The 60758-nt window shown below is 35.6% G+C and overlaps 1 long non-coding RNA gene and 1 pseudogene across 2 annotated transcripts; one reads left to right on the plus strand and one right to left on the minus strand.

Moving 5' to 3' along the window:
* Positions 1-18359: 18359 nt before the first annotated feature.
* Positions 18360-25319, minus strand: LOC140526871 (EH domain-containing protein 1 pseudogene; annotated as a pseudogene).
* A 488-nt stretch (positions 25320-25807) lies between these two features.
* LOC140526872 (uncharacterized) lies at positions 25808-53370 on the plus strand. Of its 2 annotated transcripts, XR_011974570.1 has the most exons (4): positions 25808-26174; positions 26879-26979; positions 51509-51605; positions 53177-53370. It is a non-coding gene; the product is annotated as an uncharacterized lncRNA (long non-coding RNA). The 2 variants fall into 2 exon arrangements; XR_011974569.1 differs by lacking the exon at positions 26879-26979.
* Positions 53371-60758: the final 7388 nt, after the last annotated feature.

Consider the following 60758-nt stretch of genomic DNA (forward strand, 5'->3'; position numbering starts at 1 on the left):
TACTAAAGTTCACTTGTGCCTACCATGCAACCTTTCAGTGCTTGATAAATCACCAGCAACTTTGATTTTTCAGAGAGTATGGTATACCAATTAATTTGCAATACCTAAAGAAAATTTCAATTAGCAACTGGGTTTTTGTGTCAGGCTGCAAGTTGGAATCCCTGAAATCTCTTATCAACTTCTATCAATTCTTTTCCTCCGTTCAATTCAGGATGTGGCATATGGGCTATTTTCAGAACCTGTCCCAGATGCATGCACTGATGTACTAAATCAATTCAACTTCGTCAGTTTGGAAAATCAGCATTCACTCATTCTAGTTTTTGAAAGGAATTTTAGACTTGTTTCCCTTTTGAGTCATCAAACAACTCATGTTAAAGACCCTGCAATATTCTGAGGCTCAATGCAATTAACATGCTATCATCTGAAAATGAAAATATGTAGAGGACATCATTATCAATAAGGAAATTCATTTATCTCCCACAATGGCAAAAATCATTTTTTCAAGATTGATGCCTTGTTTAAGATCAATTTCACTGAACATTGTTATCTCTGTGGTTGTGTTCATCATGGAATCTTATATAAACCTTGCTATTGGAAAACTTTAGGGCTCCTTTTTGCTCCAGGATCAAGTGTTTTACAAATCAACGCAATACATATAAAAAGGTCTGCCCTATGCCTTCAGGATGAAATACTTCTCCATATCTTAGCATTAAACACCCTCTAAAATTTGGTTTTATGTCATGCCATTTTCTTTCCCACAATCTGCACTCAATCAAATTATATCATTTGGCATTTGTTGTGGGACAGGGCACTACTATAACTGGGGGAGCCTGAGTTAAACTCTCCACTCCCACCCTTATCCCCAGACATACACACACATGCACACACACACACACACACACACACACACACATTCCCACACCATCAGCCTGGGCTATTGTGAGCTTAGATGCTGTAGAGCATACGTGGAGCAATTTGGATTCATTTAAAAGTCATATGGAATGAACTGGGACCCAGATGCATTTCCTTTGGTCCATGAGTAGTTAAAGACGGTTCAAGGAGCATGATAGGGAGTTCCTAAGGCCCCTTTCTCCCTTCCCCACCTACTTTGAACTTCCTTATGACTTTCTTTTCTAAACATCTTATGAATTAAATTTACTTTATACTATACAATACTATACTATACTATACTATACTATACTATACTATACTATACTATACTATAATACTATGTACTTACTATTTTTTTTTCTGAACTCTTAGGCTCCTAAGTGGCTCATTGTGCTGGATGTAGGGATCAATATCAAATCAAATGGCAATTGAGATGGGATCTAGTACAATGTTCTGTCTCTAAAAATAGAGGGTGGGAGCAGTGGTGCCCTAACCCTATTAGATGTAAGGCAGTGGTGTGGGCTGTGACATAGCCAGCAGAAAGCAGCTCAGACAGCATTTGAAGCAGTAGCAGAATAATGGGGAAAACATTAGCACCCTAGTCTTTGGCGAAGGGTTGGCAGCAAAAACATCATCAGTAACAGTGAGACAGTTACTTGGCAATGATACCCAGACTGTGGGCAGCAGCTTGGATGACACCAGAAGTGAGACAGAAGCAAGAGCAGTGGCACTCTGGTCTGAATGCCCGAATTGAGGTTCACCTTTCTGGTGGGAGTCATCAGAAGCAGTCAAGGGCACGTCTCAGTAAACTAGTTCAGATGGTGGCAAGGACAGGCCCATGTTGGTGCTTTATTATTAGTACTATTATTATTATTATTACTACTACTCTTGTGATAGGATCCCTTCAGCTTTGATGTAAATATGAGTGAGTGGGAGTTGTGTTGTGAAGATGATATTTGTCACCCTAAACATCTACTTTATTGTTGTCCAAGGGTCAAGTGGTACACTCTTGTGGGTCAGGATATCATTGGAACTGGCCTGTGTTAAGCCCCACATTATGATACCACCAACCTGAGTTGCTGTGAGCTAACATAATGAAGATTCTGTAAAGATTTGGATGTATTTGAGTAATGCTGCCCCCTGCTGAATTAGCCTTAGAAGCCTTGTTATGCGCCCTTTGGAAGTGAGTATAGAAAGCCAGGTCTAGAATTCTGGTAGAAACTCTAGAGACCCTGAGGAACTTCCTTCAATTTTGCTTTTATATCCTTGTGGGCTACTTTTTATTTGTTTTCCATGTGGGTGCATTTTAACACCTTGTGGACTGCATATACCTGGGGTCCATTAAGCATATTTTAATTGAAGAAATTAAATACCTTAATCTCAGGCTTTTATTTATCTATTGCAGTATATGTGGAATTCTGACCAAGACAAGAATTTTTAAATTTTTCCCTCTGTGATTTCTACACATTATCGTAGCAGCATAGATTTAGGGCCCTAATGACACCTTAGCAGTCTTCCAATGGAACCTCTCATTTTGTGGGAAGGCTCTGAAACCCATCGAGGTTAAGTGACTTGCCCAAAGTAATAGATAGTAAATGAAGAGGTAGGATTTGAACTTTAGCCTTTTGACTCTAAAATGAACACCCTGTCTATTGCACTGTACTATCTCATATAATTCTGAGACAGTCTTTTACATATCCACCTGTTGAAATCCTCTTTCTTCTATGTCTATTTCTCCATGAAGTCTCTTTTGTTGCTCCCAGTTGGAAGTGATTCTTCCATCCTCAAACCTAGAGTGTCATTCTGTTTTACTCCTCCAACATAATCAAAGGTGCAACAGGAGTGGAGAGAGCCCTAGCCTTGAAGCCAGGAAGATCTGGCATCAAATCCAGTCTCAGACACATAAAGACTTTCTACCTCCTACCAACTAGCACAGTACTTTGGATATAGTAGACATAATTACATATGCAATGAACTGAATTGAAATTGAGTGACCTGGACTAAAAATTTAAAATTTTCAAGAATGAATTAATAAGAAAAGAGAGGAAGTCAGGAAGAGAGTGAAAAGGTGATTATAATAATACAATGATGAGAAGTTAAGCAGAAAGAAATGAAAAGGAAGGGACAAAATCAACAAACAATTTGAATGAAAAAATCTATTCAACTTGGTGGTTAACTAGGTGCAAAGCATGAAAGAGATGAAATAAAGATGATTCTAAGACATTGCGCCTTGGTAAGTGGGAGTACAGTGCTTCCATTGAAGGAGATAGGGATTCTGGGAATGTGAGAAATTATGAACTTGAATTTGGTTAAGGTTAGTTTGAGAAAACAAAGAAATATTGAAAAGGAAGTTTCCAGTAGTGGTAATACAACCTAGAACTCTGCTCCTCTGTTTTTGTATTATAGCTAGTGACAACATTGATTTCAATTAGAAGCAGTCACTTCAAAAGTCAATCAGTTTCTTGATCTGAGTCCATTACTTGGGTGAAATAAGTTAATAATTTTATGTATTTAATTACTTTAAAAACTGAATTAAAATCGAAAAGAAAAATATCTGAATGTTGGTGATAATGTTCCAAGTATCTTTTCATTTGAAAAGCAAGAAATAAACATTTTGGTTTTTCCACCATTATAAAAAAATTGCAGTTAATTTTTAAAAAGACAATTATGATATTTAATGTATTTAATGAAAACAACTCTGAAAATCTCTATGTGTAATTAGGACTAAAAAGTCCTCTATTAGTTGAAAAATTAATGCACAAAAGCAAACAAAATGAGATATAAATATGCCTAATAGACATGTATGGCATATACATGGCTGAATTCTTTGTGGGGGTCAGTGTTAAGAAGAGAATAAGTTTGGCTTTGTGTCAGATTTTGATTCTTTCTTCAATATTTTTCTTACCATTTTGGCTTTGGGAACCATCCTTCACACTGGAATTGAAAGTCATAGATTTTGGAAAGAATTTTAAATTTCCCCCAATACTGACATCGATTGAGTCTTCTCTTTTGAGAAATGAGCTGGGAGCTTGGAAGTATAATAACAGCTACAATAAAAATGAATCTCACTCAAAAGCCTATAAGGCATTTGGAGAATTGGCTTTTGTAGTGTTGAAATCCAAACTTATAACATAACATATATGTGTGAACTTATACAGATGTATACATATTTACACATACATTATATATATATGTATATATATATATATATATATGCATGTATTTAGAGAGATTTGTACCCTCTAAATCTGAAAATGTTTCTAATTTGAGATTAACAATTTTGTCTATATATTTTTTATTATCCATTTTGGATTCTGATTAGTTAGGTTTTTCTATTAGAAGGAAAGATTCTCAAAAATCCTTTAACAAAATGAGACCCTTGAGCCAAGATGGCAGAGTAGAAAGATGCATATATGCATAGCTCTGAACCCACAACCCATAGAACATCTACAAAAAAGTAACTCACGGCGAATTCTGCACCCAGAGACCACAGAACATTGGAGCAAGGGAGATTTCTGTTCCAGAGAGATCTGCAAACCTCTCACAAAAGGTCCTTCATGCCGTGGACTGGGCTCCGGGACTGGGAGCTGAGTATAGCCCTGCCACAGCCGTGGCACCGAGAGGAAAAGTTCCGAGCAGGCTTCAGGGATGGGATCTCCAGCAGCCGCGCGGATCCCTCCATTCACAGGTGACAGGGGTCGGTGAGAGGGTCTCTTTGGTGGGTCGAGAGGGGAGTGGGGTGGCCCCATAACTCAGGCCCCCTCGAGAGGCAACAGCGGAGACGGGAGCAGACCCAGGCTCCTCAAGTAGGCAGGAGCCTGGATCCATTGTTGAAGGTCTCTGCATAAACCCCCTGAGGGAACTGAGCCCATGAGGTGGCCCTGCCCTGACCTGAGCACCTGAACTTAATCTCACACTGAATAGCAGCCCTTCCCCACCAAAAGCCCTGAGGCTAGCAAGCAGCATTTGAATCTCAAACCCCAAGCGCTGGCTGGGAGGATCTGGAGGCGAAGTGGTGTGAAGAGAATATTCAGAAGTCAAATCACTGGCTGGGAAAATGCCCAGAAAAGAGAAAAGAAATAAGACGATAGAAGGTTATTTTCTTGGGGAACAGGCATTTCCGCCCTTCCTTTCTGATGAGGAAGAACAATGCTTACCATCAGGCAAAGACACAGAAGTCAAGGCCTCTATATCCCAGCCCACTCAGTGGGCTCAGGCCATAGAAGAGCTCATAGAAAATCAAGTTAGAGAGGTAGAAGAAAAGCTGGGAAGAGAAATGAGAGACATGCAGTCAAAGCATGAGCAGCAGATCAGCTCCCTGCTAAAGGAGACCCAAAAAAATGGTGAAGAAAATAACACCTTGAAAAATAGGCTAACTCAATTGGCAAAAAAGGTTCAAGAAGCCAATGAGGAGAAGAATGCTTTCAAAAGCAGAATTAGCCAAGTGGAAAAGGAGATTCAAAAGCTCATTGAAGAAAATAATTCTTTCAAAATTAGAATGGAACAGATGGAGGCTAATGACTTTATGAGAAACCAAGAAATCACAAAACAAAACCAAAAGAATGAGAAAATGGGAGATAATGTGAAATATCTCATTGGAGAAACAACTGACCTGGAAAATAGATCCAGGAGAGACAATTTAAAAATTATGGGCCTACCTGAAAGCCAGGATCAAAAAAAGAGCCTAGACATCATCTTTCATGAAATTATCAAGGAAAACTGCCCTGAGATTCTAGAACCAGAGAGCAAAATAAGTATTCAAGGAATCCACAGAACACCGCCTGAAAGAGATCCAAAAAGAGAAACTCCTAGGAACATTGTGGCCAAATTCCAGAGTTCCCAGATCAAGGAGAAAATATTGCAAGCAGCTAGAAAGAAACAATTCAAGTATTGTGGAAATACAATCAGGATAACACAAGATCTAGCAGCTTCCACATTAAAGGATGGAAGGGCGTGGAATGGGATATTCCAGAAGTCAAAGGAACTAGGATTAAAACCAAGAATCACCTACCCAGCAAAACTCAGTATAATACTTCAGGGGGAAAATTGGTCTTTCAATGAAATAGAGGACTTTCAAGCATTCTCGATGAAAAGACCAGAGCTGAAAAGAAAATTTGACTTTCAAAGACAAAAATCAAGAGAAGCATGAAAAGATAAACATCAAAGAGAAATCATAAGGGACTTACTAAAGTTGAACTATTTATATCCCTACATGGAAAGACAATATTTGTAACTCTTGAAAATTGTTTTCAGTGTCTGGGTAGTTGGTGGGATTACACTCACACACAATCACACACACACACACACACATAGAGAAAGAGACAGAGAGCACAGGGTGAATAGAATAGGATGAGATCATATATTTAAAAAAATGAAATTAAGCAATGAGAGAGAAACATATTGGGAGAAGAAAGCGAGAAATGGAATGGGGCAAAGTATCTCTCATAAAAGAGGCAAGTAAATGACTTTTCAGTGGAGGGCCAAAGTGAGGAGGTGAGAGAAAAAACATGAAGCTTACTCTCATCACATTCAACTAAAGGAAGGAATAAAATGCACACTCATTTTGGTATGAAAACCTATCTTACAATACAGGATAGTGGGGGAGAAAGGGATAAGCAGGATGGGGGGATAATGGAAGGGAGGGCAGTGGGAGGAAGGAGAACTCTTGGGGAGGGATAGGATCAAAAGCGAGAACGGAATAAATGGGGGGCAGGAGAGGATGGAGGGAAATATAGTTAGTCTTACACAACACGACTATTATGGAAGTCATTTGCAAAACTTCACAGATATGGCCTATGTTGAATTACTTGCCTTCCCACGGGGGATGGGTGGGGAGGGAGGGATGAAGAGAAGTTGGAACTCAACGTTTTAGAAACAACTGTTGAGTATTGTTCTTGCATACAACTAGGAAATAAGAAATACAGGTAATGGGGTATAGAAAGTTATCTTGCCCTACAGAACAAAAGAGAAGATGGGGATAAGGGAAGGGAGGGCTGTTAGAAGGGAGGGAAGATTGGTGATAGGGGTAATTAGAATGTTTGGCGTTTTGGAGTGGGGGGAGGAGAGAAATGGGGAGAAAATTTGGAGCTCAAAATTGTGTGGAAATGAATGTTGAAAACTTAAATAAATAAATTTAAAAAGAAAAAAAGGAAACAGGAAAAAAATCATAAGGAATTCAGTAGGGTTAATCTGTCTACATTCCTATGTGTGAAAATGATATATGTAACTTCCAAAACCTTTCTTCTTATTAGAAGAAAGTACACATAAAAAAGTTAGAAGAAGTATATATATTCAGAGTGCATGAGTGAGTTGAATATGATAGGGTAATTATCCAAAAAATAACAATAAGGCGTAAGAAGGAGTGCACTAGGAGAAGAGGAAAGTAGAATAGGGTATATTATCTGACATAAAAGAGATGTGAAAGAGCTTTTACAATGGAGGGAAAGAAGGGAGAAGTCAGGGTGGTGAGGGAGGGGTGTTAGCATATGAACCATGATCTCATCAGAATTGGCTCAAAAAGGAAATAACATACAAACCCAGTTGGGTATAGAAATCTATCTTACCATCTTACCATACAGGAAGGTGAGGGCTAACAGAAAGGAGAGTAGATTAGGGGAGGTAAAAGTCAGAAAAGAAAACAATTTTGTGAATAGACAGGATGAAGGAGAGGGAAAGAGGGTAAACAAGCAAAAAATAGGATTGAGGAAAATAATCATAACTGTGGAAAAAGTTACAGTAAGACCTCTCATTTCTCAAATATAGAGGGAACTGAATGAAATTTATAGAAATAAGAGCTACTCGTCAATAAATAAATGGTCAAAGGATATGAACAGGCAGTTTTAAATGAAAAAATCAAAACTATCTGTAATTATAATAAAAATGACTATTCCAAATCACTACTGATTAGAGAAATGCAAAATAAAATAACTCTGAGCTATCACCCTATACCTATAAGATTGGTTAATATGACAGAAAAGGAAAATGTTTCAGGGAATGTAGGTAAATTGAGGCATTAATGCTCTATTGGTGAAGTGGTATACTGACTCAACCATTCTGTAGTGTAATTTGTAACTATGCTCCAAGGGCAATAAAATCATACATACCCTTTGACCAAGCAATATTATTTCTAGGTCTGTATGCAAAGGAGATTTTTTTTAAAAAAAGGGAAAGGACCCATATGTACAAAAACATGTATAACAACTTGTGTTAGTGGTGGAAAAGGAACTGGAAACTGGTATGTCCCTCAATTGCTGACTGGCTGAACAAGTTGCATACGATTATAATGGAATTCTATTGTGCTAGAAGAAGTGATGAGCAGGATGTTCTCAAAAACCTGGAAAGGCTATCATGAACTGATACAAAATGAAAAGAGCAAAATCAGGTACTGTATACCGTATATACAGTAACATCAATACTGTTATGTGGTCAACTATAAATGATTTTGTTATTCTCAGCAATACGGTGAAACAAGACAATTCTGAGAGGTTTATGATGAAAAATTCTGTCCATCTCCAGAGAAAGAACTGGTAGAGACTGAATGCAGAACAAAGCACACCTTTTCTTTACTTTATTTTTCTTTTTTTTGTCTGTATTTTCTTTCACAACATGACTAACATGGAAATATGTTTTGCATGACTGCAGTTGTATAATCTATATCAAATTGCTTGCCTACTTATTAAAGGGGGATTTGAAAAGGAAGAAGAGAATATGGAACTCCAAAAAAAATTAGATGAATGTTAAAAACTGTTTTTACATAAAATTGGAGGAACGCAAAATATTAAATAAAAAAATCTAGCCTCAAAGAAGTTATGATCCTAAGCAAGTCACTTTACCGGTTTTCCTCAGTTTCCTCATCTGTAAAATGGAGATAATAGTATATCTTATCTCTCAGGGTTGTTGGGAAGATCAAAGGAGAGAATAATTGTAAAGTGCTTAGCACAATAGATGACACATAATAAACACTATATACATGTTGGCTATTATTATATTCTCCCCTCTCTAAAATTTCTGACTTCTCTGCTGAAGTAGCTCCATATGACCTGTGGGGTCAAATAAATAATTCTCTGTTTGATATTTTAAAGCTTTTTACAACCTGGCTGCAAACTACCATGGTTGTTACATTCCATCATATACTGAACCCTTCAGCTAAGGTGACTTTATTACTATTACTTATGTAGTATTCATTCTGATTTCAACCCTCAGTTTTCACTTTCAGTCTTGGTCCCTTGGGGAAAGTTTCATAGGTTAAAAGTACTTTTTATTTATTCATCTGCCCAAAGATACTATTAAACTGCATTGCAGCAAGCAACATGATGGCCTGCTAACACAGGTTCTTAGATCTGCTTTTCTAAAAGGAAAGCAACTTTTGAGGGCTCAGTAATCTACTTATCACATACACCAACAGAGAAAATACAGAGAAATAAAGACTGACAGACAGGGCTTCTGTCTGATCATAAACAATACATGCATCACAGATCAACAGACAACTGTCTGACCATTACATACATATATACTTACCAGAGAGAGAAGCACCAACATCTGAGTTTTCAAAGCTAGGAGGGTGAGGGGTTGGGGGGGGGGGGGGACTCCTTAATGTCTACACAGAGACTTAACTGGCACATGAAACTTCTTCCAGATTAGTAAGCCCCCAAAGCACAACCTCACCTCAGAGTATATATACAATTTTCGGAGCTAGAGGGCATCATGACCCTCATGATCCAGGGCCTCATTAGAAATTAATAAAAGGTGTGAGCCTTCCTACAAAACAATCCTCTCCTAATCAAACTTTCCTTAATGGACTCCACCTGAGGCCTATTAATGGGCAGGGAAGACCTTTAATTCTCATTGCCTCTGGTTGTTCACATTACACATTGAGCCAAAGACATTTTTTTTTGGAAATGCTGTATAGCATGAACAGTCTTAAGAAAATATCCTTTTCCTCCACTTCACCCAAGCCTAGAATTCACTGTAGTGCAGTGGATAGAGCACTGGGTGAAAAGTGAGGAAGATCTGAGTTCAAATTCTGTCTAGAATTGATTTACTTTGTAACTCTTGACAAGTTAACTAAGCAATCTTAGTTTCCTCACCTGTAAAAATGTTGAGGGGGTCGGGAATGGACTCAGGAGCTTCTAACATTCCTTTTTGTTCCAAATCTATGATTCTATGTACACATAGAGGATATAAGCTGTGAGGAACACATATAGCCAAGGCAACCCACAAGTCTGATGATGTTTCCGTCTCTGGTCTCCTCAGACTTCTCCCCTTGGAACAGCGTCTCTATTGACCTGGTAAGTCTGTTGAGCTCTCTGACCCTTCCCTTTATTTCTCAACTCATCTCTGCAGTTGGAGATCTATGTTCTGTGAAGCACTATATATGCTACTGGGAAAGTTATTCCACTTCAAAGTACCATTGTTGAAGAGGGGGCAGAGGAGAGAAAAATGCCCTCTCTCCCCTACACCACTCTAGAAAAGGCAGAAGAGCAAGGATGAAAGGGAATTTCTTCTAAGAAACTATATTCTTCTTCCACAACTGGCTCTGTTCTCTGATGCTAAAAAAGTATAAAAATTAAAAAAAAATCCTTTTCAGAGCTTGCTAGTGGTTGTGAAAGTCACCAGGAACATGCCTGGTCAGTCATCTATCCAATGACTAGCTGCATGTAATTCCATAAAATTGATTGAGGAGCTTCATACTTTCCCAGGGTTAGCAAGAAATGCAAACTTTTTGTTTATCTTTCCTTTGTATTGTATGCTATTCATACCTACCACCCAATCAAAATCCCGATAGCTCCTGTCTACACTGCAGTGGTGTCAAACTTAAGGCTGCCTATGGCCTCGTAAGACTCCCAAGTGAGACTCAAACTAGATTAAAATGTAACTGGTGAATGTTTAACAAAATGAACAAAAGTGAAATAAAACAAACATGTAAATGTGTGGTTTTCTAAGTGAACAAGCAGCCCATAGGGATCCATTTCTATTTGAGTTGCCAGCACTGGTCTGTAGACCTTCAGTTCTCTTCCCTTTTTTCCTCAATTAGTTCACTGTCTGGTTCACAATTTTCCTTTCCTACCAAACTCCTGCCCTCATACTAGGGAACTTCAATGTACATATTGGCTCTATTCAAACATCCTGCCACTCAGTTCCTCAACTACTCACTTTCCCATGATCTACTCTTCTATTCCACCTCAACCACAACAAAGATGGTTACATTCATGACCTTGCTGTTACCTACAAATGCTCCACCTCCATGTTCAAAAATTCAAAAATCCCCTTATCTGACCATAATCTATTGGCTCTACACATCTCCCTCTGCCCTCTATTACCAAATCCTACTCTTTGTCCATCCCATGAACTCCAATTCCTCAACCCCACAGTTCTTTCCCAGTCCATCTCCTCTATTGTTGCCATTCTCTACTCTTTCCCCCATCTTAACACCTAGGCAAACCTGGTCAATTCTATATTGTACTCTTCTCTGGAATCCCTAGCCCTTATCATAAAGTTTATTACACTCTGCCAAGTCTCCGCTGCTAAATGAAGGCAGAGAAAATTATGAAACCATTCTGGTTGGGTCTACTGAAAATTTGTTTTACAGACAACTGAGCCCTAACTGCTGCTAGATAATTCTATTATGTCTCCCTATCACTCAAGCCTATTGATTTCACATTGCCAACATCTCTTTAATACACCTCTTTTCTCTGATACTGCTGCAACATCATGCTCAGACCACTGCAATAGCTTGTTGGTAGGTCTGCCTTCCTCAAGACCCTCTACATTACAATCTACCTCCATTCAACCACCAAAGTGATTTTTCCAAAGTGAAAATCTCATCATATCATTCCACTATTCAAGAACAGTGGCTTCCTATCACCTTTGAGATCAAATATAAAACCCTCTGTTTGGCATTCAAAGTACTTCATAATATAGCCCCTTCTTATCTTCCCAGTCTCCTTATACCTTAATCCATGTTATGTAATTTTCAATCCAGTGAAATTGAATTCTTTGTTCTTCCACAAGTAAGATACTCCATCTCTTGGCTCCAGGGATTTTCTCTGGCTATTTCCCAGGCATAGAATGTTCTCTTCATCTTCACTTACTGACTTCCCTAGCTTCCTTTAAGTCACAATTAAAATCCTAACTTCTACAGGAAGCTTTTCCCATCTCTCTTATTTGTATTACCATTTCTTTTTTAATTATTTCCTATTTCCTGTATATAGTTTGTTCAAGTTTATTTGCTTATTGCCTGCCACCCCTCCCCCTTATATTATGAGCTTCCTGAGGGGAGAGACTAGAGTTTGCCCCTTTTTCTAACCCTAGACAGTGCCTAGCACTTAGTAAATTATTAAAAGTTTATTAAGTGAAGTTTATTGACCGAATTATTCAGTTTCTGAAAAGACAACATCTTTATACTTTACTGTTTCTGTTAACATCTCTTTATATGTTAGAATTTCATTCAGTGGGTTGGTAGGCATAAATTGATCAATAGTCACTTATTCACCTCCCTACCACAACATACACAAATATACACACATATATGTGTGTGTATGCATACACACACACAGAGCACACACACAACACACACATCTTCACAACTCTCATCTTCATGTTTTTGCACACATTGCCCATATGTCTAGATTGCACTCCCTCTTCACCTCTGTCTCTTAGAATCTCTAGCATTTCCACATCTGGTGTAATGGATCATCTGGATCCTGGAGATTCAAATTAATGATATTTTTACTAAAATGTTTCTAGGTGACTCCCAAGTGAAAACAGCCTAGTAGAGGTTATATGAAGGTTCAGAAGCTTACTGATTGGTTATATGAAGGTTCAGAAGCTTACCCCTTGACCAAAGGTCTCATATCTGGGCTTCAGAGCTATTTCCTGGTTTCTATTTAACAATGTTTTGGCTCATAATGTGGGGACTGGGATGGGGAATGGGAGAGGCAAGGGAAATAATTTACCCTCAGGCATTCTCTTGATAATATCAAGCTTACTTCAAAGTACCACTTTCATTAGTACTATATGAAACCTTTCTTGATCCTTGTCCCCTCTTGTAATCTTACCTACTTTCCAAAGCTAACCCTTGTACAAACACAAATAATCCCATTCCATTCCATCTTCTCTAGGAAACTATCCCCTATATCTCCCCTATTCTTTTTTATTAATTTCCAATCTCTCCCCATCTACTGGAGCCTTTGCTACTGCCTACAAACGCATCTATTTCTTCTGCATACTCAGAAACCCCACACTTTACTTGATCCATCCATTCCTGATAGACATCTGTATATTGCATAGTTGATTATTACTGTGAACTAAGAAATTATGAATATGAGCAATTCAGAGAAACATTAAAAAATTTTATTAAGCAAAACAGAGTAAAATACACAAAATTAGAAGATAAATACAGACAATAATAATGAAAAGATCATCAAAAGGAAGCTAAGTTCCAAATAATTGAGAAAGCAACTAAAATTTTACCTTGAGGAAAAAATAAAGAAATGTTTTTGTCTTCAGAAAGAAGACAGAAGGTTCCTATCACAGAATATTAAATATGGTCAGACATCACTACTGTGTGTATGTGTGTGTGTGTGTTTCTAACAGATTTATTTAATTTTATCTTTCTGTGAAAAGGAAGTTTATAATTACAGGGTGTGAGGGCAAAGACAGGTAAATATATCCAGGAATGACTAATATAAAAACAAAAAAATATTTTTTTCAAATAAAATAAAGGATGATATACAGCAAAGAAGAACAGAGATCGAACAATTTTCAGGAAACAGGCCACGTAGCTAAGCCAAGAACTGGTAAAAGAGGCACTAAATTCTGAAACCCAGGGATGAAGTGAATCAGTCAAAAAAAAGTACTTGGAAATATTTTTCCAGACCATCATCACAATCCTATTCCATAAATTGTAGGTTATGTAGTAAAGATTTCCCTGAATCTTAAACTACCAAATCTCATGTTAATAGATCAAGAAAAAGATTCTAGAGGGCAGCCTTGGTAAGGCAAACCTATGGAAAGGCATAGACAACTAAATTCATAACATGACTAAGGGTGAACAGAAAACAGTTAGCTAGCAAAAAAACCCCAAAAACAAAATAACCAAAAAAAAGAAATAAATAAATGATGAGGAAGGTGGGGCCCAGAGAGGTAAAGTCACTTCTCTAAAGTTAAATTGCTAATAAGGGACAAGACTAAGATTCAAACGCACATCTTTTGACTCCATGTTTTCTACTCTTTTTATAACATCACATTATCTCTCAAATCAATATTTGGCAGAAAGCAGATTCTGTGATCTAGTGTGTGCCTAAAATTCTTTTAATCTTCCAAAGGAAATGGGCAGAATCAGGAAAATTAATGAACCTCTCTAAACAGCACCAAAGTAATATAATTCACAAATCAAAGAGTCTACAGGAGTGGAACAGGATCTGCATTCCACCCTGAATTCCAACAGCTTTAAAATGTTTCCTTGATTTCCCTTTGTGTAGTAATAAAAACAAATTAGGCCCATGGTGTTTTTATTGATTCAATACTTAATGGAACTGCCACTTTTCAGAGGGATTTTTGATAGGTGTCCAATTAACTGTTCACTTGGATGGAGGGTTACTGCTCTGGCTGTGTGTAACCTTACACTAGACCACTTGTTTTATGCTTCCTGCCATGTGACAGCACTTATCTGATTACACGTGGCAATGCAAACAAGTCTTAGTGATCAAAACAGCTTTTCAGGTTTTCTTGCTAAGGGTGAATGCCAATGATCATCACTTTAGGTATCACATTTGGGAATACAATACATTTTTTAAAATTGCATTTCACTAAAGTGAACCACCAAATTATATTTAGTGGAGCTCTCTTTTCCCCCGACTTTTACTTAACAGGGAAATGAAATTTCTAGCTAACATGAAAGCACTGACTAGAAATGCCTTTTACTTGGTGCCACATCTATTAATTATTTCAGATTAGAATCCCATTCCTGCTAATATTTAATAATGAAATGGAGAGATAAATTATTGGGCAATGAGAATTTGATACAACTTTAACCCACAGTGGTGTGGTTCTAGAGAACTTGAATTTTTTTTTGGTTGGTTTAAAATAAGTCAGTACATCCTAAATAAATGTAACAGTTTCCATCCAATGGATTCTAAATTAATTATGAAAAATTTTAGCATTACATCTATCATATCCCCTAATGTTGGCATAGATAAGATATTCTCAGCTCCTTTAAAGAATTACATAGAGATTGGTGGTTAGGTGTCTTCCAAAAGGGTTGGTAAAAAGCACAGGTGATACTCTTTGGCAGATTAAAAAGTACCTCAAAGGTATTACTAAGAGCTGACTTGTGAAATCAAGACAAGGAGTCAAGAGAAGGGAATGAGAAAGCTGTAGATCCCAAGCCTCCTATTCCAAAAACTGAAATAATTTTAAATGAGACAGTATATAATATGAATTTATGCTGAGGTCATTCAGAATAATAATAGGTAGCATTTATGTGGTACTTTAAGGTTATGATAACTGTGCCCATTTGACAGGTGAAGAAACTGAAGCAAACAGTGTTTGAATGATATGTCCAGGGACTGAGGGCCAGGTGTCTAAGGCAGGATTTGAATTTAGATCTGCTTATCCACTTATCTGATACTCTACTCACTGTGCCACCTAGCTGCCTAAAAGCACCAATATCTTTGAGACTGAGTGAAGAAAATGGCTTCCTTACCAAGAAAAGCTGTTTAGGAATTAGCATCATTTGGCACCCGTTATACAGTATCAAGTTGTGTGGAGTGGGACTCCATTTCTAATTTTGACAAGAATTATCAGGGAGGGAGCAATGTAAAAAGAAAAAAACAAAAAAACAAAAAAGATGAGCCTGAGGAACAGAGATTGAATTAAATTGTTCCTGGAACATAATTGTCACAAAAAACACATAATAATAGACCTCAAAATCATTGGTATAGGATTCTTTCCTCAGTTTTGGAGGGCAAGGCCTGAATAGGTTGTAGCTGAGCAGAACTGGCTAGAGTGGGGGAGAGGTGAGTGTTTTGATTTTCTCTGCCTAACCCCTCCCACATGCAACTTGGCCATTCCCCCTTAGTACCTCATTGAACCCAGGTTCCCAATCCTATCTTTGGATATAGCAGCACTTGCTTGTGGCACTCCAAGCTGCCCCAATTAAAAACCTCTATTTTGCTATATTAGCTGTTTTCTCTTGAATTCAGCTTGGCAATATTAATAGAGCAGAAACTAATAAAAAAATAAACAGCATAAGCTAGGGGATAAAGGACAGACATTTGAATCAAGAAGATCTGAGGTAATGTCTTGCCTTGGCTATAAATAAGTTATATGAACCTTTATTCAAGAGAATCTGAATACTTTTTCTCTTAGTTCTACAGGAAAATCTATATAGCCATGAATTACAGAATTTATTTCCTTCACAGGGAGTAATTCCATATAGGGAACTCTTTACACTGGAAAAAATTACAAATCTGGATCAAAAAGAAAAAAAAGGGGAGAAACTTCATGAGAAATTAGGTGGGTAGTACATTACCCCCATTTTAAAGATGAGAACATTGAAACATAGAAAAGTGAAATACCTTGTACAATGCAGGGCCAGTGTAAAAGGCAGGATACAAATTCACACCTCTAGTATATGCTCTTTCCATTACAAAAGAAAGACAATTAGGAAATCTTGGGACCATGGAAGATGCAAGAGCTTGGTTGGTCTATCTTGCTTAAATGTAAGAAGTTTTGAGCAGAGGTTTGAAGCAGGAGAGGGGCATGTCACACTTATTCTCTTAGAAAGCTCAGAAGTAAGTCTAAGCTAGTTATATTAACATTTCATAAGTGAAAACTTTGACAATTGGTTGAAAAATTGTTTCCACATGTCAATTTTCATTAAGAAGTTTATTCTGGGCAGAGCCAAGATGGTGGAGTAGAAAGATGCACATTACTAGCTCTTCCCCCACAGCCCATAAAATACCTGTAAAGAAAGACTCTCAACAAATTCTAGAGCAGCAGAAACCATAGAACAACATAGCAGAGGAGATTTCCAGCCCAGGGTGACCTGAAAGGCCAACAGGAAACATCTGTCGCACGAGATGCACCAAAAGTTATAAAGCCTACTTACTGAAATTACAGTGTCAGGGATATTTATTGAATCCAAATCTTAACAATCATCATATTGGCCAAAGCCAGGAAAGAGGAAATTTCTGAAACTATTATTTTAGTCAACAACCATTTCATCTTTCATTTATTTTTTAAAGTTTTATTTATTTTTAATTAACAGAAATCTATAATTTCTCCCTCCCACCCTTATTCCACTGGAAAACAAACAAACAAACAAACAAAAATCTTCATAACAGAGATGCATAGCCAAGCAAAAAAATAATTTGGCTGTGTCCAAAACATTCATCTATATCTCATTTGGTACCCTAAATCCATCACCTGTTAGGAGATAGCATGCTTTATCATCATCAATCCTCTGGAATCATGGATGGTCATTATATTGATGAGAGTCCTTATAGCTTTCAAAGTTGTTCATCTTTACAGTGTTGTTATTCTATAAACTACTTTCCTAGTTCTGCTTATTTCATTCTTCTTCAATATATAAAAGTCTTCAAAATTATTAATTTTTATTATAATGATGTTAGAGTATCAATTTTTCTTCTGGTTCTGCTTACTTCACTTTGCATCAGTACACACAAGTCATCCCATGTCTCTCTCAAATGATATATTTCCTCACTTCTTATAGTCCCATACTATTCTATCATATTCGTATACTCCAATTTGTTCAGCCTTTCCCCAATTGCTGAAAATCTCCTTAGTTTACAATGCTTTTATTTCTACTACAAAAAGAGATGCCATACATTTTTTTTTCAAATGTAAGATCTTTTCTTCTTTTGATCTCTGTGTATAAGCCTAAAAGTAGTACAGTACCATCAAAGAATATGTATGTGACATTTGGTGATATGTGTATGTGTATGTATGTGTGTGTGTGTGTGTGTGTGTAATTACAAATTGCTTTCCAGAATGCTTATACTCATTCATAGGTACACCAAGAGTGTATCAATATTGTCATTTTCCTTTTTTGTCACACTTTTCAATACAATGTTTGTGATATAGAACCTCAGACTTACTTTAATTTCTCCAACTATTAGTCATTAGAGCATATTTTTCATACAAGTAACCTATGCTTCTTCTCTTGAAAACTTTCTGTTCATATCTTTAGACAATTTATCTACTGGGGAATGGCTCATTATGAATTTCCTTAACATAACTTGGAAAAAGAGAACTTTATGAAAGTATGCTGCAAAGATATTTTTCCCCAGGTAATTGTTTCCTTTTTAATCAGAGAGTTATTGGATTTCTTCATGGAGGAAAAAAAAATTTTTTTTTACTATCAAAATTATCCACTTTATCTTCTGAATTCCTCTCCATCTTTTGTTTAGTCATAAATTTTTCTTGTATTCATAGAATTATTCCATGTTTCATTATTTTGTTTATCATGTGAACTTTTATATCTAGGTCATCTATCCATGTGGAACTTATCTTGGTATAAGATGTTAGGTGGTGATCTGGGTAAAAAATAGAGAGATCAATCAGTAAGAACATATTAGGTATAAAATATACAGAAGTAAACAAATCTAGTAAGTTAGTGTCCAAAAAACAAAATTCTATCACCTGGGATAAGGGCTCACTCACTATCTGATTAAAGACTGATGGGAAAATTGGTAAGCAGTCTAGAAGAAATATGATTTCAATCATTTCATGTTAATAAATATTATCAAAGCAAATTATAACTCAAAGGATTACTAATCCAGTACTGTTATAGAACAAAAAGTGCTAACTCTAGAGTCAGAAAACTTGAACTCAGGTCCTACTTCTGAAGTTTAGTATCTGTGTAACTTTGTCTTACCACTTAGCACTGAGCTAACCACTTAGCATTTCTGGGGCTCAGTTTCCTCATCTTTTAAATGAGGGGATTGGACAAGGTCATTTATGAGTTCCCTTAAAACTCAAATTCTGATACCTTAATCCTATGTGCTAACACAAATGCCTTCTAAAACAAAGTTATTCACAACATTCCTGAACCTTCATATCCTGATAGGGGAAAGTGAGGTATTGATTTCTTCGGAAGTGTGATGCCATAATCTAGCCTTTCAGTCAGAGAAGGGATACTTACTCATCTGTATACAAATTCTAGATTTTGTCAATTTGACCTTACATAGAAGTCAAGGAGACTGACTTCCTGGGAAGACGTCCCCTAGGATGGGAGAGGGTGGGAAGAAGAGAATTATCCACATGACCTCTCTGAATCAGAGAAATAGCAAGGGCTGAAAGACATATAATAGGAAACATAAGACCTATACATTGATCCCTGCTATTGTGTGAGATTTGGATCTGGTGGCAATGGGATGGTGTTTCAAAAGTCAGGAAGCCCTAAGTTCAAATCCTCTAACTAACTGTGGGACCTTGGGCACACAGTCTCTGCCTGCCTCAGTTTCTTCATTTGTAAAATAGGGAAAATAATAGCACCTATCTTCTATGGTTGTTGTGAGAATATAATATTTGTCCATCTAAAAGCATTACATAAATGCTATTATTATATTCTACCAAATTTGCATTTGTTACCAAGAGTGTTTGCATTGGAGCTAGGGATCCTGTATCCCAAATTTTTTTTTAAATCCTACTACAACTGTTATTCAGAAATTTATTATATTAAACTCTGAGTGGAGTAATTATTAGCCAAAGATAATCTGGCCTTTTATGGTTCATCATTGAGACTGGATATATTCTGCATGATCCTAGAGCTTAGAGAGTCCAACCATTATGTGTAAATATGTGTCTGTACATATGCCTGCTTGCTTCTTTCTCTGTCTCTGTATGTCTCTCTATATACACAAAGACATACATACACATATGTATATGTGTGTTTATACATATGGGTGTATTTTTGTGATTTTTGTTTTCTAAAGAATGATGTTGAGGGTATCTGAAATAAATTTACTTAATTACTCTAACATCTGAATGTGCTCCAAAACTCTCAATCAAAAATTCATTCATGGTAGCAAAAATCTGTTGAAGTGAGTTGTCAACTCCTCAACTTTTGCTTTCACTAAAGAGTACTGGTGAAGTATAGACTTAATCTAAGTACAAACTATAGTGCATTTGTGTTTCCTTTTTATATTTCTCATATCATATATCCCCCTTTGTGAATGTCATAAAAAAAAAACCCTGAAAGAAAATGTTTGCTTAAGGCACTATCTTGCTGAAAATGTTTATTCTTCATGATAAACTTAATATAAACCATATTATAGTATTATATATTACTGATGCTGTTGTTGGGTCATTGCAGTCATGTCCAACTGTTTGTGACCCATTTGGGGTTTTCTTGACAAATATACTGCAGTAGTTTGCTGTTTTCTTCTCTGGCTCATTTTACAGAAGGAGAACTGAGACAAACAAGAGTTCAGACTTGCCCAAGGTCACACAGCTAGTAAGTGCCTGAGGCTGGATTTGAATTCATCAAAGTGAGTGTCCTGACTCATTGAGCCTGGGGCTCTATCCACTGTACCACCTACCTGCCCTATTATTGATTCTAAGACTGAATAAACCCTGCTCAAAAAAGCTCAAGATAAATTTCATCATCACTGATGAACTTATATATAGTTAAGAAATGCCACATGGTATAGTAGATAGAGGATAGAGTCAGAAAAAGTTGGATTCAACTCCTATCTGATATCCACTGGCTCTAGTGAGTCACTTAATCTCTTTGTTTCGGCTTCCTCATCTGTTAAAATGGGATATTATTATACTTCCAGCATCCATCTCATAGAAATGTTGTAAGATTTAAAAGAGATATAAAGTGCTATATTCCTATACATTAGTATTCAAATAAGTTCCCAACACTAGCCAACTTCTTGTAGCCTGTTCTCTCATGCTTATAGAACATAGGCTGCTGCATTTTTATAGATATAATCCTGAAGAAATATAGCTTATCCTAATTTTAAAAAAATCACTAACTCTTTCATTATATAACATGTATATGGGTCACACAGTAGCTTATAAGTATCCTCATTATTTGAGGTTAGGGCATGAAGGAGGGGGTGATTTATAGAATTTACCCTGTCAGCATAGCATGAAAAAGGCTTTCTTCCTCACTCCCAAATGTATCGATTTGGGTGGAAACTCAGTGAATCAGTTGTTTGGAGAAAAAGGCCTAGAGAACTTTAAAAGAGTTTATCAATTGGTCCTTGAAGAACTAATGTGAAAAACGTATATTTCTCCTTTGCATGTGCATTGAGGACAATCTAGTTTTCTCTCCTGATTTCCATTCTCTTTACTCAATCACAACTACAAAGAGTATTCCATTCACAGTTTACAACTATTTATACTCAGCATCCCTACACCTTCTCTCATTTCCTTGACCTTTGTATTTATATCTTTTTAGCATCCAGGAACTCTTTAGTTCCTAGTTATCTAGTTTCTCTTTAGTCACAGCTCTGCTCAGTTTCTATGCTTCTATACAAAATCATTCAACACTTTCCTTAAAAGGAAACTGTTTATGCTCATGTTTCTGGCCTAGCTCTTCATCAAGGTGGATCTCAAGTGTAAGTGGCTTCTCTGCCTTTTAATTCCATATTGATGGAGCATTGTGTTACATGATTATTATAATAGCTAACACTTAAATAGGCCCATCCTAAATTCCAGGCACTCTGCTAATAATTTACAAACATTTTCTCATCTGATCCTTGTAACAAACCTAACACGGTGCTATTATTATCCATATTAAAAAATGAGGAAACTGAGGTCTGAATTCTAGGTTAATGGGAATATTAACTTTAGGTTAATGGAGAAAAAGTTTAGTTTTGAGTTTATGAATTTTATGTACCATTATTTTGGAAGCTTATTTTTCACAGTATCACATTAGCATAATTAATTTAAAATCCTTTCTTACAGAATCCTGAACTGTGTTTTTTTTTTAATTTCAAAATTAAACACAGTCTATGATGTTGGCCAGGGAGTGGTAAATTCACATTACCAACGCTATAGGGTTATTTAATTTTTAAATTAAATAAATATCTAGTGCTTTGAGAAAATCATTTAAAAACAATGTGACAAAATGAAGACAACATTGGGTTTACCACAAATAGCCTCAGATTGTCCAAGTTTTATTTATATAAGCATGCCAAAACAAAAGTTTCCTTATTGGTAAAATGTGTTGGAATAGATAGTCTCTAAGGCCCCTCATGTACAATCTACATTTGCATTTTGCATAGAACTTTGCATAAAGTGCTTTAACATGCCACTTACTGCACAGTTCCTACTTCTGCCAGATTTTAGAATACTGGATTCTAAAACCATTAAAATTAATCAGTAATAGAATTAGAGCTGGAAGAGACCTTAGACACCATTTAGTTCAATCTCCTCATTATGAAATTGCTAGTGGTTGCAATGAATAGGGCCCTGGACCAAGATTCAGGAAAACCTGAGTTCAAATTCAGCATCAGACACTAACTAGCTGTATGACCTTGGGCAGATTATTTTTCAGTTTCACCATCTGTAAATGAGGATAGTAATAATAATAATGTCACCCAGTGTTGTTATGAGTATAGACTTCTGATCTGATGTATTCATGTACAAGAGATTTAACAAAATCTAAAATGATTAAAATTTGGCTAACTTTAGATGAAATATGAGGTTTTTTTTTTTCCACCATTGTCAATAAAAGTATGAAAATAGGACCTGACTTTAATTTCCCTCAAGAAATGGAAGAAATTCCTCATTTTTATCTAAAGTTTTTCTTTTGCTTTTCATGTACTAAGACAGAACCATCTCTATATGGGTTGGAATGCTTTAGAAAGACTGTGGGAAACTCTTTTGAGTTTTGTCAATGGGATAGTCAAGCTGACTCCTAGGATCAGAAGGGAAACAAAGACTAATTGTGCTTGCAAACAGAGGTGCATATAGCCACAAAACTTGACTGGGAATAATATCCTACTTTGTTTTAGGAGACCTCCATCATATTCTCTCAACTTTGTCATATGATCACCAGCATGCTGAATGAGTTAGAAATGGCATTTGGCTCTTGGTTTGGACCAATTACTTGTACACTTAAAGAGACCATAAATAGACAGCTGGTAAATAACTGTAGACCCAGTCAGACAATAAACAGAACTTGTCCTTAGTTTTGGGAACAGAGGGGTTAGTTAAAAGATGAGGGCTGGTAGCGAATGGTCAGATTTAGAAGAATAGCTAAACTAACAATCCTGCTTGCCTCTCTAGTGTTTTCTGCAGCCTCCATTCTATTCTTTTCTCTGTGTAGTCAAATGACCTTTAAACCCTGTAAACAGCACACAGAGCTTCACCCCCCCCCCCCTTCTCTGTGTAGACTATTATCCTTTCATCTTGAAAGGTCACTGGGTATCAGTTGAAGAAATATATCACTTAGCTCTGAGTGTCCTCTGTTTGAAGTGATGTCCCTGTTTGTTTTATAAATGATGGCCTGTCCCCAAACAAACTGAAAATTAGGTAATCATCTTTTTCAGGCTTTAGACTGAAGATGCTGCGACATGAGAAAAAGAGGCTAATGATACAGCCAGCTTGAAATACTTCCAAATGCATATTATAGGGATCCTATAGGGGGGCTGAGCCTATTAGAAAATCATACTTAGCACTATATAATAATGGAGCTTCTAGGAAAATACATCAATTTAAGGAACATGATACCATAAAAACTAAATTGGATGGAAGGAGAATGTGTATATTCACAGTAGTCTTAAGATGGCAGTTCTTCAAATCTCATATATCACCACAAAAATCTCATATTTGCGGCCTTTGGTAGTAAACAGCAAGAAAGGGTATGTAGCCTTGTCTAACTTAGGAAGAAAGATATCCAGTATCTATGTATGCATACATGTATGTGTGTATGTATGCATGTTTGTATGTATGTATCTATCTATGTCTGCTTTGTTAGCCCCCTTACTGTTGTCATGGGCCCAGGACCCATTCATAGTGTCACCGGAGGCATAACCAGGGCTCCTGTGGCCTCTTCCACAATGGCAGCAGCCTGTGCAGCAGCAGCAGCGGCAGCAGCGGCAGCAGCCTCTTCTTCTTTCATCATAAACATCAACCGAGCTATATCTTTAGACAGCATCTGTTCCAGGTTTTCAAAGAGCTTGGGCTTCAAGCTTTGGAACTTGGAGAAGTCATGAGCCTGAAGCAGTTGCTGCATCTTTGGGATGCTTGGGAAATCTCCAGGAGAAACATGATACTCTTGCTCAATTTTCTGGTAAACATCTTTCAAATTAGTGACCAGCTCCTTTTTTTTGTTCTCCTTACCAAAGATTGGCATCTCTTTCTTGAGGGTGCTGATGATGTAGCCGTGGACCCTGGCCAGCCTCGCTCTCTTGATCAGGTCATTCATTTTTCTAATAGTAGTATAGTGGGGCAGCTTTTGAATGTCCTGGAAGAGATCCAAAGCCTCTGCTTCGAAGAGCTTGCTGTTTTCAGTATTCACAAAGGGCTTGGACCAGAAGGACCCTATGTATACCCTCATCACTTCAGGAGTGTTAATGATCTTGCCCAAGGACCACATGAGGGCCCCGTACACTCTCATCAGCTGCTGCGTACCTATCTGGTCAGACTTGTTCAGCACCACTCGCATCTTATCTTCGTGGTTCTTCACGGCTTTGATGGCCTCAGAGAGCTCGTCTGAGATGTCCAATTTATGGGCATCAAAGAGCATGATGATGAGATCCACGCGCTCCGCAAACCACTGCAGGACCGCGGAGAAGTCATAACCTCTGCTGACTCGCTGTTTCTCTCCAGCAAGGATTCCCGGGGTGTCGATGATGCTGATACTTTCCAGGACCTCGTTGGGTAGCTGGACACACACAAAGCGGTTGAGGAAGGCATTGCCGAAGTTGCTGAGGTTGCGGAAGGGGAAGCGGCGGTCCACCACCGCCACATTGCCGGGCATCACGTTCTCCACTTCGCCGTGCATGAGGACAATGAAGCCATCCGTGGTGGGCTCGGGCCCGATGCGCATGCCCGGGAAGGCCTGCTCGAGGAGGTAACTGATGAAGGTCGTCTTGCCCGTGCTGTACTGGCCCATCAAAAGCACCATGGGCCTGCTGTCAAAGTCGGCCTCCCCGAGTGTCGGAGAATGGAACCGGTCGAAGCGGTAAGCCTCTTCCAGCGGCAGCAGCTTTTCCAAATACAGCTTTCCCAGTCTCTGGGCCACAGACATGAAGAGATAAGACTTCCTCCGATGCGCGTCTTTGCTCTTGGAGGACATGGTGGTTGTCCGCTGAGCTCCAGGACGCGCTGAGAATGGGACGGGATCGCGGCCAACAAATGGGGCAGCGACGCTAAGCCTGGGGAGGGAGAGGAGGCCCTCACTCTGGGTATGGCGCTTGCTGCAGCTGCCCAAGCCAGCGTTCTCCTATCTCAATGCGCATGCGCTAGCCCCGCCCACTTCCCCTCTAACTGGGAGAGAGCTCTTTGTGTGAGTTTCCCTGGGACAGAAAAATTGAAGTTTGTTTTTTTTTTTTTTTAAACTTTGTATCTCTGGGGCTTAACAGTGCTCATCATGCGATAAGGGCCTAATAAATGAATGATTTGTTTAACCTTACAGTTCTGATTAATGGTAAATCCAGCTCACTGGTACTTAATAAAGTTGTCAATAGGCCTTTATTAAACACGTGTTATGTGCCAAGAGCTATGCTAAACTCTGAGCATACAAAAGAAAGAAAAAGTCCCTAATCTCAAGGCGTTTATAGTCTAAAAAGTGAAAACAGCAAACCTACAAATCTATGTACAAACGAGGTGCAAGATGAATTTATAATAATTAACAGAAGGAAGGCACTAGAATTAAGAGAGGAAAAGGCTTCCTTAGAATGGGGGATTTTAGCTGGGACTTGAGGGAAGCCAGGGAGATGAGAAAGGAGAGCATTCTAGGGACCACCTGTAAAAGTACCCAGAGTATGCAAATGGAGTATCCCATATTAGGGTGTATATGAGCAAGGCCTAACAAATCTCAGACTAGTACTTAGGAGAGGCTCATAAATAACTTCAAGGCAAATAAAAGAAACTATTAGACAATAAGTAAGTTAATGAATAAGGAAATCAGGGGATAGCCCTGTGGCTGAAAATATTAACAGAACCTGTACTAGCTTGGGAGGATAGAAGTCCCTGATGTTCCTGCATACATTTCTGGATGGAAGACCAGGAGTAGAGTGTTATGGGAAGTTATGGTGCTTAATAGGCCAGAGTAACCTTTGGAGGTTGGCGATAAGGTAACTATGATCTCCCACTCCCTTTTGTTTTAACTGTCAGAGATAGAACACAGAAGTATATTGACCACTGATCTGACATCTCTTCTGTTTGTAATTTATAGCAATGCAAAAAAAGAGACACATTATTTTTGTATAAAGAATTTTAAAAATAAAAATAGGAAAGGCATCTTTTAAAAAGGATTATTTTTGTTTATTCTTGAAATGAGGAATCCTTAACATGACATAACATTGACAGGTAAAAAAGACTGATTTTATATAATCAAAATGTGCTGTTTTAAGTCGATGCTGATTAAAGTCAACAAATTTATTAATAAGTTTTGAAGGAGAGACTAAGTAAATCCCTGATCACCTGCCCTCTCCTAAGCAAAATTCTGTTTAAAAAATACCTCTTTGAGCATGAGCTATTGTATATGCTAGGGACATTGACTTTTAAAAGACTTAGTAGATATTATTATATCCAATAATTACCTCATAAATTTCAACAAATCATTGCCTGCCTTTTGCTTGACAATTATACAAATCCTTTGAAATTTAGAAAAATGTGTCCTTTATCCTGTGTGTGTGTGTGTGTGTGTGTGTGTGTGTGTGTGTCCTTTGTTGCCCAAGAAGACCATGCCATCAGAGAAATGATGACATGACTTGCACTTGACTTTGTTTTGAGTGAGGGAGGGCTGTGCAGGTCACCAGCCTCACTTCTTCTCCAGAGCCACCTAGATCCAGTGACCAGATATTCCTCAGGATGACTGGAGATGACCCAGGATGAGACAGTTGGGGGTTAAGTGATTTGCCCAAGGTCACAGAGCTGGTGAGTGTCAAGTGTCTGAGGTGAGATTTGAACTCAGGTCCTCCAGACTCCTGCACTGGTACTCTATCCACTGCACCACCTAGCTGCCCCTTTATCTTGTGTTGAAAACCAAAATACCTAGGGAAACCCTTGGCTCCAGATATTATGATAATTGCAACTATCATTTGTGTTTTCATAATTTGCTTTATATAGCCTCATTCCTAGTATAGTTTAATAAAAGCCCAAGCAATATTAAAAAATGCACAAATACATACACAATAATGGTTGTGAAAGTCGATAATTCTCTACATTGTTATTTTAAAAAGACATCACTGACAGAGACATGGTATAGCCACATGTGAAAGAAAATGGCAAAAATCTTTTCCTAGTGTGCACATGTGTAACAAATATTGTTCTTTGTAGCTTTATTCACTATTTACAGAACCTGCAGCTATTTGCAGTGAGGTGAGATAATATGTTTAAGGACTCAAAATTTTCTGGTGTAAATCCTACCCAAATAATTTTATTACAGATACAAACACAACTCATTAGTTATGCTTGACCTCGAGATAGAAAATGAATCTTCAAATTTTTGCTTTTTAATAATAAGAACAATGAACTCAACCAAAACGTCAACTAAAAAACTGAATCCTGTGAATTTATTTGTAGAAATGGAGAGATTTGTGATGGTAATATAGAATCACATAATATACACCAGAAATTATAGAAGGGTTATCCTTTAGGAGCCCCAGACATATTGGTCAATGAAGATAAGTCAAGAAAATAATAGAAACTATGAGACATCATTCAAGTTTATGAAAAGTTAGAACCTCCTGAATATTTAACTAAAATTACACATCAGAAGTGTACAATCCTTCATGAACTAACATATGACAAATCCTTATACTACAAAGCCAGATCATTCCCACACTAGCACGATAATCAGTGATATTAAAGTCTTTCTTGTATAGTTTTTTCTGTATATTCTTGCCACCTCTTCTTCATCTCTTCTACTTCTGTTAACTCTCTAACCATTTTTGTCTTTTATCATGCCTATTTTTACAAGAAACATTCACTAACTCTAATTTTCTTGAAGAGAGATTGCTTGTGTTTCCCATTATTTTCTTCCCCTATTTCCTTACATTGCTGATTTAAGAAAACCTTCTCATCTTCCTTTGCTGTTATCTGGAATTTTGCATTAGGTTGGGTACAGCTTTCCTTTCTTCTTTCCCTTTTGCTTTCCTTAGCTATTTCTAAAGCCTAATCAGATAACTATTTGCTTTTCTTCTTCTTTTTCTTTGGGAGGTTTTTTGTCATTACTGCCTCCTGTACAATACTGTGAATCCATTGTCCATAGTTCTTCAGGTACTCTACCTACCAGATCTAATCCCTGAAATCTCTTCATCACCTCTACTTAATATTAATAAGGGATGTTATTTAGGTCATACCTTTAAAATCTGATGGTTTTTCCTACTTTCTTCAATTCTAGTCTGAAATTTGAAATAAAAATCTCATGATTTGAGCTACAGCCAGCTCCAGATCTTGTTTTAAATGACTATATAGAACTTCTCCACCTTTGGTTGCAAAGTGTATAATCAATCTGATTTCTATGTTGACCATCTGGTGATGTCCATGTGTAGAGGAATTTTGTGGGTTGCTGAAAAACAGTACTTGCTATGACCAGCAAGTTGTATTGCTAAAACTCAATTAGTCACTGCTCCACTTCACTTTATACTCCAAGGTCAAACTTGCCTGTTATTCCAGTTGTCTTTTGATTTCCTACCTATAGTCTTCCAATCCTCTAGGATGAATATGACATCTTTTTTGGTGTTATTTCCAGAAGATATTGTAGGTCTTTATAGAATTTAGCTACTTTTGATTTTTTTGTTACCACTGATTGGAGCATAGATTTGTATTACTGTGCTGTTGAATGGTTTGCCTTGGATTTGAACAGATATCATTCTGTTATATATATGTATGTAGCAAGCAGTCATATAACCTACTGAACGGCACACATCTGCACTGCTAAATTGTTGGGTGGCAGCAATGCATGTTCAAGTCTCCTGTGTTTGATGATGTAAGGATTACATAACCCTTAAGATGGCATCACCCTAGAATTTCATATATACCTGCTTTCTCAGAAGTGACTCATTATACTCCAATGGTCACTGTTACATGAAAGCTTTTCTGATTTCTCTGTTATAATTTTCTATCTCTTTAAATGAAATTTTATTACTTAGCATTTATATATCTCTATAATATTTATATCTTCTCAACAGAAGGCAAGTTTCTTCAGGGCAAGAATTGTTTTCATTTTTTTTTTTTTTAAGGAAAATCACTTCCTCTCACATTACTTTGCACATAATAGTCTTTTTAAGTGAGTGAATGAAGTTGAATTTATACATACATCTATATCTGTTAAACTGAAACTAATTCCATTAATTTGTGGTTTTGCTATATGAATTTAGAAAAGAACAGTTTTACATTGGCCAGAATACAGTATGAAAGTCAAATTTTGTTGTTCTTGGAAGATATGAATAAATAAAGCAGGCAAGTTGACCAGGGATATAGGGACCATGGTCTTCATATTTTCCACATGGATTTGATTTCTATGCTGTTTCATTTTCATGTGTGAAGGAAGATGGGCTTTACAGAATCTCTTTCTTTTTAAAGCATATGTCAGTTGTCTAACTTTCAGTCAAATAACTTACCATCTCATCATTATTATTATTATTTGGAAGATAAAATCACCTTTCTTTAGCCACCACTCTCATATGCTTTGTTTTCTATACATTACAATGAGTGTATTTGAAGGCAGAAACTTTCATTTTGTATTTTTAACATCAGTTCCTAACACAAGTGCTTGATAAATAGTAAGTGCCTATTTTGTTATTATTATTGTTACTATTATTATTGTTATCATTATTTAGTTAAAATATATTTAGTCTTAGTATCCACATGGATCCTATGTTTTGTTCTTTTTTTTTTTGACAGACTCCTTCAGATGGGTTGTAGGTAAACAGGATACCAATAAGTGATATAACAGGAGTTTAAAGGAGTTTTCCTAACCCTAAATTAGACAATTTTTTGAATAATCACAAGACATGGAAATAGATACGCAGCATGGGAGTATCCGTGCTGACTTTTGTTGTCTTATTTGATGGCTAATATTTGGGGACTAAAAAAAAAACACCTATCAATGATTCTATTTGGTGAACCTCAAAGGACTGAAAAGAGAGCCTGATAAATTTCCTTGTAGAGCTGAAGTTAAGAGGATGTTGGTAGAAAGCAACTGAGCGACTAGAGACTTAGCATATACAACACAATGCCTAACAGAGTTTGAAGACCTTGCTTTTATTTTTTTTTAATCGGTTATTTGTTGTTTATTTAGTGTTTAGGCTTAGTATTTGCATTTTTGTACATATGCCAATCTTTTATATAGTATGGAAATTTATATATATATATATATATATATACATATACTGATCTTTTATATAATATGGAAATTTACTATATATGTATATATATAGTATGTATATATATATATACACACACACACACATATATATATATATATATAGGCAGACAAAATCAGGTCCTCTGGAAAGGTGATACATGGGGCCATGCTGTAGTGCCCTAATGGAGGGGAGCACAAAGCTAATCAATCCATCAATAAAGAATTACTACTGTGTGGTGTTTTGTATCCAGGAGTGTTGTGTTCTGGACCTAAGGGAACTTGTAGCACCTACATACAAAGCAGGTAGTTTATATATCTGTGGGGCACTGGCTTTGCTTGACACCAACCACTGAGACTGTGCAAGTCAAGCTAGCATCATATGCAAACTACAACAGGGTTCTATTCTCCGTTTCTAACTTTAGGAAGAAACTAGAGTGTGTTCACAGGTTTTATATTTCTGGTGTTTAGTCACTAATCAGAGGAAGAATGTGACCTATTTGAAAAATGTATCATACATAACCCCTCAACCCCTGTCATGTTCCTTTGATGGCAGCACCTTCAAAGGTTTTAAAATGCAGTTCCTTCTGGATTCCCCAAAGAGTATCTGCACTCTTCTTTAAAAGGCTCTCCTCCTCCAGATTCAGGTTGACCTTCACCACATCTGAAGTGCCATTCTGCCCCAAGACACATGGGACACTAAGGAAGACACCTTCCTTAATGCCATAAATGTCATATAGACCTTTAATCATGGTGGAAATTGGATGCACTCTCCTAAGATTCTTCATAATGCCTTCTGCCAGATCTACCACAGATAAGCCAATGGCCCAGGAAGTGTAGCCCTTCAGTTTGATTACCTCATAAGCATTTTCAACCACCTATTTATGAACACCTTTCCAATTCTCTGCATCAGCATCAGTTCCCAAAGAAGGATGAAGGTTCTTTAGAGATACACTGGCAAGATTCATACCCCTCTACACAGGAACACTGGAGTCTCCATGTTCCCCAACGACCTATCTATGACAACTTGAAGAATGGACATCAAGTCTCTCCCCCATTAGGTAATGGAAACAGGCAGAATCCAGATTGCAACCACATCTAATAACATGGTTTTTAGGAAACCCACATAGCTTCCAGGCCACATATGTCAAAATATCCACTGTACTGGAAACAATAAGCAGCTTACAATTAAGGCTGTATTTAGCAATATTGGGAATGATGAATTTAAAGATATTCACATTACACTGGACCAAATTAAGATGACTTTCTCCCTCCTGTTGATGTGCCCCAGCTGTAACAATGACCAGTTTTGAGTTTGCATTCACACTGTAGTCTTTGCCAGAAACAATCTTTAGCATTTTGAGGAAAAGGCTGACATGTTGGAGAACCATCATCCCTCCCTTTAGTTTGTCTTCTATTACATCAACTAGGGCAAGTTCATCAGCCAATTCCTTTGCTAAGATACTAATGGCACATGCCATGCCAACTGCACTAACTCCAACAGCAGTGATCTTGTTCTGGGGAACCTGGTCTTCCTTAGGACATTCAAGATCAGCTGATCCTTGAGAGTTGATGCTATTTTGCAGGGTATCTGGGGAGCTTGTGAGGTTGCTAGTCAGGCTGCGAGAGTTCTGAGTTGGATGTGAGGTTGCTGCTCCCAAGCTCGCACCAAGACTTTGCTTTTGACTGAGACGATATGACCTAGAAGAGACGATGCACCAAGAGCAGCAGACGGAAATGTGCCGTCATCACCTAAGACACCAGCATCTCTACTGTGTAAAAGGAATGATTTGACCTGGAAACTTGTCCTGAAAACTCTAAACTTCATCAGTCATTTATTAAACTTTTCCATTATGTGACACAGTCCATTCCCTCATCATTTTTGCTCTATGGGAGGGGATATAAAACGTATAAACATTTTAATAAAAATCATAAATGCTGAATGTATAATACCATCATAAATTAAAGAGACTCATGGTATTAGTGACTAAGAGGATTGGATAAAGCTTCAAAAGGGGAGATGGAATTTGTTCTTGACCTTAAAGATAGAAATTCAATAGGCAGAGATGAACAAGTTGGGATTAAGGGGGTTATAGTCAAAGAAATAATAATAGTAAGAACAAAGGGAAAAAGAGCGTTTTTGAAAATATGAAAATCATATACTCTTTGAAATGAATATTATCTTAGTAATATATATCAATTAAGCTTATCTTTATAATAGTTATTTACTTTTCATTACCATAATAACAAATCTAAGCTCTTGAAACTATTTTTGCCTTTATGTATATATATATATATATATATATATATATATATGTGTATATATATACAAAGTACATCTATATTTTAGTACACTGTGAGAACACTACAACCTTTCTTTTTAGTTAGTTGGATCACCTAGGGAATTATTTACAAAATAAATGGATATACATATGAATAGGCCTACTAGTGGTATTTTTAAGTTCCAGGATCCTGGAATAGTTAAATTTCAAAATTCTACTTCAAAAAAGCTGGTCATATGAGTTGACAGTATTTTAACCTAATTTTGTATGCACCATTTAATTGGTAATCCATATAAAAGGAAGTTAAATGTCAAGAGCCATGGTAGTCTTCCCTCTCTCCCCCTTCCTTCCCCCTAGGAAGCCAGGAGAAAATTTAGCCTGCGCCTTCCTTTAATTCTTTTGTTCCTGGGGTCCTAAATGATGTGCAAACTGACACAACAAAACTGCTGGTTCTGTAAAACTAATGTATAATTTGACAAATCTTCTATCCTAAAATTTTCTTTTTTCAGTTTCTTCCTGTTTCCATTCAAATTAAGTATAGTTCTAGACCCAGGATGTAGCAGATTGGCCCTTACTGAAATATGCCCTATATTCACTATCATGTATAATTCAAGACTAGAAAGTAAAACTTTACTGTTTGGAAGATGTAACTTGGACATGAAATTTAAATCAGCTAATTATAGTCTTTCAAGTAGTCACCTAAGGTTCTTAAAATGAAGAGATAGAGTCTACATCACAAAATACAAGGAAGGGGAGAGAAAAGGATATCCAGGAATGTAGTTGAGAGCTCTTTAAGAGAAACTGAATAACGTGAAAAAGAGGGTTAACAGAAGGGAAGGAGATATGATCTAGAATGAAAACCAAATCTTTGTTCAAACAGGTCTGATTCAAATATCAAAAGGGACACTATAGAATACATGTTTAAAAAACCCAGAAAATACATATTAACAGAAGAAAAAAGTATGATAGTGTTTGTGATAATAGAAATGAATCTATTTGCAAATTAAGGAAATAAACACTTTTAATTTTACCAAAGCAAAACTAATGGATATTCTTGCATTTCTCAGAATGTTTTTCTCCAAATGACTGCCACCCAGCTCCAAAACTCCCCAGAAGGATATCAATTGACAATACCCTCCACCAATGAAACTCCCACATGATTGAAGCATTCTATCTGTGGAATAAAGTTACTGACCCCTAGGGCAAGACACTGTTTTTAGCAGCTTGTGAATGCTGCTATCTTTTCCAAATGAAACCTTTCATGGGGTCATATACATGACAGGAAGAATTTAAACATTCCTTGTTTTCATCCCAAAAGGTTTGTGTCTTTATTTAGAACCTTTCAAAGGTTCTCACTCCCTGAGGGGTATCCTATTCCAATTTGGCCTCTGAGACTAAGAGGCTTTCAGTATGTGTGTGGGGGGAATCTATTTAGTTAAAATAGAAGTCTTTTGATGATAACTTTCTAATCATCTAAAAATTTAGCTCCTCATATTGCAAGAAAGCCTCTTTATTTTGTTTTCCTAGGCAATCTTTTTTGTAGATCATGGCAGTGAGAGGATAAAGAACCGAAACAAAACTCTGACCCCCTCAAGGGGTACATTGAGATTTGGAAACACACAGACACAGGAAAGATAATGACAAGGAGTAAGGCAAGAAGTGATGCCAAAAAGTCAACTCTGACTTTGCGTTTTTTTTTTTCTTCTAGCATACAGACAATCCTTCAAGCTACTGAGTTACCAAGAACATTAAAGTCACTGTCTAATATAATTGAAATTGAACATAACAATGATGTAACAGAAAGAATTTGAATTTGATTGTGGCTCCTATTCCATTTAAAACTATTCAGAGATTGACGAAGATTAGCAATATTCCTGGATTCCTGTAACATTGACTGAATGATCTGACAGAAAAATAGCCACATTGAATTTATACATATACACATAAATTCAAATAAAACTAGGAATTTTCTAAGAAAGAAAGTATCAGGATCAGATGGATTTACAAATGAATTGTACCAAACATTTAAATGTTAACTAATTTCAAATCAGCTATGAAGGATCTGTGAAGGGTGATGCTATCTATATCCAGAGTAAAACCGATAAACTGACAAACAGAAGTATGTTTAGTATAATTTTATTCACACATATATAGTTGATTTGAAATTAATTGATCATTAAATGTTTGGTAGAATTCATTTGTAGATCCATCTGATCTCGATACTTTCTCTTAGCAAGCTCATTTATGGCTTGTTCAATTTCCTTTCCTAAAATATGTTTATTTAGATTTTCTGTTTCCTCTTCTATTGATCTAGTCAGTTTATGATTTTATAAATATTCTTCTCTTTCACTTAAATTGTTAACCTTATTGGCATATGATTGAGTGAAATAATTCCTTATAATTACTTTGATTTCATCTTCATTAGTGATATATTCACTCTTTTCATTTTTAAAAGAAGTGATTTGGTTTCTTCTTCTTCTTTCTTTCTCTCTCTCTCTCTGTCTCTGTCTCTCTCTGTCTGTGTGTGTGTGTGTGCGCGCGCATGTGTGTCTCATTTACCAATGCTCTATCTTTATTTTTTTTCATAAAACCAACTCCTGGTTTTATTTGTTAATTCAGTGGTTTTCTTACACTCAGTCTTATTAATAACACCTTTAATTTTTAACATTTCCAATTTGGTGTTTAATTGGGAATTTTTAACTTGTTCTTCTTCTAGTTTTTTTTTTTTTGAAATTGCATACCTAGTTTATTGGTTGGTTCTATCTCTATTTTATTGGCATAAGAATTTAGAGATACAAATTTTCCTCCAATTACTACTTTTGCTATATCCTATAGGTTTTGATATGTTTTCTCATTATTGTCATTCTCTTTGTTGAAATTATTGATTGTTTCTATGATTTATTCTTTAGAAGATAAATATTTAAAATGAAAACAAAAGACTATAGATTTCATAAAATTAACTTTGAAAAATGCTAATAACATTGATATTCCTATAGCTAACCTGATCAAAATATGAGAGAAGAAAATGAAATTATCAAAATAAATAAAAAGAACAAGATAAAGTCAGAATAAAGAAGGAGCATAATACTATTTAAAGTGTTGATTCTGGGATCTTGATACCACCTTTCCAATCATATCCCAAAAGTCTTTCAATTCCTTAAATTATTAACAAACAAATAAATATGTTTGTATATGTATATAATACAGAAATAATATTTCTATCAATATATAAACCAAATATGTATATATGTGTCTATATATGTATATATATGTAATATATAAGGTAGATAAATGGATAAATAGAACCAAATAGCCTGAGTTCCCTCTTTCTAAATACATAAAATCATCCATATATATATATATATATATATATATATATATACAGTCTTTTGATTCCAAATAGAATTATTAGAATTTATGATATATGACTTTAAAGCAGTAAACATGAGAGTTCAAAAGGATTATCTACAAAATCCATAAAATAGTCAAATTGAAAAACATTAAATAGATTTTTAAACAAGCCAATTTCAAAAATGAGTTAAAATTCAGAATTTAGCCATTTGTAAATGAATTACCATAAAGGCAGGGTAGAGAATATTTTGACCCAGATGTATTGCTAAATTTATAAAAGTGGTTGAAGAGTAATAATGTTTATGATATTCAAAAATTTGAGAAGGAAAACATTCTACCAAACTTTTATGAGAAATAGTGAAGGAAGCTGGAGAGTGGATGGCATTGTTAATATATGTGTCATGTTGGAATGATATCAGGGTTGACAAATAGAAGCATGCTAATTCACAATGCCCCGTCTTCAGATGTGAGGTAAATGACTGTGGAATATTACATATACTGTTATTATCAGCTCAGTCTATGTTTTGATAAGTTTTACTCAATTCTCTTTTTCTTCCTTCTTAGTCTTTGTTACAAGAAATAACTAACCAAGCAGTAGAAGTGTGATATTAGGAAATGAAGATGATTTAAAAACAAAATATATCATTTTAAAAAGTCTATGACTAATATTATGGAACTCACTTTCTTCAGAATAGTCATGTCATACAAATGATCAATTTTTAGGGATAAATAACTGTTACTATCTTGTTGTGGGGCTATTTTTTTGTCAAATTATTCAGTCAATATTAGGCAGAATTAACTTTTTTTTTTGGGCATCTCACATACACACACAGATTAGTAGTATGATCTTTTCATGTTTCCTTTAGTATAATTCATTATCTTTCCTGTTTATTAATCTTGATATAATGAATTTCTATTTCTGTTTTCTCTGCTAATATATCTACAAATCCTACTTTTTTGAATTAATCTTGTGAATGCCAAGTTTTTAAAGGTTTATTTTGTTAGTGTGGCTCTATTTTTAAGATCTACTAGTTCTTTTCAGCAGATTATAAGTTTAACGTCATTCACTTTTTCATTCTCTTTCACCTTACTATATTGTTTAACACAATTATATTAAAAGATTATTAGGAATATGTCTTCCATTCCTTTCTTGTTTTGTATAGGTCACTACTTTATTTAGGTCACTACTCTAGTCTTAAAATTTGTTTAAACTTCTCTAATGCTATTCTTCCTAGATTTCCCAGTCCCTGGAGACTGATCTATCCTGAGTTCCGTGAGTGTATTTTAAATGTAAATCTATCCTATTTTTTTAATATACCAGTTATTTTGCTTGTTTGACCCTTCTCTTTCTCTAACCATTCAATAAAGTTGTTAAAAATATTAATTACCTTTCCACCTTTTTCTTTTAAATAAATTTCTTTTCTTATATGTTTTCCATTAAATTTTCTTTTACTTTTATGTTTCATCATTTCTTTTCCCTTCAACTGTATTCTAAATTTTATTTTCTGTTTCATAAGTAACACTCTTATTTGTTTTCTTTATTATAATCTCTGTGCCACTCCTTGAAGTAAAGATTTGATTTGAAGTCCCTTGCCTACCCAATTTATGTAACTGTCTTTGCAAACATTTCTCAGTACTCCCTATTTTTTTGCCTTGCTTTCTCTTAGAAATGATGTTTTATGATGGTAGCAATGTTAAATGCAAAAGTATTATGTGGTAGTAGACACTTGGTGTCAGAAGTGATGGGACTTAGTTACCACTCCATTCTTAAAATCATGGTATTTTATTGTTAAAAGAAATCTTGGTTCAGGCCTCACCCTTGCCAATTAAAGGCAAATTCAAGAAATAAGATAAAAAAAGTTATTGGCACTTCAAGGCATGGGGCATTTGGAATGGGGTTGACCACCAAAGATTCAACCAGTTGAAATTAGGTTGGCCATCTGAAGGGATGCTTTTATAAAAAGAAATAAAACAATGTACATAGAAGCATGAGACAATCCTGATTGATAGGTTTCTTAATGAGGAGAGGAGATTAGGGTCTCCTCAATTTCACCTCATTACCAGAACATTGGGAGATATGATTAGTCTGTAGGAGATAAGAGTAGTCTGCAGAAGATTAATCCTAAGAGAACTGGCCCTCTCCTGCAGTCTGACTAAGTACCATACTCAAAATTTGAGAAAAATTTTTAAAATAGAGTCACTCAGACTGATTCTGTTCCAATAGCTAACTTTGTGCTATCCCCGCTTTGATGTTACCACACTCATGGTGAAGTACCATAATCGTATATGTTGTTATTATTCAATCATTTTAATCATGTACAACTCTTCAGTAACCCCCATTTAGGGTTTTCTTGGCAAAGAATCACAGTCATTTGCCATTTCCTTCTCCTGCTCACTTTACTGATGAACTGAGGCAAAGAAGGCTAAATGATTTGCCCAAGGTCACAGAGATAGTACATGTCTGAGGTCAGATTTGAATTTAGGAAGATGAATTTTCTTGACTCCAGGCCCAGTATTCCATCCACTGTGTCACCTAGGTGCCCTACAATCCTAAATAGTTCGTCAGTATTAAATAATGCCAGTTCTCCTTGCAACCTGGTAACCCACTCCCAGGGTTGATTTAATCAGCACATTTCATCTTGAGTCCCATCTGTCCCATGTGGTACTCTTTTCCATTCTGGGATACTCTTTTTTGTCAGGGCAGCTACGAAGGGGCTACTCTTTTAAGATTGCCCCACGGATTCTAAATTACCTCTTTACTCTTGTTTTATTTTTTCCTAAGTTATTTAAAGAGTTCTTTAGGTAATTTTGTTAAAATCTGCCAGTAACAGGACTCAATACAATTTAGTACAACTTCCCAAATTTGCTTTTCCAGTAATTAGCTCATGTGGTGAGAACTGATTCAACCATATGGATCATATCCTACTAACCACAGAGCTATAAGAAGAACAACAAATTAGGAACCCATAATTCATGTGAAATGTAAGAGAATTTCAATTTCTACATGCCACTTATTTTTTCTACCTTAAACAAACTCTATATCTGTGGAAAATTCTACAATATTATTTATTATATGTTGAGGAGAGTACATAAATGTAAAATAAAAATCAAGAAATTCATCAGTAAAAATACACTTTTTGGCCAATAGGTCATAAAGGTAGTTGTAAGCCTATGTCATTTAATCTACATTGGCAACATAAATTGCTTTGCCTTTTAGGCAATGAGAAACAAAATCAAACCAACAACAAAATAATTATTTAACTAGAGGCTAAATGGGATGTCATAGAAGAAATTTTGATATTGTGACAAAAATCGGACTAAATGACTTCTAAGGTATCTTCTGGATTCAAAATAAAATAAACTTCCTTATCAAAAACAGCATAGCACTCAGTTATGGGTACATTAGGATAAGTTTTTCATAACAGATCAAAGGTTAAGATAAATCAGAATGTGGTACGTCTAATTCAAGGCTGGGGAGCAAAGTAGTTTATTTCACCATAGACACTGCTATTTTGTAAAATGCTAGATGGATGGACAATGACTTCTGTGACCCAGAAGAATAATGATATTTTTATAATTGAAAGATGTTTTCCTCAAAATAATATTTCTTAAAAATTTGACAGTAAACATTTTGGGGTGGGGGTGAATATGGAACATAATAGGTCATTGATGTGATATGTCATTGTTTTACATATTTCCAAGTTTGCTAACAAGACTTTCTTTTTCCCCCATTTGGGATAAAATTAGAGCAGTCTTTTTTCATTTAGGATTTAAACCAAGAGGAAACTAAATCTGTGTAGTAGGATAAAAACATTTAGACAAACTCTTTTTCTCTTTTCACATTTTATTCCTACAAATTTTACAATTCTGGGATTGATTCTAACTGGAAACTAGGTTGACTAAATAGAACAAGAATTGCCCTTTCTCATATGTCTGACCTCCATAAAAATAGGTGTTGACAATGTTTTATATTAGAGGTCATTTAGTCATGATTCCAGGGTTAATCCATAGAATCCTTTCTAATTAATTTAAAGTTTCTAGTAGCTACTTAATAAAATTAGTCTCCTATAATAAATGTTTGTCATTATTGAATGATTGTATCTTTTTCTAATTTATTAATTTTTCAGTTGTCCACATTCACTTCCAGAAGAATTTGAATTCAAAATTTTCTCCCCATCTCTTCCCACCCTTCACCCTAGGACAGAATGCACCGCTTCCTCTAGTCTGTCCTCCCTTTGATTATCCATCCTTCTTCTATCCCTGTTCCCCTCTATTTTCCTGTAGGGTAAAATAGATTTCTATACTCCATTGCCTGTATATCTTAACTTCCAGATGCATGTTAAAACAGTTTTTAACATTCATTGTTAAAGCTTTGAGTCCCATATTCTCTCCCTCCCTCCCACCCACCCTCATTGAGAAAACAAGCAATTCAATATAGGTCATACATGTGTAGCAATGTGAAGCACTTCCATGATAGTTATGTTGCAAAATACTAACCACATTTCTTTCTGTCCTATCCTGCCCTCCATGTATTCCATTCTCTCCCTTGACCTGTCCTGCCACAATAATGTTTGCTTCTGATAATCCCTTTCCCCAAAGCTGTCCCTTCTATTATCTTCCCTCTGCTATCCCCTCCCCCTTGCCTTCCTGCAGGTAAAATAGATTTACAAATCCAATTGAGTGTGTTTTATTCCTCCTTAAGTCAAATCCCATGAGAGTAATGCTCACTTATTTCCTTTCATCTCCCCCCACTTGCCCTCCATTGTAAAATCTTTCTTCCCTCTTTTATGTGAGATTATTTGCTACATTCTAGCTATGCCTTTCTCTTACTCCTAGTACATTCCATTCAACAGTAAATTTTATATTTTTTTAGGTATTCTCCCTTTATATTCGACTCACTCTGTACCCTATGTCATCTATGTGTGTGTGCACATATATGCACACACATACACACACATATAACCAGGTACATATACATACCTACACATACATAATATACATGTACATACATACCCATGCACTTCTACATATATATGTATGTATGTGTGTGTGTGTATTGCCTTTAACTACCCTAATACTGGAAAAGGTCTCATGAGTTATAAATAAGATTTTTCCATGTAGGAATGTAAACAGTTCAACTTTAATGATTTTCTTAAGGCCTTCTCTTTCCTGTTTGCGTTTTCATGTTTCTCTTGACTCTTATATTTGAAAGTCAAATTTTCTATTCAGCTCTGGTCTTTTCACCAAAAATGCTTGAAGTCCTTTATTTCATTGAAATTCCATTTTTTCCCTTTAAACTGTTATACTCAGTTTTGCTGGGTATGTGATTCTTGGTTTTAACACTGTCTCCTTTGACCTTTCAAGCCCTTTGATCCTTTAGTGTAGAAGGCACTAAAACCTGTGTTATCTTGGTCGCATTTCCACAATACTTGAATTGTTTCTTTCTGGCTGCTTATAATATTTTTCTCCTTGACCTGGGAACTCTGGAATTTGGCTACAATATTCCTAGGAGTTTTCCTTTTGGGATCTCTTTCAGGAGGTGATCAGTGATTCTTTGTATTTCTATTTTACCCTTTGATTCTAGAATATCAGACCAGTTTTCCTTGATAATTTCTTGGAAGATGAAGTGTAGGCTATTTTTTTGGTCATGGCTTTCAACTAATTCAATACTTTTTAAATTACCTCTCCTGGATCTATTTTCCAGGTCAATTGTTTGTCCAATGAGATATTTCACATTGTCTTCTATTTTGGTTTTGTTTTATAATTTCTTGGTTTCTCATAAAGTCATTAAATTCCATCTACTCCATTCTAATTTTTAAAGAACTATTTTCTTCAGTGAGCTTTTGAACCTCCTTTTCCTTTTGGCCAATTCTTCTTTTTAAAGTATTCTTCTCCTTATTGGCTTTATGAATCTCTTTTGCCATTTGGGTTAGTCTATTTTTAAAGGTGTTATTTTTTTCAGCATTTTGTTTAGGTCTCCTTTAGCAAGCTGTTGAATCACTTTTCATGATTTTCTTGCCTCTCTCTCATTTCTCTTCCCAGTTTTTCCTCCACCTCTCTTACTTGATTTTCAAAATCCTTTTTGAACTCTTCCATGCCCTGAAACCATTGAAAATTTTTTGGAGGCTTTTCATGTAGAAGCCTTGAGTTTTATATCTTCCTCTGATTTTATGCATTGTTCTTCCTCATCCAAAAGGATGGAAGAAAATAACTTTTCATCCAGAAAGTAACCTTCTATAGCCTTATTTTTTCTCTTTTGGGGGGGGGGGGGCATTTTCTCAGAAAGTTACTTGGCTTTTGAGTCCATTGTCAAGTGCAGGGTATACTACCCTAGCTTCAGAGGTTTTGTGTAGCTGTTCTCTGAGATATCTGTAAGTTCTCAGTTCCTCCAAGGTGGCATAATAAAGGAAGAGGAGTTTACTCCTCCCCTGGCCCATCTGTGAGCAATCACAAGCACTCTTTTCTGCCCTAGAACTGAGAGTAGGATTCCCTCTCCACAGCTACCACCAGCTTTCACCATGACATCACTGTTCCTCAGCCCAGGACTACCACTCAGGACTGAGACTCAGATCAGCTGTTTAATTCCCTCAGGATCTTTAGCTGGAGGGCTCCAAAAGTGGAAGCTCCTGTTGCAGTGACTTCCACTGCCCTGGAACCAGGGCTGGGGCTAGATGTGGCTCCCCTCTCATTCAGGTAAAAGAGCTTTCTTACTCCTGAAGCTGTCTTTAGTGTTTGTAGGTTGAGAAATGTGGGAACTGTAGCTACTACCTGTGATTCTGTGCCCTGAAGCCTGCTCCAGTCCTGTCTATACTGTGTGGCCCAGGTTGGGCTGCACTCTGCTCTGAGTTCAGTGTGATAGACCATTCTTGTCAGCCTTTCAGGCTGTCTTGGGCTGGAAATCTGTTTCACTCTGTCATTTTATGGCTTCTATTGCTCTAGAATTTGTGTAGAGTCATTTTTTTCAGGTATTTTATGGGTTATGGGGGGAGAGCTAGAGCAGGTTCATTGTCCTTCTACTCTGCCATCTTGGCTCCACCCCTAAATGATAGTTTCAATGCTACAAAAGCTGCTTTTTTCATCTGTTCAGTCACATAGCAGACCAGCATAGAGTGAAATACAGATTATAGAATGTCAGAACTGGAAGGAACCTTAGAATAGCTCAGTCCTCTGACTATAATGATGAGGATACTACAACCTGAAGAAGGGAAGTGGCCAGCAAAATTTCACACAGGTAACAAGCAAGTGGCAGATATGAGATTCGGAACTAAGTCTTCCAACTTTTCATCCAATTTCTTTTCTCAGTGAACTGTCACCAGTATTTATCACTAGAAAAATTGTTTAGATCTAATCAAGCCCTTCCCAATTTTCTTCATGCCACTTTTTTTACAGTAGAGGAAACTAACACTGAACGAGAAAGAATGACAATATCACAAGATCATAAATTATAGTATCATAGATTTTGAGCTAGAAAGGACCTAAAAGGAAAAGTGTCCAATCCTCTCGTATTACAGTTGATGTAACTAAGACCCATAGAATTCAAGTAATTGCCATATAGCTAGTAAATGCCTAAGGTACTTGACTGCAAGACTAAATCTCTATCTCCTACACCACTTTATCCTGAGTTCACATTGAAATTTAGAACAAATTCAACTGAGAATTAACTCACCTTTCATCTTCAAGAAGGATTGGCAGGATGGCAGCTATTCACATGTGCCACTTTCATGCCCTGGGTTTGTTGCATTGGTCCAAGGCTCAGTTTTGGGCCTTAGAGAAATGAATAATTTGACAATAACAGTGTCATGACCATCATCTGGAGTTGGAGTGTTAAGGTATATAGAGTGTACTTGCCCACATGCACTTCCTGTCACCTTGAGATCTCTAGGAAAAGCTGTTGATGAACTTGTTCATTTTGTTTCGACACCATTGACATAGCTGTAGATATTCAGATCATCCTAGGGCTTATGCTTGGTTGTTTAATGGTGGAAGTGATGATATAGAGATTGTTACTAGATCATATCTTCAGTGCTGTTTCCCATGTGATAGACTCTTGCTCAGAATTAAAATGCCTGTTTCATATAACTGAATTTGAATTAATTCATGTAGTGAAATATTGATCACTTACTTTGCATAGATAAGAAATTTCACCAGACTATGTAAGGGATACAAAGCTAAACACAATATGCCTGCCTTCAAACATTACAATTTAAGAAAAAATGCAAATTGATATTTATAGATTACTAAGTTGCATTAAAGTTATAAAAAAATACTGTAGTTTTTCTATGTAGTTGCTGCTCTAGGTCACTCTGTGCCCCTGTTTGGAAGTTTTCTCCCAAAGAGAAACAAGAGTGATCTCAAAATCTCAAGATTTAGATTGAGTATAAAAAGCAAAATCTAATCCTACTTGTCTTTTCATCATTTCTGGCTTATCATCTCCATCAATCTGCATATCCCATAAGCATTCTCAAACACATACATATAACACATAAACAAAAACACACACATACAAACACATATAGTATTTTTTACTCCAGGTCCCAAATTGGACACTGACTCTGGCATTCACTGTTTTTCTTAATGTTGGGTAATTCTATATGTGGTTCCGTAGAACCCTTAAAGTCTGAGTTCAAGTATGTGCACATGTACATAGGTGTGCATGTATGTACCATGCATAAGTGTACATATACATGGATGTGGATATATGCATATATTTGTAATTTAAGTTAATAAAAACATATTCAGGAACCTCCAGATAAAGAAATCTTCAAGGCAATAAAAATGCCCTTCAAGGAAGATCCTTGGGTTCACTGACCCTGCCTTTTTTGCCCGAGTCCTAGGACAATCTTTTTGAATGTCAACTTGCCTGGTGGTAAAGTTAACTCAAACTGCCCCAGGTTTTCTTCACAACATTTTGTCTCAAAATTGTCCTGGTTGGTGGTGTCAAGTGTTAGGGTCAACTCAAACCTTCCCTCCTAGTTCTAGGAGAATGCTAGCCCATAAATACAGGCATAAGACCATTGAAATCAGCTTCTTGCTGAACTCACTCCCTAAAGACATGACTCCATCACTTTCTGTGTTATTAAAATGTGCCACCAGAATTAATTTCATTATACTTGCTAGGGTTCTTCTTCCCATCCTTCTTCATTACTAATCCCAAGAAAGTCCTTCAGTCCCCTAATTGACTGTATATTCCTGAGGCTACTTCCTGAACTTCCTAAATACTCAGCAAAACTGCCTACCTGCATCTTCCAACTAAATCAATATTTTATTCACCAAGCATTCATTGAATACCTATGCTATGGAAGGCAGTGTGCTCACCTCTGTTGGGTACAACCTAAAAATAAAACAGTTTCTAAGCTTAAGGAGTTTATATTTTACTGAAACAAAACAAACCATGTGCACAGAAGCATATTTAAAAGTATATAAATGGTGAATACAAAGTACTGGAGGAATGACTGAGTTAACTAAAAACTGGGTGAGACCAAGGAAGACTTTTTTTAGGATGTGATAACTGAGATATGCTTTGTAAAAAGCAATAGATTATATGAGGAATGGGTAAGGCACAGGAGAATTCCAGATACCCCATGAAAAATCATGAAGGCTAAAGACAGATTATTCTGTTGGCCATTTAGATTGTAATGTAGAGTATGTACAATGCAGTACTGTGTGGTCATGTAGCAGTAATAGATTGGAGCTAGACTGTGATATTATTATAGCTATAAAAGGGAACTACTAAGGGTTCTTGGCAGGGAAGTGACATGACCAAAAATATACTTTAGGAATATTATCTTAGAAGCAAGGTGGGTGATGGTTTGGAGAGAGGAGAAGCTGGAGGTGGGGAAACCAATTAAGAGATGAAGGGCTTTTGTAGAAGTTTACATAAGAGGTGTTGAAAGACTGAAGTATATATGTATGGTGGTGGTTATGCAAGTGAAGAGAAAGGAATACATATGAAGGATGCTTTGGAAATAGAATCAACAGGGCTTGGCAATTATGGAAGGAAAGGGAGACTGAAGGAAAGTTTAAATCTAGGAGAACAGAAGTATGGTGGTATGCTTAATGAAATAGAGAAGTTGGGAGAACAGATTCAGGGGGAGGGGATAGGTTTTGTTCTGGAAATGTTAAGTTTCAGATGTCTGTGGAACATGCAGGTAAAGATGCCTAGCAAGTAATTAATGATACAAGATTAGAGAGGTTAAAGCCAGTTACATAGATTTAGGAGTTACCTGCACAGTGATGGTAACTAAGCCAATGGGAGCAATTGTGATCACTAATAGAGAGAATATAAAAGAAAAGAGTACTCAGGATAGAGCCTTGAAGTAGAGCCATTCATAGGAGGAAGGCCATGGAAGATGACCCCACACATAATTCTGAGGAGGAGAGAGACATATAGGAGGAAAATCAGGAGAGAACAAAAACCCAGGAAGAGAGTTTGGGAGGAAGCGGTATAAAAGGTCAGCAATATAAAAAGCTACAGAGAGGTCAAGAAAGTTGAGGAATGGGAAAAAAGCTAACTGTATTTATTAGTTACATTATTCAGTAACTGCCAACAACCTATTCTTCATTTTTCCTCTGACTCCCAGTTTCTTAAACTCTTAGCAAATATGATTTAAGAGCTAGGATGAATTGTTTTTGTTAGGTTTCACGAGGGAAGACTTTATGGTGAAGCTTAAATTTGCTGGGCCCTAAAGGAAAATCTGAATTTAAAGAGGCAGAAATTATAGTTGAAAGACATTAGGATTATATATGAGTAATTGGATGTGGTATATTAGGTGAGATTAGATGAAAGAGTCAAGGATAATTTTCCTGGGTAGTCCAGTGATAACATTAATATAAACAGATAAATAAAAGGCTCCCTATTTTCTATAGAATCAAATGCAGATTCCTTTGTCACTTAAATCCCTTCACAGTCTGGCTCCAACTGACCTTTCCAGTCATAGTATACACTCTCTCTGGTCTAGCTAAACTGGCCTTCTTGCTCTTCATACACAATGTTCCATCTCCAACATCTGGGCCTTTGCACAACTTGTTCCTCCTGTTGGAAATATATTCCTTCCTCATCTCTGCCTTTAAGAATACCTAGCTTCTTCAAAGCTCAGTTCAAGTGCCTTTTTTTACATGCTGTCCTGCTGTCCTGAGCTGCCAGTACTTCCCACAAAAATTTATTTTTCATATACTGCTAGATATACATGTTCTCTCTCTTGTTGTTAAATCCTTATTGACTACCACAAGAGCCTAATATGAAGTAGGCACACAATCACATGAACAATCAGTAAATAAGAATTTATTAATCAGTTAATATCATGTCAAGCACTGTGCTAGACAATGGAAACACAAAGATAAATATGAAAGAGTCCCTACATTCAAGGAGCTTATACAGGATGTTCCAAAATTCTTAGTTCAGTTTTAAGCTTTAATAGATGTGTATTATCACACAGTAAATAAAAGGACACCTATATTTTATCACTTAGTGAATAATTATTAATTGATCACTTGGCTAATTAAGTTACCTATAAGACTAGATAGATATATCTAGTAGGTACTTGGAAATGCAGGACTAGATCTAGGAAGTTAGGTCAAAGTTCCCCAAATAAATATTTATACTACCTACATAAAGGTGATGTTTAAAACTGGAAATGGATATGATTTTTTATTGGAGAACAACTAACTTTGTTCTCTATTCTCATGACAACCTCCATCCTTCTACTTATTAGTTTTGTTTTGTTTTTGTTTGTTTGTTTTTTAAGTAGGACATCATCCTTGTACTGGCTACTTTCTCCCTTTCCTACTTAATTGTTGAACTATGCTATAGCATCTCCAAATATTGAATCTTCAATATTATGCTGCCTTCTAATATTGAATTTCTTACCCCCTTGTCCTATCATTAATCACACTTTGCCAAACTCTAATTTCAATTTTTTTCCCATCATCATTCTCCTTTGATCGTAATCACATGCTACTGAACAAAGGTGGAAAAAATACTGAAACTATGGGTCAACTATAAACTTGTTATCTAATCTCAACTGGAACCTCACTGCATCAAGATAATCATTCTGCTCCCTTAACTGGTTTACTATCCCATTCTCCATATTAGCTCTTCCAGATCTCGCATGTCCTCAAGCCTCCCATGACACCTGCTTTCACCACTCTCTCTGCTGGGAACTGTACTTTCACTGAAAAAAAAATAAGGTGTTCCCCTCTTCTCCCTTCGTCCTCATTACATATCATCAAGATATCTTTCCCTAGTATCTCCTTCTTCTCCCTGACTTTGGATGAAGAGATCTATCCTTCTGCATGCAACATTGATCTCATCCCCTCCTCTCTTTTCGAGTAGATTGCCTCTCTCATCTATCTCTAAACTTCAATATCTCCATATCTATTGTTCTTCCACTTCTTCTTTGTTGATGAGTCACATGATTAACTTTATTTATAAATATAGATTTTTTTTGCAACAATCTTAGTGTTATTTCAAAAAAATGCTTTTGATCTATTGTATCAATTCCTGAAATGCTTCCTTTCTTTACCTTTGGCTTTTGGAAGCCTTATATTCCACCAAATTCAGGTCAAATGCCATCTTCTGTGGAGATCCTCCTCTTTGGTGTTTTCTTACCTTTGTGGATTCATATGATGCCTCAATTGTTGGTTAATTGAGAGAAATTCCTAAGAATACACTACACAGTTTCATCTATCTGCATTCTACTTCGAAGTTAAGTAGGACATGAAGGCCTGAATGACTAATCTTTACTTTCTATTAAACTTATAGGTATTATATTGTTTTCTCCGAATAAGAGATAGATTAAAATTGAAAAAAATAAAGGAGTTAATAATACTCATTAATTGTTTAATTTTGAGCTTTTAGACCAAGAGACTTCATGTAAAATAAGCAAGGTTGATGTACCACAGTATGTGACTTGATGACCTAGTTCAAATTCTATCATAATTTTAGGAATACTTGTGTGTCTGTAATTCTCAAGTTACTGTTAGCAGTTCTAGTCTCAAAATGTACAAGTCATTTCTATAGATTTGTATGTTTTCCAAAAGCCTATGTGTTTTATCTTTGTGAAACATGTCTGTCTTATTGAGATGCAAGTTGCAAGATACTATCACTTATTTGTTAAAAAATACTTAAGATATTTAGGTTGTCTGTTGGGAAAGTGAAGTCAACTTGAAATTGGATAACTCCAGCATAAATATTGAAAAGAAATGAGCATTGTCTTGATAAAAAAATCTGTGATGAAGAAAAACTGAGGTACAAAGTTCTGAGCATGATCATTTTATTAGTAAGGCTACCAACTACCACTAAAATGAGATCCCAAGCCCTGCAGTGGCCAGTGATGCATTTGACAATTATAGGAGTTTTTTATACAGCTGGTTACATAAGTTCTGGTGATGCAAACTAAATTAAAACTAAGAAAAGAAAGGGCAGTCTATTCATTTTGCTTAATCATGCTGAATTGTGAGAGGAGGGGGTCTTCCAGAATCTATAGCAATAGGGAAAGCATAGAGTTGAATAACATCGTCTGAAAAGTCCTACACCAAAAACCACTTAATATCAGGGAGCCCTAGTGCTAGGCAAAACATCTCCTCACTGGGTTGACCAATTTTCCAGTTATCTTCCTTATCTCCCTCATGAGACAACACCAGATTATAGACCTTAAAATTATGGAACCTGAACTCTTACAAACTCTACTGCTAAGGCCTATGCAATTAAATCCAAAATCACATCCATAATATTAATTCCAGTGATTAATTAAAACTCTTAACTATTAATCAGTAATCTAAATTTCATTACTTGGATAATAATGCCATCCTGTTTTGATAAAACATCACTATAAAATGTTTAGAATAATTTTCAACAAATGTGTCAGAATTTATACACGCAAATGATACAATACTCTTCAAAATAATGACCTGGCAAAGATAAGGGTGATTGGGGTGAAGAAGCTATACCTCCAGTTCCAACATGCTCTGCAGCTCCAGTCTAGTATCTTCATTTGTTTGCTGGGCCTCCCCATCTAAAGATCCTGCTGGTACCTCCCTTACCACAAGAAGTTATAGACTAATTTCAGTGATGTTACTGCTACTGCAAAGGTTTTGGGAACTCATATGTTGGGATTACCATGAGGGCCTGCAAGGCATTCTTTTCAATATTGTTAATAATGGCATATCTTCATCCTCTAAGGGTGGATTTTGGTAAACAAATAAATATAATTTACAGCCAATTCTGGTGAATATGTTCTGATCAGATTGGGTAATAGAAACTTAAGCCCTAGACAATGGGCACTCTGATGTTTACATTGTTTGCAAAGTGGTTCTGATAATAATTACAAAAGAGAACTTTCAAGAAAATGCTAAACAAGGAGAGAAGGTGGTTTCTTTAAAACACCTCATATGCTGGAGGTATGCATTCTGACTTGATTATTTAATAATCAGCCATATTACCTTATAATCATTTTCTGTATATTACTTTGTTCCCCCATAGCTGTAGTAGATTTTGAAATCTATTTCCTATGCTATAGAACAGGTAGAAAAAATCAATTTCAAGAAAGAAACAGCTCAATTTCTTTTGTATAATCTGTCTCACTTTTTAAAAAGAATTCATAAATAAACTAAATTATTGTGTGTACATGTGTGTGTATGACTTTTTGCTACAGAAATGAATTTTGAGAAACTAAACTAGCTACTTAGAAAGATGTTATTCCTTTGAAAAAAATAATCATTAACCAAATAGTAGTTAATTACTAGATGAGCATTACTGAGCACATTATGAAATGTGTGTCCATTTATTCCAAAAGTGTGAAGCATAAAAAGTGTGGAGAAACTATAGCAACAAATAATGTGGGCAGATGGTATCTGAGCTCTTTAGCTGGTCGTGTATTTGTAAACAAATGATGTAAATTTAAAAAAAAAAAAACAAATTTGCTTCTAAGACATCTGGTAAAAAAAAATGAATTTATTAAACTGTCACAGAAATAGTGGAAAATAAACCTGAACCATGGATGAAAATTCACTACTTATTTTTAACTCTTTTAATACAAGAGGAAGTATGGACATTCATTTCAAAGAATATTTATCAAATGCCTGCTGTATTCAGGCATTATGTTTGCCTATGGAACTACTATGTTGAAAAACTGTAGAGGGTCTGTACACAAAGATCATATAATAGGAAGGGACAATACATGCACAAATAACTAATTTCTAAGGTAGAATATGATAAGAGAACATGTAAGATTCTAATAAAGTGTTCTAAGAAAATTTGGGAAAGATAACTGTTCTAATGGATATGGTAAGAACAATTACCTGATCTGTGCTCCCCTTCACTTTATGCTAGTTTTTCATTAAAAGGTCTTGAGATGATCCTGTAGATTTGGTTGGGTAAGAGGACTAAAAGCTCAGATTATTGACAACAATTTTGCATCACCTGATATAAAAGTGGAAATGAACTCCAGTTACTTTCTTTTTGTAGGTGGATCACAAAGGACAATTCAAGCAAGGGAGCACAGTTGAAAAAATTGAAGGTGTCCTCAATACTTATTCTTGTTAAATATCCTTCTCTTGCCATGGTTAAGTATATCTTCTTTTTTTAGCGTTGATCTTTTTTGCGTATTTTTTCATTGTAATCTTTCAATTAACAAACATTTTAAAATTATTCCATCCTTCCAAAAAATAGAACAACAAAAAATAAAGCCCTCACTGCATAGATAATGATATCATTAAGATACAGTACAGAGGGAGAAGAGAAGAAAGCAAAAGACAGAACTTTGTGGGACACCTATGTTTAAACACCATAATTCAGATGAAAATCCAGCAAGGGAGATTCAGAAGGAGCAGTCAGATGGATAAGAGAAGAAACAAGAGAGAATGGTATCTCAAATACCTAGAAAGAGAAAATGAAACAGGAGAGTGTGATCAACAGTGTCAGTGGCTACAGAGAAGTTGAGGAGAATGAGGATTGAGAAAAGGCCATTAGATTTAACAACTAAGAGATCAATGGTAACTTTGGAGATAGCAGATAAGGAGATTTTAGAATTTTTAAATGGGGAGGTTGTATATTTGTGGATTTGGGTATGGCAGAGGTAGGGTAGAGAAGCAGGTCATGGGAAATTAGGAGGTTAAAAAACTAATTGGTTAGAGTATTTGAAGGAGAATCAATACATATATTAAAGTCCCCTACTATGAGGCAAGAGTTGAGGAGGAGAGAAAAATTCTGAGCCATTTACCAAGCTCAATGAGAAAAGGGGAGTGATGTGGAGGTCTGTGGACAACAGCTACCAGGATTTAAGACTCTTGACTGAAAGGGAGAAGAAGTGTGAGATAACACTTGAATGACAGGTTAGTACAAGACCGCAAATGATATTTTAGGTATAATTAAAGTGTTTGAATTTTCTTCTGTAAGCAATGAAAGGTATTAACTATGGTCAGACATGCATTTAATGTTGATTTTTGATGGTGCTAATATAGTTCAAACTTCTCTTTTATTCCTTTTTAAAATTAAAATGATTAAGGTAGTAACACATTTGCTAGGTCTTAGACATAATATTTTCATTAGTTTATTTTTCAATATTCACTAATGTGACTAGATGGGTATATGAAAACTCATTTATAAATTTTTCTGTGCAGTAAAGAACTGTGAAATCTAGGCTTGAGGACTGTAGGGAGCAAAATAGTTATACCACATCCCAATTTCTAAATCATACCCAGAACAGGACAATGATGGTGTTCATCAGAAGATGATAAAGAAAATGAAGAAGACTAGACATATGACAAAAGAAATTTCTAAAGAGAATTAGCTATTCATCCCTTCAGCTCATAATCAGAGCTAAATTTAACCAAACTAAAAATAAAATCTGCTCCATTCATCTGGGTTTGTTGATCTAATTCTATAAACCAGCATAATTTGAAATATAAAAGATTAAAAACAAAAATGCAAGGTTGAATTTGCATATACTATACAATGCAATCTAGGCCTTCACTGCCACTTCAGTTTTACTCATCTCTTGCTGATCCTTTATTTACAAAAGCTGTTCCAACCTTTGTCAACATCCATTATTATTGGGGAGGTAGATGTCTTTCCTTCATTTTTTAATGAGAAAGTTGAGGCTAACATAAACTAATTAGTTTCTTTTCCCTCCAGGTCAAATTCCCTTCAGCAGTGGATATAGTACGAGGCATGGAGTCAGGAAGACCTGAATTTAAATCTAGCCAAGACACTTGTGTGACTCTGGAGAAGTCACTTAACCTGTTTGCCGCAATTTGCTCAACTGTACAGTGAATATAGTATCATCTACCTAGCATGGTGGTTGTAAGAATTAAAGGAGGTATTTGTAACATGTCTTTTTTATCTTAGCTTATACTTGATTCTCACAGTTCTAAAATCTCCCTTCCATTCGTTACTGGTGAGAAGAATCTAGGACAGAAAAAGAATCTATAACATTCTCTACATTTATCTACCATAAGCTCTAAAAGAGAAGGTGAAGGTTGGAGGAGTAAGAGTCTGTCCTACTTCATCTGGGATTTACTAGGGTAGGGAGTCAGAAAAATGTACCTGGCATAGCCTCCCACTAGATAAGTAATCCAAATTTCAATCAAATAAAGCTGACAACCAATCCCAGTGATATACCTTACATACATGAAGGAAAATTGGGTGAAATAGTGGATGGAGTGTCAGGCCTGAAGTTAAGAAGACTCCTCTCCCCAAGTTGAAATCTGGTCTCATACACTTACTAGCTGAGTGACCCTGAGCAAGTCACTTAACATTATCTACTTCAGTTCCTCATCTGTAAAATGAGGTGGACATGGAAATGGCAAACCACTCCAGTATCCTTGCCAAGACAACCCCAAATGTGCTGATTGAATGATTGAAATGACTGAACAACAGCAACCAACAAATGAAGAAAAGAAGGTAGGAGTGGAAACAAAAAGAAAAAGATGGATATAAGTGATATTTTGTGGTTTTTGTTTATTCTTTGTTCTTGAAGAGAACCATGACATCAAGAAGATGAAGGGAAGAGAAGGGAAGAAAGGAGCACTCTTCAATCCATTGTGTTTGCAAATAGTCACTGGTGGACTCAGCTATTTGCTTTTACTATGACATACAGGAGAAATCAGTGATGATACAGAAATTGAGAAGAATTTAGGACTGATTCACTTAGCAATCATCCAGAAAGTTGAGTCAGAGAGAAAATGGTAACTATGAACAAAAAGATAGTAATACAGTGTATCTCTATAGGACATCATGCTTATAAAACATTATATATGTTATACCATTTGATCTTCACAGCCTAAGGGAGACTCAACAAACAACATCCCCTTTTAAAGATGAGACCATAGAATACTCATTTTAGATCTTATCAAAAGAGATGATATTTGGATTTAAGGTAAATTTCAGAGAATGGTGTTTAAATTTGACATTACCTTACAAGACTTATTCATGAAGCCAGACCCATATTAATATTGACAAAAATAAGATCTTCAATTACAACAGTTTTTAAAAACTGACCCTGGAACTCAGTAAACAGACAAATCAAAAACAATAAAATGTAATTGATTCCTAACAACTGTGTGATTGATAGTTGGAAAGCAAAAGTAAGGATAAAAAAAAATGAAAGCAAACCTGGGAAATCAATATTAACGATAAAAATGTCTCTAGATAACAATACAAATGATTCAGGCATAGAAAGTAATTAACAAACAGGTAAAGTTGATGTCTCTTGAATGAAGGCTTTGGCTCAATATTCACAAGAGATGCAACCATAAAGAAAAAAGACCCAGAGATATTAAAGGAATTATGTGTCTTGCTGAGAAAGTGAAATGTTAAACAGTTTTAGCTATTTACCGAAATAGAAGTATGTGAGAGGAAATTCAACACTGTTGTGAGCTGTGGTATTTTGGGGCACATGTCTACAGACCTAAGAAAGAAAGAGAAGGATACAACAACAAAAAATGAATTTTTCCTTGTATCTTGAATTCACTTAACCTCTTGGTCTCAATTTCCCTATCCATAAATGAGGATATATAGCACAACTTATTAGTAGGTGAGGATTAAGTTCAATCAGATATATAACAATCCATTCAAGCCTTAAAATTGCTTTATAAATATTAGATTTTATTATCATTATTCATTTACTTTGGAGGTCTTAATTCACATTCCTGTCTGCTAATTCACATGTATATGATTAACTCATTTCCACTACAGTTATTCCCTTTACTTATAGTGACTTATATAGTAAACCTTGAAAAAAAAATAAACAAATCTATGCTACCCACAATCCCCACCTCCCCCCAAAATCCCGCAACCCTTTAACAATCAATACTTTTAAACAAATCAACTGTGAATGCCCTTTTCCTTTTTATTTTAGTTACATTTTGAATTCTGGATCATCTCCCTCTCTCCATCACAATTCTAGAATAAAGAAGGCCACCACACACACGTATACATATGCACACATATGTGTATGCATGTGTATACATGTATATATAACTTATATGTAATAATAAGCATTATGTGTAAACACACATACATATACATATGGAAAATACATATATATGTAGATGTAGATTGTGGTTGTGTGAGTGTGTGTATGTGTGTAATGATACAATGCATACTTCTGTATAGTAGCTCTTTCTCTGGAGGCAGATGGCATTTTCCTTTATATGTTCTTTGTAGCTAATTTGAATGATCATGTTACTCAGAATAGCTTAGTCGTTTGCAGTTGCTCTTTGAACAATATTGCTGTTACTGTATGCAACATTCTACTGGTTCTGCTTGTTTCATTCTTCATTATTTTATGAAAGTCTTTCCATGTTTTTTTTTCACTAAAACCAATCTGCTCATCATTTCTTATAACAAAGTAGTATTCTGTCACAATCATATACTATAACTTATTCAGCCATTCCTCAAATGATGAGCATACCCTCTATTTCCAAGTCTTTGTCAAGAGAACTGCTATAAATATTTTAGAACATGTGAGTTCCTTTTCTTTTTCCCTGATCACCTTGGGAAACAGCCTTAATAGGGGTATTGCTGACTCAAATGATACAGGTAGATTTTTATGTCTTTGGGCATAATTCTAAATTGTTCTTCAAAAATGGTTGGATCAATTGACAATTTCACCAACAAGGTACTAGTGTCCCCATTTTTCCAAATCCCTATAGCATTTGTCATTTTCCCTATCATTTTAGCTAATCTGAGAGGTATGAGATAGTAATTCAGAGTTGTTTTAATTTGCATTTCTCTAATAAGTAATAGTTTACAGCATTTTTTCATATGACTATGAATTAGCTTTGATTTCTTCTTCCAAAAACTGCTTATTCATAACCTTTGGCCATGTTTCAAGTGGGGGATGACTCATATTCTTATAGATATGTTGCAGTTCTCTTTTTATTTGAGATATGAGGCCTTTATCTGAGAAACTGACTATTTTCCCTCCAATTTTCTGATTTCCTTTTCATCTTGGCTACATTGGTTTTATTTGTATAAAACCCTTTGATTTAATGTCATAAAATCTTTCATCCTACAATACTCTTTAGTTTTTGTTTATTCATAAATTCTTCTCTTATCCATAAATCTGACACATTATATCCCATGCTTCTCTAATTTTCTTATATTTCCCATTATGTCTGTCATGTATCTATTTTGCTTTTATTTTGGTTAACAGTGTATGATATCAATCTATACATAGTTTTGGCCAGACTGCTCTCCAGTTTTCCTAACAATTTTTGCCAACTAATGAATTCTTATCCTAAAGGCTTAGATCTTTGCATTTATCAAGCATTAACTACTGTAGCCATTTACTGTGTATTATGTACTTACTCTATTCTATTGACCCACAATTCTGTTTCTTAGCCAGTACTAGATAGTTTTGATAAGTACCACCTTACAGTCACAGTTTAAGATCTGATACTGTTAGGTCCCCTTCATTTATTTGTATCATTATTATGTTTTTACAAATACCTTTGATATTCTTGATATTTTGTTCTTCCAAATGAATTTTGTTATCAATTTTTACAGCTCAATAAAATATCTTTTGATATTTTAACTGGAATGGCACTCAATAAGTAGATTTCTTTAGGTAGAATTGTCATTTTTATTATATTGGTTCACTCCACAATGAATATTTCTCCAATTATTTAAATCTGGCTTTATTTGTATCAAGCAAATCTTATAATTATGTTGAGGTAGTTGTTGGGTTTGTCTTGGCAGAGTTACTCCAAAGTATTTAATATTGCTTATGGCTATTTTAAATGAAGTATATCTTGCTATCTGTTCTTGCAGAGCTAAGTTGGTAACATGGAAATGATGATTTATATGTGTTTATTATTATTTATGCTGTTACTTTTCTAAAATTATTTTTTCATCTAATTTTAGGTGAATCTCTAAAATTTTCCAAGTATACTATCACATCATTTGCAGAAGAGATAGTTTTATTTCGTCATTGCCTATTCTGATCCATTTTTTTCCTTCACTTATTGCTATTGCTAACATTTGTAATACTGTACAATATTGAATATTAAGGTTGATAATGGGCATAGTTGTTTCACTCCTTATCTTAATGGGAAGGCTTCTAGTTTGTCTCACTTATAGATGTTTGCTGATGGTTTTAGGTAGATGCTTATTATTTTAAGGAAAAATCATTTTTAAGAAAAAATCAAGTGTTTCTTTTTAAAAATGAGTTGAATTTTATCATAAAACTTTTTTCTGCATCTATTGAGGTAGTGTTGATTTTATTATTGATATAATAAATTATGTTAATGATTTTCCTTATATTAAACCAGCCCTGCATTCCTCGTACATTTCACACTTGGTCACAACGTATAATCTCTGTGATATATTGCTGTAGTGTCCTAGCTAGTATTTTATTTAGGATTCTTGAATTATTATACATTAGTGAAATTGGTCTGTAATTTTCTTTTCTCTGTTTTTGTTCTTTCTGGTTTAGATATTGGCATCATATTTATTTCATAAAAGGAATTTGGTAGGACTACTTCTTTGCTTATTATTCCAAATACTTTATTCAATATTAGAATTATTTGATCTTTAAATGTTTGGTAGAATTCACTTGTAAATCCTTCTGGTCCTGATGCTTTTTTCTTTTGAAGGTCATTTATGGCTTATTCAATTTATTTTTTTCTAAAAGTAGGTTTATTTAGATATTCTATTTCCTTTTCTAGTAATCTAGGCAAGTTATATTTTTGTAAGCATTATTCTTTTACTTAAGTTGTTAAATTTATTGGCATATAATTGGACAAAATAACTTCTAATAATTGCTATAATTTCATCTTGATTACTAGTGTATTATTCACCTTTTTATTTTTGATACTAGTGATTTGGTCTTCTTTCTTTGTTGAAATCATATTACCAAATGGTTTATCTTTTTCATTTTTTCCATTAAACCAGCTCCTCATTTTATATACTAATTCTATGCTTTTTATTCACATTTATTAATCTCATCTTTAATTTAGAATTTCCAATTTAATGTTTAATTAGAGATTTTTAATTTGTTAATTTCCTAGTTGTTTTAATTGCATACTCACTTCATTGATCTTATCCTTACCTTTATTATTGATGTAAGCATTTAAAGATATACATTTTATTCTGATTATTGTTTTTGCTGCAACCCATAAGTTTTGATATGTTGCCTCATTATTATGATTCTCTTTAAGAAATGTATTTACTATTTCTATGTTCTTTGACCAACTTATTCTTTAATATTCAGTACTTTATTTCCAAATTAATGTTAAACCTGTGTCTCCATGGCCCTTTATTAAATGCAATTTTTATTGTACTGTGATATGAAAAGTATGTGTCTAATATTTCTGCTTTTGTGCAATGTAAGGTTTTTATACCTTAATATACAATAAATTTTTGTAAAGGTGCCATATGCTACAGAGAAAATGTTAAGTTCCTTTTATTTTCATTCCATTCTCTCCAGATGTCTATCATATCTAGTTTATTTAAGATTCCAGATGTCTATCATATCTAGTTTATGTAAGATTCCATTTATCCCACTGACATTTCTATATCTGTTTTTTGGTTAGGATTACCTAGTTCTGAAAGGGGAAAGTTGAAGTCCCCTAGTGTTATGATTTCTAACCATAAATAATTTACCTTTTCCTTTATACATTTGGATTATATAGCATTTGATGCATATATTTTTAGTACTGATATTACTTCATTATTCCTTCTTGAGAAAAGAATTGAGAATCAATTCAATTACCTAAATTCTTCAAAGGGTTCAAAATTTTTATCATTATATCAGACATATAAGATCCCAAACTGCACTTAAATTTCCCTCTGAACCAGTTCCTCATCCTAATACTATGTCTCCCACTCCTTTTTTTTTTTTTATCAACTGTATCACTATTGTCACATTAATCCAGTCTCAAAACAGGGTAATCATCAATGATACCTCATTCCTCCTATCTAAGTTTCAGGTCCTATCATTTCTGCCTTTTTGATGCTTCTTAAATCCACTCCCTTTTTGGATTTTCACTTCTTCTATCCCAATTTTGGAATATATATCAGATGAAAATTAATATGAAATAAATTTGGAAAAACTGAATTGAACAGATTGGAGCCAAATTGCAGAAGGCCATAGATACCATGTTAAGAAGTTAGGGACTAGAAGATTTTTAATATAATGGTAATATGATCAGGTTTTGACTGCTCTGTGAAAAAATAGCCTGGTGAGTGGAGAGATTAGGGTCAGGAGTCACTTAAAGACTAACTCAACAATCCAGGTAAAATGTGACAAGGGTGTTAATTGTGGCAATAGCAGTGTAAGACAGAAGAGGATGGATATAAAAGGCAGTAGACAGTATTAGTATCAATAGGATTTGACACCTTATTGGATATAGTAGATGAGGGAGAAAAAATAGTAAAAGATAACACTGAGAATTCTGCTCAATGGGCTATAAGAATAATGACAAAAAATACAGGAGAGTGAAAGGATGTGATTTCAAGAGGAAAGGTGATGCTTTCAGGTTTGAATATGTTGAATATCTAGTATTGCCAGATATCCATGTGGAGCTGGGTAACTGGGAGTTAGAAATGTTTGACTGGAGATCAAATTAAAGAATAATTTTAATAAGGTGGTGAGGGCAATAACCATTATTATAGAAGTCTGAGGAAAGATAGTAAGGTAGAGGTAGCAATTATGCAATTTTCTTTCTATAAATTTATCTGCAAATGGGAGGAGATTGTTAGGATGATAGCTCTGGGGAAGGCAGGATCAGCGGAAGGACTGTTTGTTCATTTTTTTTTTTTTTAGGATAGAAGTGGCTTGATGCATGAAGTAAGAAGAAATCAGTATGGAGGGAATAACTGCAGATGAGAGAAAAAGATACAGAATGCTCTATGTACAATGTCTGCAAAGAGAGACTTCAGAAGGATTGAGGTGGTCAGAGAGATAGAAATACTTATAAGAGATTATAGTTAGAAGGCTAAATCTTATAGGGATAGAACTTTTACAGGAATATGGGGCAGCACTATGAGCAGAGACCACACCAGGGTGATGAGTTTAGACCAGCACAGAGCAGGAGGGACAGGACCCAGAACTGCTGCCACCAGCAGCAGCTCCCAGATTCCTCAACCCACAAATGCCACAGATAGCTTTAAAGGTCTGTGGAAGGGTTCTGGCAGCTGCCATTTTCCAAGCCCTCCACCTAGAGCCCCTGGGGGAATTGAAGGACTGATCGAATTTCAGCCCTGAGTGGCA

The sequence above is a fragment of the Notamacropus eugenii genome, chromosome 2 (assembly GCF_028372415.1).
Source record: "Notamacropus eugenii isolate mMacEug1 chromosome 2, mMacEug1.pri_v2, whole genome shotgun sequence".
Classification (NCBI taxonomy): Eukaryota; Metazoa; Chordata; class Mammalia; order Diprotodontia; family Macropodidae; genus Notamacropus; species Notamacropus eugenii.